At 42.9% G+C, this 72,089-nt stretch overlaps 1 protein-coding gene across 1 annotated transcript; it reads right to left on the bottom strand.

Moving 5' to 3' along the window:
- Positions 1-46,969: 46,969 nt before the first annotated feature.
- LOC145414399 (ATP-dependent RNA helicase Ddx1-like) lies at positions 46,970-71,355 on the bottom strand. The gene is given in 8 exon segments (XM_080283935.1): positions 46,970-47,083; positions 48,964-49,203; positions 50,695-50,815; positions 51,140-51,157; positions 51,160-51,246; positions 52,292-52,428; positions 54,023-54,172; positions 71,256-71,355. Coding segments are annotated over 7 exon segments (741 nt in total). The 3' UTR covers positions 46,970-47,083; positions 48,964-49,075.
- Between the last annotated feature and the right edge of the window lie 734 nt (positions 71,356-72,089).

The raw sequence follows: 72,089 nt of genomic DNA, 5'->3' as shown, positions 1-72,089 counted from the left end.
CCTGTATGATTGGTTGTCACGATGTTATGCAGTTGAATAGTGATGTAGACTAAATTTGCAGAATATCTAATTGCTAAATGATTGGTTGTCACTTGATGCAATCCAGTTGTACAGTGATAGACTAAATTTGCCTTGAACAATACATACAATGGCCCTGGTTTTAATATTTTTGGCTGTAATGTTGCTTAAATTATCCAGCTCTTGTTAGATGGTATCAGTATACAATTTTTAAGTAGGTAAAGGTATAATTCATCTGTTTTCACATGATAAATTGAGTACTGCTAGTAAGTTATGGCTTCGTTGAATTTGATGAGCTTTAGTTTAGAGGCATGAGTCTCCTTGGTTACTAGTCAAATTAATTCATAAATCCAACTACACTTTGCCACAAAGGTGAAAGGGATTAGGGATATTTGTCAGGTTGGAGTAAATGCACTTTATGTATTTTAATTTTTTTTTTATTTTTTTGGTGGATTAAGAACTCTGATAGAATTGCTTTGAGGTAGCATGAATAAAATGTGTAGTTGATGTAATTAAATGGATAGAGTAAATAAGGTTTATGCAGTGTAAGGTGAATGAATTATATGTTTTAAATTTCCTGTTGGATAAAATAAAAGTACAAGTTGATGTACAGTATATTATGGTTGTGGTAGAAATAAATGTATTATTTTTCATTAATTTACATTTAAATTTAGGTTGGTGATGGAGTGGTTGCAGTTAGTGGCGATGAAGACCAGACCAGACCAGACCCGAGACCTGATGTTGCAGGATTGGCACTGTCTTGTATTCAATGAAGATTTCTTTTTCTCTCTCTTACGCCCTCTACCCACTTAACCTGACGAAGGTCTGGCAGTGTCTAAATTCGTGCCTCTCCCCCACGGCATGCAGATTGGAGTGATACCCTGTAGCTGCTGGGAGAAGCGGGATTTAGGCCTGTTTGTCCAGGCTTCGGGTTCTTCTTTACCTCTCCTACTAAAGCCTTTCACCCACTTGCCCTGGTGGACGACATCCGGCTGGATTGGTTTCTGGCCGGAATCTGAAACCTCCCGGAGGTCCTGTTGCGCACTCAGGAGTGTGGATTCAGGCCCGACTCTGGACTGGGGCAACTGCCGAGCCGCTGGGGGATCCCGTGAGCGTGCGGGAGCACCCTCAGTTAGGGGGTCGCAGAAAATTGCTTAGAAGTCGAGCCTTCTATAATCGACTGGCGTTGGTAGGGCCACCCAGCACTGGCACAGGTCGGGCTGGAAGTAGGGAGTAGGGTGTCAGGCAGGGTGTAGGAGCGGGCGGCGTAGCTTCCTGCTCCTACAGTTAGGGTATAGGTGATAGGTTCCTCCCAGTGCCCCAACACGAGTTCCAGGATAAGCGCTTTGGATAGTACGAAGGTTTGGTCACCGGAGCTAATTCCCATTGGACGTGTTCCGGCCTAGGTTGGCCAAACCATAGGCAGGCAGGCAGTAGGTCACTTAGGGACGATTAGCTAGGTCCCTCCAATGACCCAGCGGCACCCATCCAACCACACACACACACACAATCATCCACACATCCCATTGGAGGCATGGTGACTCGGACGTAGAGTGCCCGACTCGTAATCGCGAGTTTGAGCCTTTCATGGGTCACCGTTGCCAGGAGTGGTAGTGCGCTTCTGTAACCTAGCGGGGCTATATGGCCATAGTTGCCTAGCTCAAGGATGATTAAATCCTTCACACATCCAATCACATACCCGTACCTGCACACCCACCCACCCATCCACACACCCATCTAAGCACACCCACCCACCCAGCCAAACCAAACCCACCCACACCCTCCTCAGCCAAACCCCAGTACCCACCCCCCACATCAGATGAAATCAACCCCCCCCACCACCCAAACCCCCGTACCCACCCACCACATCTGATGAAATCAACCCCCCCAGCCAAACCTCTGTACCTACTGTACCCACCCAACCCATCTAATGAAATCAACCCCCCCAGCCAAACCCCCGTACCCACCCAACCCATCTAATGAAATCAACCCCCCCCCCCAGCCAAACCCTTGTACCCACTGTACCCATCTAATGAAATCAACCCCCCCCCCCCAGCTAAACCCCCTGCACCCACCCAATCCACTTCATCAGATCATCCCACCTGTCCTGCTAAACCAAAACCACTCACACAAACCCAACCAAACCCACCCTCAGACATTTACTAACCTGCCCACCCACAGCCACCCACCCACCTGCTGACCCACGACCATGTACCCACTCACAGCTGCCCACTCAGCCACCCACCAACATCCAACCACCCTCTGTCTACCCACAGCCACTTATCCACCCATCCACCTACCCTCACTCACCCATCCACCTACCCTCACTCACCCATCCACCTACCCTCACTCACCCACATGCTCAAACCCATACCCAACCACACCTAAACCAACACCCATTTACACACTCACCTGCCCACAATCAAGTACACCTACCAATACCCACAACCAATTAACACCCACCCAGACCCACACACCCAACTACCACTCACCCACACCCACAACCAGCTACCACCAACCCATATCCACACAACCAACTACCACCCATCCACATCTACACCCATCCGTCCATATACTCACACATTCCCAAACCCTCATGCCACAACTATCCCAACCACTCGCCTACCCAAAACCCCCCACCCTCCCTGCAAAACCCAACCACCTACCCACCCTATAGCTCACACCCACCCACCTACCCACCCTATAGCTCACACCCACCCACCCACCCAGCCCTCATCACCCATCTCAATATCCTTCCATCCTCTGCTTTTACTCGCTCATTCTTCCAAGACTCCCCCTTGTGCACTCTTTTCATCTCCTTTCAAAACATTTTCTTATTCTGACGAAATTAATTCTCAGTCAACCGCCTACCCCACCTCACATCTGCTGCCACATTAGCATCACACATAGCCTTTCTTGCCCTTTTTCTCTTTTCCTTATACGTCTCATATGACACCTGATCCTTCCTCTGCAGCCTCACCTCATATGCACGTCTCTTCTCAGCCACAGGCATACTTCCTTGCACCACCATTCACTTCCCTTTCTTATCCCACCTCTCATCTGCTGCCACATTAGCCTCGCACAGCCTTTCTTCCCGTATTCCTCTTTTCCTTATACCACTCATATGATCTCATCCTTCATGTGCGGCCACTCTTCATATGTACTTCTCGTCTCAGCCACAGCCATACTTACTTCCTCCCACCATCATTCATTTCTCTTACACCACCACCTACTCGTCTCACACCACACGTCTTCCGCTTGCTCCACCACAGCACTGTTAAACAACTGCCACTCCTCCACACTGCCATTCTCCTGATCTTTCACTATATTCCACTCATATTTAAGTTTCTCCTGATGCTCAATCATTTTCTGTCTCTCATCCAGATTATTTTCAAAACCTCCCTGCCACGCCTAACTCTCGTTGCTGTTATCCATATCTTACCTACTCTGAACTTTACCTCCACCAGGTAGTGATCACACCCTTCACCCTCCCCTCTGAATACTCTCACATCCAACAATCTTGCTATTACATTCTGGGACACAACCACGTAGTCCCTATCAACAACCCTTCCACCCTCCTGTCTCACCCATGTGTACTTATGTCTTTCTTCTCAAACAAGGTATTTCCAGTCACTATCTCTTGCTTAACACACATCTCTATCATTCCTTCCCCATTTTCATGTCTTCCAGGCACACCATGCATACGAACTACACCTTCAGGTGCTACACTTCCCACTCAAGCAGTCATCTCCCATCATTACCACATTCACATTTGCTCCAAAACTCTGCAGACACTTATCATCATTCCAGAAAGACTCTCTTCTGCATCCGTTTCACTACCAGGCGTATGTGCACTCACGTTCAAGTTTCGCTTTCATCCACCTGACAATCTTCCATTCATACTTCCATACTTAAACTCACCTTTCCCTTTTATCTTTGTTTCACTCAAAGCTAACACATCCAACTTTCTTCTCCCAATCTCCTCCCTTTTTGCCTCAATCGTACTACATCCATGCACATTCATAGACCCAGTCTTTAGGGTACGGGGATAACTCAGTCCCCCATCCCTTTCTCTTCCCACGTACTCATATCCAACACTCCACCCACATACCCATATCAAACCACTTACCCACACCCACATATATCTACTCACCCACACCCACATACATCCAACCACCCACCCACACCCACATACATCCAACCACCCACACCCACCACATATCTACTCACCCACACCCACCACATATCTACTCACCCACACCCACATACACCACCCAAACACCAACATCTATTCGACCTCCCTTATCCAAACACCAAACATTCACACCCACTCACATTTATTCCACCCACCCATCCCTACCTCGCCCACACCCACCCCTACCCTCACCCCACCAACCCACCTTTACCCTAACCCCACCAACCCACCTCTACCCCTCACCTTACCTACGCACCCTCCCCTCTCTCTCTCTCTCTCACATACACACACATCCCTCCCAGACACCCACCCACAGTCACCCAAATCCTCCCACCAAAGGCCACCCACCCACATCCAGATACCCACTATGACCCACCCACCAGTACCCACATTGACCCACCCACCAGTACCCACATTGACCCACCCACCAGTACCCACATTGACCCACCCACCAGTACCGACATACCCACATTGACCCACCCACCAGTACCCACATACCCACATTGACCCACCCACCAGTACCCACATACCCACATTGACCCACCCACCAGCACCCTTATACCCAACCCATACTCCCACCCCATCCACACACCAACACCCGCAACCCACCTTCATCCCCACATCCCACTAACACTTCTCTACCACACCCAACCCCACCCATCCTCACGCATCCACCCCTACCCCTCCCCACTAACCCACTACTATCCAACCCACTCGTATCCTTACCCCTAACCCCACCCCAAAACCCACCCTTATCCCCATGCCCAACAGTCCTATCCCCACCACCAGCACACCCCTATCCTCACCACCACCACCAGCACACCCCTATCCTCACCACCACCACCAGCACACCCCTATCCTCACCACCACCACCAGCACACCCCTATCCTCACCACCACCACCAGCACACCCCTATCCCCACCACCAGCACACCCCTATCCCCACCACCACCACCAGCACACCCCTATCCCCACCACCACCACCAGCACACCCCTATCCCCACCACCAGCACACCCCTATCCCCACCACCAGCACACCTCTATCCCCACCACCAGCACACCCCTATCCCCACCACCAGCACACCCCAATCCACCACCAGCACAACCCTATCCTCACCACCAGCACACCCCTATCCCCACCACCAGCACACCCCTATCCCCACCACCAGCACACCCCTATCCCCACCACCAGCACACCCCTATCCCCACCACCAGCACACCCCTATCCCCACCACCAGCACACCCCTATCCCCACCACCAGCACACCCCTATCCCCACCACCACCACCACCAGCACACCCCTATCCCCACCACCACCACCACCACCACCAGCACACCCCTATCCCCACCACCACCACCACCACACCCCTATCCCCACCACCACCACCACCACACCCCTATCCCCACCACCACCACCACCACCCCCCTATCCCCACCACCACCACCACCACCACACCCCTATCCCCACCACCACCACCACCACCACACCCCTATCCCCACCACCACCACCACCACCACACCCCTATCCCCACCACCACCACCACCACCACCACCAGCACACCCCTATCCCCACTACCAATTAACCTTTATCCTCACCCCAACCTACCCATATCCCTACTCCATCCTTAATGACACCTCCAACCCCGCCCTATTCCTGCCCCACACACCCACCTTCCTATCTTTCCAGCCACCCATCAAACAACCTACCTACTTACCCATCATCGCACCCACCCACCCTTCCACACTCACCTACCTATCTATTTCACCACCTACCCACTCTCCCACACCCACCCATCCATCCAGTGACCTACCTACTCAGTCACCCTTCCAACCACACACCTACGCACACCCATGCAGCAATGCACTCTCACCCATCCAGCCACCCACTTACACCCTTCCTACAGTCTAAGCACCCACTCACACCTACATCCCTGTCTTTCCACCCTTCCTCCCATCGAACCACTTTCCCTCACTCGTCCATCCAGCCACCTACCAACTCACCCACCTACCTACCTATCTATCTGTGTACTTACCTTCCCAGCCTCCCTACTACACAATTACTTTTATTCCCAGCCACCCTACTACATACCTACATAGTTACATTCCCAGCCACCCACTAACCTACCTGTGTACTTACCTTCCCAGTCACCAACTTACTATCATCTTTCCCATCCCTACCTACCTTCCCAGGCTCAGTACTACCTACATAATTACACTACCAGGCACCCACGAACCTACATGCCTACCTTTCTTCCTACACATTGACCCAGCCACCCACCCACTGAACCACCCATCAACCCACCATTTACCTATGTACCAATCTTCCCAGCCACCCATCCAAGAACCCATGTACCCACTCACCCACCAAACCATTTAACCCATTACACATATGCAGTCATCGAAATACCTATATTTATCCACATATCCATACGCATCCACCTACATCAAACCACCCTCACCCACATACCCCCATCTATTAATCCACCCGCACATACTGACTGACAACCATAAATACACATCCTCACATTTACACCCACCTCTAGTCCTACCCCCACCCACGGACATTCACTCTCACCAACCCAAAATCACATTCATCCAACCTCCACCCACCCATGACAACCTATCTACTGGTACACCCATTTGTATACCCACAACACCACACCTACACCCACCGAACTGACACTACACCAGTACAGCCAGACCCACATCCATCCACCCACCTACCTATCCTCCACCTTACTAACGTTTAGCGAGACCCCACTCACCCACCCAAACCCAGATACTCATCTATACACCCATCCATTCAAAGTTATCCACCCGCTGACTGACGTACACACACAAACACATAAAACAACTCAGCCACATACCCACTGACACCCATTCACCTACATCCACATTAAAACCGACTCAGTCACACCCCAACACCGACCCTATCCACCCACCCTTGTCCCACCAACCTTAATCTTCCGAAACCCACCCACCCACCCACCCGCACACATTTTCAGTGTCACACACAGACCATACACCTCTTCATACAGAGACATCCTCAGTGTCTTACACTGACCATACACCTCTTCATACAGACATGCTCAGTGTCACATAGTAACCATGCACCTCTTCATAGAGACATTTTCATATACATGCATGTATATATATACCCACTTCATAAAACTACTCACTTCAAGACATACACCCACCAACAGTTCATATGATGAATCATGTACCAGACTCATTGGAAAAAAATAACATTATTGTATGAGGGAAGTGATAAATGACAAATTTATTGTTCCAATGCAGTTATAACGTGAAACATCAGTGAACATGTACTTTTACATCCATAGACTTGTGCAAGTTTGGTTACTATACTAGATCTCGCGCATAGATAGTTTGCAGAACCTATCTTTAAAAATTCATTTAGACTTGTGTTTTGAGTCAACTGTCATGAGCTATCAATGCCTGTGGCGCTTTGTTATGGCTGTGGCCGCCCACAGCCATAACAAAGCGCCACAGGCATTGATAGCTCATGACAGTTGACTCAAAACACAAGTCTAAATGAATTTTTAAAGATAGGTTCTGCAAACTATCTATGCGCGAGATCTAGTAGAGTAACCAAACTTGCACAAGTCTATGGATGTAAAAGTACATGTTCACTGATGTTTCACGTTATAACTGCATTGGAACAATAAATTTTTCATTTATCACTTCCTTCATACAATAATGTTATTTTTTTCCAATGAGTCTGGTACATGATTCATCATATGAACTGTTGGTGGGTGTATGTCTTGAAGTGAGTAGTTTTATGAAGTGGGTATATATATACATGCATGTATATGAAAATGTCTCTATGAAGAGGTGTATGGTCAGTGTAAGACACTGAGGAGGTCTCTGTATGAAGAGGCGTATGGTCAGTGTAAGACACTGAGGATGTCTCTGTATGAAGAGGTGTATGGTCTGTGTGTGACACTGAAAATGTGTGCACGTGTGTGTCTGTACCAAAGATGGGTGGGTGGGTGGGTTTCGGAAGATTAAGGTTGGTGGGACAAGGGTGGGTGGATAGGGTCGGTGTTGGGGTGTGACTGAGTCGGTTTTAATGTGGATGTAGGTGGTTGGGTCACTGGCTGGGTAGGTGAATGGGTGTCAGTGGGTATGTGGCTGAGTTGTTTTATGTGTTTGTGTGTGTACGTCAGTCAGCGGGTGGATAACTTTGAATGGATGGGTGTATAGATGAGTATCTGGGTTTGGGTGGGTGAGTGGGGTCTCGCTAAACGTTAGTAAGGTGGAGGATAGGTAGGTGGGTGGATGGATGTGGGTCTGGCTGTACTGGTGTAGTGTCAGTTCGGTGGGTGTAGGTGTGGTGTTGTGGGTATACAAATGGGTGTACCAGTAGATAGGTTGTCATGGGTGGGTGGAGGTTGGATGAATGTGATTTTGGGTTGGTGAGAGTGAATGTCCGTGGGTGGGGGTAGGACTAGAGGTGGGTGTAAATGTGAGGATGTGTATTTATGGTTGTCAGTCAGTATGTGCAGGTGGATTAATAGATGGGGGTAGGTGGATGAGTATGGATATGTGGATAAATATAGGTATTTCGATGACTGCATATGTGTAATGGGTTAAATGGTTTGGTGGGTGAGTGGGTACATGGGTTCTTGGATGGGTGGCTGGGAAGATTGGTACATAGGTAAATGGTGGGTTGATGGGTGGTTCAGTGGGTGGGTGGCTGGGTCAATGTGTAGGAAGAAAGGTAGGCATGTAGGTTCGTGGGTGGCTGGGAATGTAACTATGTAGGTATGTAGTAGGGTGGCTGGGAATAAAAGTAATTGTGTAGTAGGGAGGCTGGGAAGGTAAGTACACAGATAGATAGGTAGGTAGGTGGAATGTAACTATGTAGGTATGTAGTAGGGAGGCTGGGAAGGTAAGTACACAGATAGATAGGTTGGTAGGTGGCTGGATGGACGAGTGAGGGAAAGTGGTTCGATGGGAGGAAAGGTGTGAGTGGGTGCTTAGACTGTAGGAAGGGTGTGAGTGGGTGGATAAATGGTTGGGTGTGAGTGGGTGCTTAGACTGTAGGAAGGGTGTAAGTGGGTGGCTGGATGGGTGAGAGTGCATTCTTGGGTGGGTAGGTAGGTCACTGGATGGATGGGTGGTGAAATAGATAGGTAGGTGAGTGGATTGGTCGGTGGGTGTGGAAGGGTGGGTGGGTGCGATGATGGGTAAGTAGGTAGGTTGTTTGATGGGTGGCTAGAAAGATACGAAGGTGGGTGTGTGGGGCAGGAATAGGGCGGGGTTGGAGGTGTCATTAAGGATGGAGTAGGGATATGGGTAGGTTGGGGTGAGGATAAAGGTTAATTGGTAGTGGGGATAGGGATGTCTTGGTGGTGTGGATAGGGGTGTGCTGGTGGTGGGGATAGGGGTGTAGTGGTGGTGGTGGGGATAGGGGTGTAGTGGTGGTGGTGGGGATAGGGGTGTGCTGGTGGTGGTGGGGATAGGGGTGTGCTGGTGGTGGTGGGGATAGGGGTGTGCTGGTGGTGGTGGTGGGGATAGGGGTGTGCTGGTGGTGGTGGTGGTGTGGATAGGGGTGTAGTGGTGGTGGTGGGGATAGGGGTGTAGTGGTGGTGGTGGGGATAGGGGTGTAGTGGTGGTGGTGGGGATAGGGGTGTGCTGGTGGTGGTGGTGTGGATAGGGGTGTGCTGGTGTGGATAGGGGTGTGCTGGTGGTGGTGGTGTGGATAGGGGTGTGCTGGTGGTGTGGATAGGGGTGTGCTGGTGGTGGTGGTGTGGATAGGGGTGTGCTGGTGGTGGTGGTGTGGATAGGGGTGTGCTGGTGGTGGTGGTGTGGATAGGGGTGTGCTGGTGGTGGTGGTGTGGATAGGGGTGTGCTGGTGGTGGTGGTGTGGATAGGGGTGTGCTGGTGGTGTGGATAGGGGTGTGCTGGTGGTGGTGGTGTGGATAGGGGTGTGCTGGTGGTGGTGGTGGTGGTGGGGATAGGGGTGTGCTGGTGGTGGGGATAGGACTGTTGGGCATGGGGATAAGGGTGGGTTTTGGGGTGGGGTTAGGGGTAGGGATACGAGTGGGTTAGTGGGGAGGGGTAGGGGTGGATGCGTGGGGAGGGGTAGGGGTGGATGCGTGGGGAGGGGTGGGGTTGGGTGTGGTAGAGAAGTGTTAGTGGGATGTAGGGATGAAGGTGGGTTGCGGGTGTTGGTGTGTGGATGGGGTGGGAGTATGGGTTGGGTATAAGGGTGCTGGTGGGTGGGTCAATGTGGGTGCTGGTGGGTGGGTCAATGTGGGTGCTGGTGGGTGGGTCAATGTGGGTGCTGGTGGGTGGGTCAATGTGGGTGCTGGTGGGTGGGTCAATGTGGGTGCTGGTGGGTGGGTCAATGTGGGTGCTGGTGGGTGGGTCAATGTGGGTGCTGGTGGGTGGGTCAATGTGGGTGCTGGTGGGTGGGTCAATGTGGGTGCTGGTGGGTGGGTCAATGTGGGTACTGGTGGGTGGGTCAATGTGGGTACTGGTGGGTGGGTCAATGTGGGTACTGGTGGGTGGGTCAATGTGGGTATGTGGGTACTGGTGGGTGGGTCAATGTGGGTATGTGGGTACTGGTGGGTGGGTCAATGTGGGTATCTGGATGTGGGTGGGTGGCCTTTGGTGGGAGGATTTGGGTGACTGTGGGTGGGTGTCTGGGAGGAGGGATGTGTGTGTATGTGAGAGAGAGAGAGAGGGGAGGGTGCGTAGGTAAGGTGAGGGGTAGAGGTGGGTTGGTGGGGTTAGGGTAAAGGTGGGTTGGTGGGGTGAGGGTAAAGGTGGGTTGGTGGGGTGAGGGTAAAGGTGGGTTGGTGGGGTGAGGGTAGGGGTGGGTGAGGGTAGGGGTGGGTGTGGGCGAGGTAGGGATGGGTGGGTGTGGGCGAGGTAGGGATGGGTGGGTGGAATAAATGTGAGTGGGTGTGAATGTTTGGTGTTTGGATAAGGGAGGTCGAATAGATGTTGGTGTTTGGGTGGTGTATGTGGGTGTGGGTGAGTAGATATGTGGTGGGTGTGGGTGAGTAGATATGTGGTGGGTGTGGGTGAGTAGATATGTGGTGGGTGTGGGTGGTTGGATGTATGTGGGTGTGGGTGGTTGGATGTATGTGGGTGTGGGTAAGTGGTTTGATATGGGTATGTGGGTGGAGTGTTGGATATGAGTACGTGGGAAGAGAAAGGGATGGGGGACTGAGTTATCCCCGTACCCTAAAGACTGGGTCTATGAATGTGCATGGATGTAGTACGATTGAGGCAAAAAGGGAGGAGATTGGGAGAAGAAAGTTGGATGTGTTAGCTTTGAGTGAAACAAAGATAAAAGGGAAAGGTGAGTTTAAGTATGGAAGTATGAATGGAAGATTGTCAGGTGGATGAAAGCGAAACTTGAACGTGAGTGCACATACGCCTGGTAGTGAAACGGATGCAGAAGAGAGTCTTTCTGGAATGATGATAAGTGTCTGCAGAGTTTTGGAGCAAATGAGAATGTGGTAATGATGGGAGATGACTGCTTGAGTGGGAAGTGTAGCACCTGAAGGTGTAGTTCGTATGCATGGTGTGCCTGGAAGACATGAAAATGGGGAAGGAATGATAGAGATGTGTGTTAAGCAAGAGATAGTGACTGGAAATACCTTGTTTGAGAAGAAAGACATAAGTACACATGGGTGAGACAGGAGGGTGGAAGGGTTGTTGATAGGGACTACGTGGTTGTGTCCCAGAATGTAATAGCAAGATTGTTGGATGTGAGAGTATTCAGAGGGGAGGGTGAAGGGTGTGATCACTACCTGGTGGAGGTAAAGTTCAGAGTAGGTAAGATATGGATAACAGCAACGAGAGTTAGGCGTGGCAGGGAGGTTTTGAAAATGATCTGGATGAGAGACAGAAAATGATTGAGCATCAGGAGAAACTTAAATATGAGTGGAATATAGTGAAAGATCAGGAGAATGGCAGTGTGGAGGAGTGGCAGTTGTTTAACAGTACTGTGGTGGAGCAAGCGGAAGACGTGTGGTGTGAGACGAGTAGGTGGTGGTGTAAGAGAAATGAATGATGGTGGGAGGAAGTAAGTATGGCTGTGGCCGAGACGAGAAGTACATATGAAGAGTGGCCGCACATGAAGGATGAGATCATATGAGTGGTATAAGGAAAAGAGGAATACGGGAAGAAAGGCTGTGCGAGGCTAATGTGGCAGCAGATGAGAGGTGGGATAAGAAAGGGAAGTGAATGGTGGTGCAAGGAAGTATGCCTGTGGCTGAGAAGAGACGTGCATATGAGGTGAGGCTGCAGAGGAAGGATCAGGTGTCATATGAGACGTATAAGGAAAAGAGAAAAAGGGCAAGAAAGGCTATGTGTGATGCTAATGTGGCAGCAGATGTGAGGTGGGGTAGGCGGTTGACTGAGAATTAATTTCGTCAGAATAAGAAAATGTTTTGAAAGGAGATGAAAAGAGTGCACAAGGGGGAGTCTTGGAAGAATGAGCGAGTAAAAGCAGAGGATGGAAGGATATTGAGATGGGTGATGAGGGCTGGGTGGGTGGGTGGGTGTGAGCTATAGGGTGGGTAGGTGGGTGGGTGTGAGCTATAGGGTGGGTAGGTGGTTGGGTTTTGCAGGGAGGGTGGGGGGGTGTGGGTAGGCGAGTGGTTGGGATAGTTGTGGCATGAGGGTTTGGGAATGTGTGAGTATATGGACGGATGGGTGTAGATGTGGATGGGTGGTAGTTGGTTGTGTGGATATGGGTTGGTGGTAGCTGGTTGTGGGTGTGGGTGAGTGGTAGTTGGGTGTGTGGGTCTGGGTGGGTGTTAATTGGTTGTGGGTATTGGTAGGTGTACTTGATTGTGGGCAGGTGAGTGTGTAAATGGGTGTTGGTTTAGGTGTGGTTGGGTATGGGTTTGAGCATGTGGGTGAGTGAGGGTAGGTGGATGGGTGAGTGAGGGTAGGTGGATGGGTGAGTGAGGGTAGGTGGATGGGTGGATAAGTGGCTGTGGGTAGACAGAGGGTGGTTGGATGTTGGTGGGTGGCTGAGTGGGCAGCTGTGAGTGGGTACATGGTCGTGGGTCAGGGGGTGGGTGGGTGGCTGTGGGTGGGCAGATTAGTAAATGTCTGAGGGTGGGTTTGGTTGGGTTTGTGTGAGTGGTTTTGGTTTAGCAGGACAGGAGGGATGATCTGATGAAGTGGATTGGGTGGGTGCAGGGGGTTTAGCTGGGGGGGGGGTTGATTTCATTAGATGGGTACAGTGAGTACAAGGGTTTGGCTGGGGGGGGGGGGTTGATTTCATTAGATGGGTTGGGTGGGTACAGGGGTTTGGCTGGGGGGGTTGATTTCATTAGATGGGTGGGGTGGGTACAGTAGGTACAGAGGTTTGGCTGGGGGGGGGGTTGATTAAGATGGGTTGGGTGGGTACGGGGGTATGGCTGGAGGGGGGGGTTGATTTCATCAGATGTGGTGGGTGGGTACTGGGGTTTGGCTGAGGAGGGTGTGGGTGGGTTTGGTTTGGCTGGGTGGGTGGGTGTGCTTGGATGGGTGTGTGGATGGGTGGCTGTGGGTGTGCATGTATGGGTATGTGATTGGGTGTGTGAAGGATTTAATCATCCCTGAGCTAGGCAACTATGGCCATATAGCCCCGCTAGGTTACAGAAGCGCACTACCACTCCTGGCAACGGTGACCCATGAAAGGCTCAATCTCGCGATTACGAGTCGGGCACTCTACGTCCGAGTCACCATGCCTCCAATGGGATGTGTGGATGATTGTGTGTGTGTGTGTGTGTGTGTGTGTGTGTGTGTGTGTGTGGGTATGGTTGGATGGGTGCCGCTGGGTCATTGGAGGGACCTAGCTAATCGTCCCTAAGTGACCTACTGCCTGCCTGCCTATGGTTTGGCCAACCTAGGCCGGAACACGTCCAATGGGAATTAGCTCCGGTGACCAAACCTTCGTACTATCCAAAGCGCTTATCCTGGAACTCGTGTTGGGGCAGTGGGAGGAACCTATCACCTATACCCTAACTGTAGGAGCAGGAAGCTACGCCGCCCGCTCCTACACCCTGCCTGACACCCTACTCCCTACTTCCAGCCCGACCTGTGCCAGTGCTGGGTGGCCCTACCAACGCCAGTCGATTATAGAAGGCTCGACTTCTAAGCAATTTTCTGCGACCCCCTAACTGAGGGTGCTCCCGCACGCTCACGGGATCCCCCAGCGGCTCGGCAGTTGCCCCAGTCCAGAGTCGGGCCTGAATCCACACTCCTGAGTGCGCAACAGGACCTCCGGGAGGTTTCAGATTCCGGCCAGAAACCAATCCAGCCGGATGTCGTCCACCAGGGCAAGTGGGTGAAAGGCTTTAGTAGGAGAGGTAAAGAAGAACCCGAAGCCCGGACAAACAGGCCTAAATCCCGCTTCTCCCAGCAGCTACAGGGTATCACTCCAATCTGCATGCCGTGGGGGAGAGGCACGAATTTAGACACTGCCAGACCTTCGTCAGGTTAAGTGGGTAGAGGGCGTAAGAGAGAGAAAAAGAAATCTTCATTGAATACAAGACAGTGCCAATCCTGCAACATCAGGTCTCGGGTCTGGTCTGGTCTGGTCTTCATCGCCACTAACTGCAACCACTCCATCACCAACCTAAATTTAAATGTAAATTAATGAAAAATAATACATTTATTTCTACCACAACCATAATATACTGTACATCAACTTGTACTTTTATTTTATCCAACAGGAAATTTAAAACATATAATTCATTCACCTTACACTGCATAAACCTTATTTACTCTATCCATTTAATTACATCAACTACACATTTTATTCATGCTACCTCAAAGCAATTCTATCAGAGTTCTTAATCCACCAAAAAAAAAAAATAATGATAATTAAAATATATAAAGTGCATTTACTCCAACCTGACAAATATCCCTAATCCCTTTCACCTTTGTGGCAAAGTGTAGTTGGATTTATGAATTAATTTGACTAGTAACCAAGGACACTCATGTCTCTAAACTAAAGCTCATCAAATTCAACGAAGCCATAACTTACTAGCAGTACTCGATTTATCACGTGAAAACAGATGAATTATACCTTTACCTACTTAAAAATTGTATACCGATACCATCTAACAAAAGCTGGATAATTTAAGCAACATTACAGCCAAAAATATTAAAACCAGGGCCACTGTATGTATTGTTCAAGGCAAATTTAGTCTATCACTGTACAACTGGACTGCATCAAGTGACAACCAATCATTTGGCAATTAGATATTCTGCAAATTTAGTCTAACATCACTATTCAACTGCATAACATCGTGACAACCAATCGTACAGCAAATAGATATTCTGCAAATTTAGTCTAACAACACTGTTCAACTGCATAGCATCATGACAACCAATCGTAAAGCAATTAGATATTCTGCAAATTTAGTCTAACATCACTATTCAACTGCATTACATCAAGTGACAACTAGTAAAACTCCTACGGCCCTAACTAGACTACACACGTTTTTCTACGGCATAGTCTGCTGTATAGGAGGGCAGTGGCTTTCTAACTTCTTTGCTATGTCCCCTAACAAACTTGAAAAAACTCTTTGGCAAAGAAATGGGTACAACAAGACTGAAAGAAACACCAAGAAAGACAAGTTGCCAACAATAAATAGAAGTTGCCAACACTAAACACAAGTTGCCAACCCCAAGAAAGACAAGTTGCCAACCCCAAGAAAGACAAGTTGCCAACACTAAGGCAGTGTTCCATTCCTACACCTAGCTCCAATTCTTCCATACAAAAATATACAGCAATAATAATTTATAATTGTAATAATAATAATGATGATGATGATAAAATAATACACTTCAATGATTCTATGAAAATTCCTACACCAAACTTCACCAAGCTCTTCCATTCAAAAATATGTAGCAATAATAACAATAACTATAATAATAAAAACGTCAATGCTTCTATGAGGATTTCGTACACCAAACTCCACCAAGCTCTTCCATAAAGAAAAAAACAATAACAATAATAATAGTACTAATAATAACAATAATACACTTCAATTATTCTGTGAGGAATTGTCCTTGCACTCCCTCCAAGTATTCTTCACTATATGTCTTCAGTTTAATAAACATTGTTTAGTTAGTGCCGAAGTGGTGACATGTAGGGGTGTGTGATATGTAGGAGGACTACTGGGCCTTGGGAGCAGGCTGTGAAGCCTATGCCCAAAGTCGAGGGGGAAAAAAAAAAAAAAAAAAAAAAAAAGGTTTGAGGTAGCAAGAATACACTAAGAACACTAAAACACGCAAAACAAATGGAAAAATAATAATAATGATGGTAATAATCCTAATAACAATGATAAGACCAAATTATAGTTTGCAAGTACATCAAAATAATAATTACAAATTTATTAAACAAAATAATCAATAAATCAGAATGCATGAAAAACGGACAAATAGTAAGTGAAATGAGCCAAACACTCATATACTAACACTCCAAGTCAAAGGAATCCTGGCTGGCTTCCTCTTGCACGCAGGCCATCAGCATGTATTTTTCGAGGGTACCTGCAAAATAAATAAAGCATTAGGACAAGGTGAAGTGCTATAATATTAATGACAATAAACTTAGAACAATGCAAAATAACAATAATAATAATAATAATTTGGTGGTAAATAAAAATTAAGCACTAGGACAAGGGTGAAGTACTATAATGTTAATGGATAAATGACAATTGCTGACGAACATGTAACTGTGCAAAACAATAATAATAATAATGTTAATTGTTGATAAATGAAAATAAAGCACTAGGGCAAGGATGAAGTGCTGTAATTTACAGTAATGATTAAATGACATGAGGTAAAAAATTGGGAACTATGCCAGTAAAAAATACATATAAACAACTAAACAGGTATGTAAAAAAGCAAATAGGTAAATATATAAGCAGGTAAGTCAATAAGCAAGCAGGTAACTGTCGACAAATAAGTAAGAAGCGTAAATTAAACAAGTGGGTGTCCAAAAAAAAAGCAGATAAATATACAAGCAAGCAGGTAAACCAATAAGCCAGCAGGTAAGTCAATAAGCAAGCAGGTAATGAAGTGTGGGCAAATAAGAAAGATGTGTAAATTAAGTAAACAAGCTGTAAAAAAATAAATAAATAAGCAGGTAAGTAAATAAACAAGCAGGTAATCAAGAGTCAGCCAAACACACACACCTGGCAGGGAACTCCTTCATAAAGCCATTCAGAAACAAAAAAGACGAGAGCCACCCCAAGGCAAACGAAATCCAAACAGGCCACGGCTTTCACACTTCACCATACGGGGAGACCATTGATGCATGTCCAATCTGAAATAATGTTAAAATTAACAAAAGCAGCTCAAAAAACAGGTTTAATATGTGAAAATAAAAAAAGGAATATGACAGGGGATGTGAGCTGGGGGAAGGGCAGCAAAATGGCAGGGGACAGAGTGACTTGGAGGATTTATTTGCGGTCAGCTTATCAATGGGGAATATTCATCAATGACTTAGAGTGAGAGAGAAATTGAAATATATATATATATATATATATATATATATATATATATATATATATATATATATATATATATATATATATATATATGTATATATATATATATATATATATATATATATATATATATATATATATATATATATATATATATATATATATATATATATATATATATATATATATATATAGTATATATATATATATATATATATATATATATATATATATATATATATATATATATATATATATATATATATATATATAAAGCATTATAAAATAGGTTATACTTTTCCTTCCAATAGGGCGTCACTTGCAGCTGTGGTACCCGTCTGTCCTTTCAAGAAGACCCATCAACCACAGGCAAGCAATTGCTCCTGACGCACCATGTTGAGGACAAAATAGTAATGTAAAAATTGGAAAGAAAATCAACATCCCCTCTGTCATATATTTATCACCCTTAAATTTTAACTTCCAGTGAGTAATATTCATCACTTTATGAAAAAAAAAAAATTATAGATAGATAGACAGACAGATACTTGCCTTCCAACTGGGTGTCATTTGTGGTTGTTGCAATACTCCAGTTCGTCCAATCGATAAGACACATCAACCACAGGCAAGTAATTGCTCCTGTTGGGTGGGCCAACCTGTGAAAAGAAAGGGTAATGTAAAAATTGGAAAAAAAAAATCAACATAAATATATCCAATTAAAAACGCTGCCCACAGATCCAATATATCGAGCCTGCATCTACTATCTATTGCTAGACGCCTTAATCCCATAATGCGTGGCCACACACAAATCGCCTCCATGTCGCCCTGTCCCCTGCCATTTCATTGCGCTTCCCCCAGCTCGCACCCCCTCTCATATTTTTCAGCCTTAAATTCTACTTCCAATGAGTAATATTCATCAATGACTTTAACAGTGAAAAAAAATATATATATATATATATATATATATATATATATATATATATATATTACACACAAGATAGATAAATTGCCAGATACTTAACTTCCAACTGCGTGTCATTTGTGGTTGTTGCAATATCCCAGTTCATCCAATCGGTAAGACCTATTAACCACAGGCAAGTGACTACTGCTGGGCCAACCTGTGAACAAAAGGGTAATGTAAAAATTGGAAAAAAGAAAGAAAAAGGCCTTCTTCCTAAATAATAATAATAAAATAATAATAATAATAATACTAATAATAATAAAAGAAAAGAAAATTGTAAGGAAATCAGTTTGGGTAGGTTCAGGGTGCCCTCATGTGGTGACACTGACATAACCAGGCAGTGGAGTGGCCTACAAATGTCCCACAACTACCTCCCTATCCCGCAAATGCAGAGGCTGTCGAAAAAGGTAAATTTAAGCCAGCAGTCCACGGGGTTCAAATTAATGCAAGTCCGGGGTCACATCAATATGCTTCATTATGGTAAACTATAGTCACAAAAATCACCAAATCTCAATAAATCACACAAAAAATGTCATCATAACCTGTATTTCATCTTCAAAAATATTATTCATCATAATATTTCACTCGAGGTATGGGGCAGACACATGATCAAACAGACGCTTACCTCATGGTTCACCTATACACATTATTTCGATGTCACCGTTCTCCATCTTGCTCCTGGGTGTGAGGGAACGCTATTTGACCTGTTTTTTGACGGCTTGCTATCCGCTGACCCACAAATTTGACTTGAAACACCAGCTGGATCGTCTCAAAACGGCTGCTGTCCCCTCCGTCAGGTAACCATCCGGGACCTGAATATATTTACAGCGATATAAAACCAACGTCTAATTAATGATAATAATAAAAAAAAATAATAATAAAAAATAATAATAACAGTAATACCAGATCCCTCAAAAGCATGGAGGTTACCTGCTAAAAGGTAAGTTTGCAATCTACGGGGTTCACATCAGGTAACCCAGGGTGCCCCAACAATTACCCTATATTAAGCTTAATCTCAACCACACTGCCACAAGATTCACTGCCAAAACTGAACAAATCACACTCAAGAATATCATAAGAGCCTGCATATCATCTTCACAAATATTATTCACCCTGTACTTTCGTTAAAGGCATGGCGCCAGCAAAGTGACGAGCAAACGCTTACCTTGAACAGACGCTTACCTTGAATGGCGTACACCCATTATTTCGATGTCCACACTATGTCACCGTCTTCCTTCTTGCTCCTGGGACTCTTTGAAGACTTTTTGACCCGTTTTTGGACGTCTTGCCATTCGATGATGACAAATCTGACGAAAACCAGCAGCATCTCCAGCATCCTATCCCCCATCACCGCACACAACATGGCTGCCAGCATCCCCCGAGCAGAACATCCGGGACCTTCCGAAATTTTTTTATAGCGACACAAACCCACCGTCTGATTGATAATACTAATAATAAAAATAATAGAGAAAAATATATGAGACACCTTGGAAGAAAGGAAAGAGCCAATTAGCAATTTACCTTCATTATTAACCTCGTATTCATGGACCATAGAAAACGCGTACCTACCTTATGGACCAGTGAAAACGGATTACCGAGAATTGTTCTATATTTAGTATATAGCCTATGGTAAACAAATATCTGAAATCTAAGCATGTATTCAACTATCTGTAGCCTTAATCCCAAAAGGGATGACCATAAACTAATCTCCTCCATGTCAACTTGTCCTTTCGTCAACTGGCTGTCCACTCTCCGACTCGTATACCTCCATCTCATCCTCGGTCTCCCTGCTCCTCCAGCACCATCAGGATGCCCTTTCCTCCACATCATCCTCATATAATCCATCTAATCATCCATCTATTTCCTCTCTCTCTCCATCTCACTCATCTCTTCATCTCCTGTCCCTCTCCATCTCCATCAACCCTCCATCCATTCGCTTCCCATCTCCCTCAATCTCCCCTCTCTCTTTCATCCCTCAATTTCACCTTCCCCTCTCTCTCATCTTCTAGTCTCTTCTCTCCCACTCTCTCCTCTCCATCTCTCCTTCCTCAATCTCATCTCCACCATCTCTCATCCCTCTACCCATTCTTTCTCGCCCTCTCCATGTCTTATCTCCCTCTCAACCCTCTTTCAGTCTTTTCTCCCACTCTCCCTTCATCTTCCTTCTCCTACTCCATCTCATCCCTCCTATTCCTCCTCCTCTATCTCATCTATCCTACTTCTATGAAAATGTTAAAATAGGTCTAGTAACCAAGGAGACTCATTCCTACCTTATTGCAATGGGTCACTGAATTGCACGCAGCCACACCCACAATCTCTTTTTTTTGGACCAGTTCCTTCAAATGAAAACCTAACTATAGTGAACTTGAAAAACTGGGGGAAATTTGAATTCTCAATTGGTTGTAATAGTATTTTAAAAGGTAGTTTCAAAAAATTACTGAACAGCAATAAAAACAAAGTAAGTACAGTAAAAAAATAAATAAATTACCACACTGGCACTGGTCCTCCATTTTTTTTAAAAGTTCTTTCACAGATTAATTAGGACAACAGGTCTCATTTAGGACAACAGGTCTCACGTGATTGGGATAGGTTAGGGTGTAAGTTTTGGTTCGATAAGAATTGGGAGCTTCGAACATTGATCCAGTGGCAATCACAGGTAATCAAGGGGGGGTGTGGGGGACATAGGTTAGGATACATTGGCAGGACCATCGGTAAATAAGCTGACTCAGGTGTCTACGCAGCTCCCTTAAATTCTGTTTATATGTGGCATGTTTAAGGAATAATGCATTATGGTTGCAAGATTTGGGCAATAAAGGTGGATGTTCGTAGACTCAAACATACAGATATTAACATTAAATGGATGTGTAGTGCGTCCATAAAAGTGAGGCCTGAGGGGGCTAAGTTTAGGACTGAAGAATTTAGAAGGATGGACTGGAGTGTATGGAGGTGTGATGAGGAGGGCTAGGCTGACATCGTTTGGCCATGAAAGGATGACAAATGGGTGTGGAAAATAGGTGTGGATGTCGGGTAGGGTTGCAAAAGCCAGACCAAAAAACATGGGTCATGGCCATAGTGTGACAGGGTTAAGGGACAATAGGGAGGCTACCAGAGATTGAGCAGCATGGAGAACTGCCGTCAGGTAACGAAAGCTGACCCACATAAAAGATTCTATACAAGAGTTGTAATCTAAAATCAGAAAGCAGTTATCAATATACAGACATGGGACAAGGCCATAGTGTGACATCAGGGTTAAGGAACAATAGGAAGGCTGACAGAGATTGAGCAGCATGAAGATCTGACATCAGGTGACAAAGGCCAACCCACGTAACAAACTACAGTAGAACCTCGGTCCTCGAACACAATCCGTTCTGGAAGGCTGTTCCAGGACCGAATTGGTCGAGGACCGAATTAATTTTCCCCATAAGAAATAATGTAAATCATTTTAATCCGTTCCAAGACCCCAGATGCTTACCTATTTAAGTTTCAGCACTGGTACCAGTGCTTTCCTTTACGAGGTGACTATATTTCTCTTGCCTTTTCACAAATTATATACTCATTAACACTGTCTCCTGCTAACTGCTTCTCATTGATGAAGATAAGCAATAATTTTTCCACTTCTTCAATTATTTTCCACACTACTTTCTTCTTTTCACTGCCAGTAGCCGTATTGGATGAACTTGCTTTCTTTGGAGCCATTATTAGGGGCTAATACTGCACTGAATCAAGAAAAATGTGAAGCAAAGCAGGACGACCACGTTGACGAACAACAAAGGTGGATGTGTGACTGTCAGTCGGCCAGCTTCCTTTCGTTTGGCTACGTTCAGGTTGGTCGAGGTCCGATATTTTCGTCGACCTCTGGAGCAAAAATTTCTTGATTTTTTTGGTTGAAGTCTGATTTGTTCGACATGTGAGACGTTCGAGGACCGAGGTTCCACTGTATTCTATAACAAGTTTTGTAATCTAAAATCAACAAACAGTTATCAATACAAACAGCTGTGTGTTGCATATTTTACCAAAGTTATTTCCATACAAACATGAGAATATACGAAAAATTGGAGCTGCCGAGCCCGTGTGGTAAAGTTTTAGGGTTAGTTTTAAAAATAAAGGATCCTTAAAATTATTGTTAGTTTTATAAATACGCTAAGAATTGGCATTCTTAGGATTACTTAAAAATAAAATTTCTTAAATAGTGTTCATTTATTGCTATATTGTAGTTACTTCAACTTAGCCAAAAATTTTCTTATTTCACAGTTCAGTTTCAGAAAATGGCACTATGGTTCATTTTATACAACACTTCTTTGTGACTAGCATCATTCCAATATTGTCTCTCATGTGAACATTCAAGATGGATAGATGGCACTTTTAGACCAAGTAAAGTGACAAGAGTATAGTGTGATCTGAATGGCATAATCTACAGTTACGAATGATCTTTTATGATTAATTTTTGGCCAAATTAAAGTGAAAAAAAAACTATAAGACCTCCATCCACAAGGGCCTGTGTTGTGGAAATTATATTGCATTTTCTTTTCAACCAATTTATTGGCCCCTAACGCCAATGAATGTGGTCAACAGCATATATATATATATATATATATATATATATATATAACATTATTTTACAATATATAATATATATATATATATATAACATTATTTTACAATATATATATATATATATATATATATATATATATATATATAACATTATTTTACATCACAAGCCTACATATCACATGCTTATTATATACCATACTCATATCACATGCTTATATATCATGCCAATATGTATGCTAATCTATCACATCACATACTTATACTTATCTATCAAGTATCTATTACATACTTATCTACAATATATCTATCACATCTATAAAATACTTTATCACATCTATCACATACTTATCACATCTATCATATACTTAGTACACCTACTTATCTATCATACTTATGTCACATACTATCACATACTTATCTGACTTGGCTCGAATCTCTGACTGGGGTAAAATTAGTCTTGTTTTTAATGCATCCAAGAAGAATAGGAACCTAGTGCCAAAATCCAGCACAAAGTCGGATCATCGGCTACAAGTTGTGTACGCTGGGTGGGCCGGGAGCACAGACATGGCTTTGTGAAAGAAATGGGTCAATGGAAGAAGTATATCATATCACATGTGGCTACTGATTTAAGGAACGGAATTAGATGTCGGAAATAAGACCAAGAGAGGTAAGGAAGGACATGATATTATGGACGAAAAATTACGTCAATTCTCCGAGAAAGTCTGCAAGAAAGGGGGGACGGAGGCGAGACAAAAAAGGAAATATGTTGCTGCATAGTGTAAAGTGGACAACCAAGGAAAATATGGCATACGGAGAGATGGTATTGCAACGAGTACAAAGGGAAGCGCGACCACCAGACATCAAATAAGAGTGGGTAAGTCTAGTATGACCAATTGTAAGATGAGCTAAAGCGGTCTCCCACTTCCTATTACAGAGGCAAGGGGTTAACCAAGGAGATATTAACGGTTTACTGACACGTAGTTTATTATTAGTGACTGATTCCCAACAAGACCGCCACCAGTGTTGAAGGAAGGAAGATTGGGCAGGAAGAAAGTCAGAGACTGGGATGAGGAAGGAAGAAGAGGCATCTCTGGTAACAACCATGCGAGCCAACTGATCAGCACGTTCATTGCCCGCGATGCCCATGTCCTGGGACCCAACAGAACTGGACTGCTTTACAACAAGAGGAGATATGGAACAACCATTCCAAGATACGAAGGACTAAAGGGCGAGAAGCAGAAGGTGACTGAAGAAGGGACAGAGAATATCACAAAAGAGGGAGAGGAGGCATGACAAATATGCTGCAACGCAAACAAGAGGGCATATAACTCCGCTGTTAGAATATGCAGGAAGGCTAAAATGATAAAAGTTATCAGGAAAGAGAACTGTGTACCCAACACCCACAGGGGTTTCTGAACCATCAGTGTATATAGGGACTGCAGAGGAATGGTGGGAGAGATGGTCAGAAAACCGAGAACGGATAATGAGGAAGAAGAATTGGATTTGGAATAAAGGAAAATGGAAGGACAAACGTGGGGTCGTGGAAGTAGCCAAGGGGGAAAATGACATGTGCAGAAAGATAAAACATTACTAACAGTAAGGAAGGAGTGCGACAGGAGAGTAGTGCTCGAACTGCAAAAGGTGGCTTGGTCTGAGAAGTGGAAAACACGTCTGAATCAAGAATGGGAGGAAGCAGAGAAGGCATATGAGGAAAAAGTGCAACTTAGCATAGGCAAGAAGAGAAAGAGCACAATGACGGAAGAGTGACGGAATTCCTGATTCAGCATACAGACTCTCAAGTGGGGAGGACTTAAAAGCACCAAGACCCAGACGCAAACCATGTTGATGTACAGTTAATGGATCAGACTCAGTTCTTACACCTATCAGCCCAACAAAATATTCCACAGGAGTACCCACTAATGTTTAATAATATCCAGCTTAATCTTGAGTCATCCTTGAACATACTTGGGGTTTCATTTTCTCGGGCCTTAATTAACTTCAAGAGATCATATTACATGTCTTGTAAAATTTGCTTCCAAGAGATTAGGTGTGCTAAGCTGACTCCTTTCCTTCTTTACCCCTGCACAACTGTTGACTTTATACACAGGTTTTATTCACCCATGCAGAGTACAACTCGCACATGTGGGGAGGCTCGCCACATACAGCTCTTCTCAATAGGGTGGAGTCAAAGGCTTTTCGTCTCTAACTCTCCTCCTCTTACTGGCTTCCTTCAAGCTCTGTCTTCGCCACACTGTTGCATCTTTATCTCTTTTCTATCGCTACTTCAATGGTCACTGCTCCTCTGAACTGTCTGTTTGTATCCCTCCACCTCTTCGACGCGCGCATAGCACCTGTCTAGCAACAAACTCTCATCCCTTTTCTGTCCAACTCTCTGATGCAAGAGATAACCATTACTCCCAGTCCTTCATTTATGCAACAGGTTAACTCTGGAACTGTCTCCCTCTGCCTGTATTTCCTACTGCATAAGATCTTCAGTCTTTCAAACACAGTGTGTCCAGGCATCTGAAAATGAATGGATCTTGAATTTGGTTCTTTTGTATTGTTTTTTTTTTTTTCTTAGAAGAACCTGCTTGCGGGCTCCTGGCCTTTGGTTCCTTCTTCCTTGCATAAAAAAAATCTATCACATACTTATCTATCACAAACTAATCTATCACATACTTATCTATCAAACATCTATCACATAATTATCTGAAATATCTATCACATACTTATCTACCATTTATCTATCACATACTAATCATATTAAATCTATCACATACTTATTAAATATCTATCACATGCTCATCTATCATGCTTACATATTACATGCTAATATATCACATACTTTATTACACATACCAATATTCAAATTGTTCCTCTTCTGTCTGTCCATCCTCTTCATTCAACTCTTCCATTTCTAATCTTCAGTTCACTGGGATCGCCTCCGAGAACAAATCCACCTCGTTGTTGATCTCCATACCTGGCCTCCAATTTTACCTGCTAAGAAAAGGGATGTTAGGGAAGTTGGAGGGACAGGTTGGAGGGTGAGGTTGGAGGGAATGGGAGGGCGAGGTTGGAGGGTGAGAGGGTGTGGTTCGAGGATATGGTTCAAGGGTGTGGTTCTGGGGACAGGTTCGAGGGTGTGGTTCAAGCGGCAGGTCCATGGGGTTGGTAGGGGGGGGGGTTTGGGGAGGCAATTTTTTTTAAATATCTGGGGGGAATTTTTGGGGGGTGGGTAATGGGTGGGATTGGTTGGTGGGTGGGAGGGCCGACAGGCATGGGTCGTGGGTGGGAGGGCTTACGGGCATGGGTCGTGGGTGGGAGGGCTTACGGGCATGGGTCGTGGGTGGGAGGGCTTACGGGCATGGGTCCTGGGCGGGCAGGAAGGCCAACGGGCATGGGTCGTGGGCGGGCAGGAGGGCTGACGGGCATGGGTAACAGGTGGGCGGGAGGGCCAACAGGCATAGGTCGTCGATGGGCAGGAGGGCCGACGGGCATGGGTCGTGGGTGGGCGAGTCCACAGGTAGGGTAGGGTAGGGTAGGGTAGGGTAGGACAGGGCAGGGCAGGGCCAGGTAGGATGGGGTAGAATATATCATTTATTTCAGTGTCACAATGCGTCAAAGTCACCACCACTTAACACACAACCAACACAACCAGGACTGGACGAACCAGCAACCAAGTCATTCTAATCTAACTTAATCCTCGTTCTCTATCTCATTGCCAATACACCCTCCCTTCCTCCTAACTCACCCACCCAGCCTAACACTTCTAACTTCCTAAACCTGCTAGATGCAACTGCATGGAGAATAAAGCTCATACTCATCTTGGCGTTCAGGTCATCATCCTCGGTCTCCATGCTCCAATACTCAACCTGTTAAAGAAAGCAGTCTAAGCATCTCATTATGTATAAAAAAAAAAAAAAAAAGGTAAGACTATTTGGAAATCCACGATTTTTTTTCAAAGGCACTGAGATAATAGGGTGAACTGTGGGAAGGACAGCAAGATGGCAGGGAGGGAGGACAGCAAGATGGCAGGGGACGGGTTAAGCATTTCATTAAAGAAAAAAGCACTTTCAATAATTTTTTCTATTTGGAAAGCCACCAATTTTTCAAAGGCACTAAGAGAAGGGGGTGAGTTGCGGGAAGGACAGGAAGATGGCAGGGGACAGGGCAGGTATTTCATTAAAAGGTAAAAAAAAAAAATTTTCTTTATTTGGAAAACCACCAATTTTTAAAACGCACTAAGAGGGGCGTTGGAGTTGGGGGGAATATAGCGAGACAGCAGGGGACAGGATGACTTTTTTTTTTTAACAATTAATGAAGGAAAAAAAAAAAAAAAAGTCCATGTGCCTAAAGGCCTTCTCCATTCAAAAAATATTTATAACAACTGAATTTAAATTGAAGTGGATTAAATGTACGTGGGAAGCAAGTCCCAGGAAGTGAATTTCAGAGAGTAGTAGTTCTGGGGATAAATGAATATTGTAAGCAGAGGTTCTGCATTGTGGGGGAGAGAGTGTGATAAGCAGAGGTTCTGCATTGCAGGGTAGAGTGTATGATAAGCAGAGGTTCTGCATTGCGAAGGGAAGAGTGAGTTCATGGGCGCTCCCAGCTGCCAGAGTATTTCGGGAGAAAATGTGAAGGGGAGGCACAATTGAAACCAGTTCGTCAGAACACTTACGGTAAAAATATCAGTAAAATAATGTTAAAGAAGCAACAACTCTACGTACTGTTAATGGAGGAAGGCCCTGCGTAAAGGCAGGATTATTGATTAATCTAACGACTATTTTGAATTTTGTCCAACAGTCTCAATGCAACCGCTCCACATCCAATCCACAGTGGCGTACAGTATTCGATCTGAGAACGCACATGACTTTTGTATATTGTGGCCACAATTTTCTTATATTTGGAACACTGCCAATTTTTCAAAAGCACAGAGAGGAGGATGTGAGTTGGGAGGAGGGCAGTGAAATGGTAGAGGACAGGGCAACATGGAGGCAATTTGTTTGTGGCCACCACCAAAGGGATTTAGGAATCTGGCTACAGACTACGCATTTCAACTTTAAAGCACTAAGAGTCTAAAGCAACTATTTCAATTTCAAAAAGCACAATTTAACTTGTGAACTGTGATTTAAGTTGTACAGTACTGTGATACAGTATTTCAATTTTAAAGCTCTCCTTCCATGCTAAGGGACCTTTGTATGCAGCATGTGTTGGGAGTGTAATACAGTATGGTAGTGAGACCTAGGCAGTAAAGAGGATATTCACTGGCTCAAATGTACAGAAATGACAATTAGACGGACATGTACAGTCACTACTCGTTTTACGTTGATTCGGTATACGATAATTTGCTACAACGATAACAGAAAAGTTCCACCCCAAAATCCAATTTGCAATGAATTTCCCACTATAACGATATTGCCCTAGGATCATTTCGTACGAAGCACCAGGCACACACAAGGCAACCGTCGCATGTCTCAGGCAAGATGGCGGCCTCAGCGTGCAGAGCATTGTTTTGGTTCAGTTGCAGTCCTGCAATCCCTTCAAAGCCCTGTCTTTTCCACTTGTTCACGTGTGCCCCCCTCCTGCTATCGTCACCTCTCAGCCAAGCATCGTGCTACAGTAGGCCTATACATCGTGTAGCACCAGGCCAACGTTACACATGTGTGATTGTTGTGTTGTTGCAACGATTTACTGTACGAGAGTAACGCCGCCTGTATTGGTGTGATAGTGTTTGTTTTGGTCTTGGAAATGACTTGGACTGACACAGGAAGTGATTAAGGTGGGTTGTCATTTTTGTTTCAGTCTTAGGCAGGTGACTTTGGGAAGCTGAGTTGATGTAACCCCCCTATTATGATGTGTTTCAATCTCCTGATTTACGATAAAATCATTATACGTTAAGGTATGACCTGACGTAACCCCATTGTATAAGGAATAGTGACTGTAGTCAGTCCTTCAATGAGACGCCTGGAAGGGCCTGCGTTTAAGACTGAAGAGTTGATAGGAAGGATGGGACTGGAGTGTATTGGTGCTGCAATGCAAAGGGGCAGATTATTCTTTGGGTAGGAGTGAATGAGGATGACAGCTGGGTGCAGACAGCAAGAAGTGTGAACATCAAGGGGTGGGCTGCAACAGGCAGACTAAAGAAGACTTAAGGGATTAAACAGGGATGCTGCCAGAAACTGAGCAATATGGAAAGCTGCCATAAGGTGACCAAAAACAAGCATGCTGAAGCCTTTACACACAATATGGTACTAATATTTTGGTACTGTAATCTTGAAACAGTGTACAATTTAAATATTTCTAAAGCAATGTACAATCAGTTAAAGACACTACTATTTCAACAAATATTGTGAGTGTCCTTGGTATTATGTCAGGTCTATGTTCTCAACTGGTGCTGTAGAAGGATGCCTTCATGTGGTGGCACTGATATAACCAGGTGTAGCTGCCTGGATATAATATACAAACGTCCCTCACTTCCCTATTTTCAAAAAGGAGGATGACTGACTGAAGGATAAGGGCAACTTCACCTGCAGTCCACATCCATGTAAAGCATTACTTCCATTACAGGTAAATCCACAACAGCACAAATTCATACACTTCCACCGTTATCTATGGCAGCCAATTTGATGCTTTCCCAAAATTTTACAGCAATTATGGAAATTTCTTTTTTAAACACCCACTGAAAACTTCCTGTAGTATGGGTTAGGATGAGGCAAGCATTTCATTAATAAAAGTTTTAAAATACTTGAAATAATTTTTTTTATATCTAGGAACCCACCAATTTTTCAAAGCACTATGAGATGGGGGGAAGAGTTGGGGGTAGGACACCAAGATGGCAGGGGACAGGACAGGTATTTCATTAATAAATGTAAAAAAACAAATAGCACAGTTTTCTTTATTTGGAAAGCCACCAATTTTTCAAATGCACTAAGAGGGCAATAATGGCATGGGTTAGTCTAAATTCTTCAAAAAACCTGTGGGTGACTCTACACTGAGTGACAGGCCAAATGGTTTCCTGTACACCAGGAAACCATTTACTATGCTGGGTGGTAACCATATTGTGGAGCCTGGTGGTTTTGTGGGTAATTATTGCACTCCAATCAGACTGAGCCGGTGAAGGTTTATATACAAAGGGTGGTTGGGGTTGATTGCTCATGTAATGCCACACGGGGATGAGTGAGGCTGGTCACTCTCATCTTAAATGTAGGGACCAACTGCCTAGCCCCAGGCTCCTACACTTCTTATGGGGCAATGTAGGATTGGATGATGGATGGATGATACAAAGTTTAGGATTATATGAATTTATATTGTACCCTGAGTCCAGAGAAAAATTTTACAAGCTTAATACTGCACTCAGTAGGGATGCAGGAGGCAGACCAAACAAGAAAAAGGGCTGGGACAAGGTCAGTGTGTGACCCCATGGATACGGGACTGAACAGGGAGGCTGCCAAAGATCAAGCATCATGGAGACCTGCCATTAGGTGACCATGGCCGATGCATAAAGAAACGTTGGATCTCAGGAATAAGGGACTGAATAGGGAGGTTGCCAGAGATCAAGCAGGATGGACAGCAGCCATTAGGTGACCAAGGCTGATGCATAAAGGAATGTTGGGTCCCTGGAATGAGGGACAAAGGGACGCTGCCACAGATCGAGCAGCATGGAGGGCAACCATTACATGACCAAGGCCAAGGCATAAATGTTGGAGCCTTTATAAACTATACAATAATATCACAAGTGGTTATCATTCATTATCCTACGTCACTTTTTTTTTTTTTTTTTTTTTTACAAAAAAAAAAAAAAAAAAAAAAAAAAAAAAAAAAAAGGACTCTCACCTTCAAAGAGGGGCAGCCAGGCACACGAAGGTCCTGGTGTAGGTCATCTGGTTCTTTCCCTGTGGCCATTCAAATTCCAACCTCATCAAGCAGCCACGTCTAATTAAAAGGAAAAAATGAGCAAAGAAAATAACACAGTATACAAAAAATATGACAGGAGTTTTAAGATATTTAAGGATTTCTTTTTCATTAAATTTCAAATGTTATATCAAAGTCATTTAAATCTATGTGTATTTTGCCATAGATGAACAACCATATATAAACATGAAGCATAATGAATCAAGACGTATAGCACTGACAAGCATACCAGCCTAACATATATATCACAAGCCTTCATGTATATCACACAAACCTTGAGAGAGAGAGAGAGAGAGAGAGAGAGAATTATATGACAGTCATTTTTAAAACAGCCACAGGACATCTGTTCATAATAGATTTTGAAGTAGGTAGTTTAATGCCACAGGATATATGCTGCTCAGTACAGCTTTTTATGCAGCTAGTTCACAGTCTAAGAAAAAATTACCAAACACAGAAAATAACCTAGTGACAAAATATTTTAAATGACTCGAAAACTAAAAAATAGACAAATCATTCCAGTGTCCTTTCCTATATAAGGAAATGAAAAATTAAGGCAACAAAATCAAAATTAATTCCCAGCTGAATCCACCACACCCCCATCCACTCACCAAGCCCCTGTTCTTGATCCACGTGACAGGTCACAAAACATTCCAAGTACTGCTTCACACACAAATATCTGACAATCTGATCAGTTAAATATGGGTGCCAAACCCTGGTCATACATCATCATCATCATCCGGACCTCCTTTCCCACCCAAGGGCAGGGTGAGGAGTAGCAATGTCCAGACAGCCCAAGTTTGCCCAATCCAATGGGCCACGCTTCCATGCACTCATCATTCAAGCCCCCAGAATCCTGGCTCTATCTGATACGCCAAAAACATTCACCACGTTCTGTAGCTTCACACAGTCGTATCCAATAGAGTCAATCCAGACGCTGTCAAGTTAAAAAGGGGTGCCAAAACCCCTGATCATGCACTTCTCCTGGTCATACACTTCACACAAATTTCATCCACCCAGTTTTATTTCATTTCAGCTCCCAAGCCTCAGCTCAAATACCCCACTCATTTACTGCATCTATCCACCTAGACCTACCATGCCTCCCAGATACAAATTTGCTCAGATTCTTTATCAACCCATCCATCATCCAATCCCAAGCTACCCCATGAGAAGCGTAGAAGCCAGGGGCTAGGCATGTTGGTCCTGACTAAGATGAGTCACCAGCCTCATTCATCCCTGAGTGGCATTATGTGAACATACAAACTACTACTACTGCTACAACTCTACTTTACTAACTGTAATTCCTGCAGCTGTGACACTCCTGACTGGCCCTGGATGGCAAAGTGTAAGGCCTATGAGATATTGGGAGGGCTCACAAACTCAGGCATCAAGCACCCACCGCACCAATTACACCCCCTCGGCTGCCGCTGTATTGACTAGGTTTCTCCCCTCCTCCTCCTCCTCCACCCAGCCCCAGGTCATACAGCCTTCGGGAAGCCAACTGGCGTCAAGCAGGCCAGGAAGTTGCCGAGCCTGCCCCCAGGATCACGCGAGGGTTTAGCCGCCCCGCACCCAAGGCCACTCTGCAAGGGAAAAATTTATACAGCCTGTTTTCCACCTCAGGAGCTGGCCCACTTGAACAACTTGAATAATTGCAATCATATACACACTGTAAATGGTAAACAACTTTAGTCTATAAAATCTGACACCCACTGTACAACCTTTCAGCTCTGTTCATGGCCTAAGGTAAATGTGACTAGTAACCAAGAATATTCATAACTCATGGCAATATTAGGCAAAGGTAATGTTAAGATAATGCAGTACTGTACACAAACTACAAACCTTGGGGGAGAGAGAGAGAGAGAGAGAGAGAGAGAGAGAGAGAGAGAGAGACAGACAGACAGACAGACAGTCCACACTAACCTTTTAACCAACCAGCTTATAACTACCGTACATCCTTGAGTAGGTGAGACAGCCATCAAAAGTCCAGTATCACTTTAGCCTGTCCTTTTCAGTTTTCAAGTCCATCCAAAAGGCACAAGCTGAAAAAAAAAAAAATGCATCAGATTGTGGAGTTGACAATGGATGTAAGGGTATCATTGTGGATTTCAGAATGTTTCAAAATATCAATCATGTTTCAAAATGTCACCTATCAGGCTTCAAAATTCAAAATCCATGTTCAAAATATCACCACTTCTTCCAATCACCATACATTAAAGAGTCTATCTATAGCACGACTCCCTAATCCCGCAAAGGGTGGCCACAGACAAAACGCCTCCAAGTCGCTCTGTCACTCACCATTGGACTGCCCTCCCAACTCACTTCCCCCTCCCTCATATACAGGAACTTATATTACCTTTCTGCTGATAAATTATGATGTCAACATTGAGCAGAGCAGATGGCAGCCCTCAAGTCCAAGATTGCTGACATTATGTAGCTAAGTCTATTTTTAAGTGTACATCCTGAAAAAGAACTCAACAATAAATAAAAAACAAGATTGAAGTGTTTACAACATAGGAATAATAATATATCAACCATCTCGTTTCAAAGATCTCAATATAGTCGCTTATTTCAATTCATATATCAAACATGAATGCCTATCCACTAAGAATATTAATACAATAAATTAAATAAAAACAGATCGAAGAGTTTGACATTGGAGTAATAAGATATCAACCATTTCGTTTCAAACATCTCAATAGTCACTTATTTCAATTCATATTAAACATGAATGCCTATCCACTTGAGATACACTTGCACTGAAACACAACACCCACACTTACCACAGCATACAGAATCCCTCTAAGGTTGCAATAACCCTCTTGTTAAGCATCTAAGTCCATCCTAAGGGCACCACCTACAAAAAACAATAAAAAAAATAAAGGTATGAGTTTATTGCATAGGAGTAAGGATATTTCAGCCCTCTGAGGAAGGGTATGTCAGGCTAAATATAAGAGTAAGATACAGGGATACAGGTAAGGATATTTGTTTCATTTGAGAAAGCTTGCCATTTTTTTCAGTTTATTAAACAAAAATGCCATCAAATTCAAGGGGTTTAACAGTACCTATCTTTCTACTGATAAACTTACACTACCAGCCTGGGCAGATTAGTGGATGCTGGGGTAGCCATCTTGCACCAGGGATGAGCCAAGCGTCAATGCCCATACCCCTATTTGGGCGGCAATCATCGGCAGCCGAAACTGTCTGAAAATTATCAAGTCCTGAGTTTACCGAAGTTCCTATACTCTTTTCACCTTAATGTGGCTACATTTTCCTCAACTGGCAAATTCCCATAACTCAGTAAAAATATAAATATAACCAGACACCTTACTTCTGAATGGGGTGACCAAGAAATAACTATGCTCTGTCGGTCCGAATGTGTTGGGAATCGTGATATCTAACGAAGAATGCAGAACTGAATGCTAACTTACGAAGACACATGAGTAATTTTTTTTTTTTCTGATTAGCAGACATTCTTGTTCCATTTCGTTTCATAAAATTGGGAAACCCATTACTTTTCCTCTAAGCATACAGCCCAAAGACTTCAGTTCACTTCACATTCCTCCAGTTTGTTTTCTGTGTTTTTCTATTTTGAGGGTAGTAAATTACCTTTTCTTGGTGAAAGATTTCCTCTTTTATTATCACGTTCTTTAAGCCTTACCTACCATTGTTTCGGGTCTAATGGAAGAAACTCATCGTACACCAAAGTGGATTTAGCTTCCCAATTTCCACACTGGAGCCCAGGTTTGGTTAAATTAGGTTAAATTATTAAGTAGTTAAGCAAGGTTAGGCTAGGTCAGGTGTATCAGTTGCCTCACCAAACTCCACACTACCACCCTTCTGATTGAGTTGTGAGCAGGTGTGGGTGGGGGCAGGGTGAGCAGACTCTGGTTTACCTATGCCTCTCTCCCAAGCATCTGGATGCTTCCTGTTTAAACCGGAGCTATCGTACGGATAATTCTATGTACTACTGTACCACTGAACCATTCGGTCACGGCCCGGATGTACCGAAAGCTGGATAATCCGAGCCTGGATAATCGAGCTTCCACTGTATTAAATTCAAAACAGCAATTATGGAGAGGTTGGTATGACCATAAAAAATTAAAAATATACATTAAAACACACTAACATCAGAACTTCATACTCCACCATATGAGTTAGAGATACAGCACTGGTGATGGTGGTGGTGTAGGGGGTAGAGGGAAGACAAGCAGGTAGTGGCAGTTCTCTGGATGTGCAGGGAATAGCTATCCAATCCTATGTGGCCACTGAATAGGGTGTTGGACCCTCTTGCCTTGGTGTTCAATCCTGTAGGGAAAGAAAATGGGGTTTAGTCATATCATAAATCAATTACAGTCAATCATCATCAATCATAGTCAAATTATCAGTGTCAAACCATCATCATTCATCATCATATCGTCATCAAAATTATCATCATCATCATCATCATATCGTCATCAAAATTATCATCATCATCATCATCATATCGTCATCAAAATTATCATCATCATCATCATCATATCGTCATCAAAATTATCATCATCATCATCATCATATCGTCATCAAAATTATCATCATCATCATCATCATATCGTCATCAAAATTATCATCATCATCATCATCATATCGTCATCAAAATTATCATCATCATCATCATCATCATCCAGATGTCCCTCCCCACACCAAAGCAAGGATGAGGTAGGGTCCAGAGAGACGGAAAATGTTTGACAGAATGACACACACACTTGCAGTGGAGCCTGGGGGGGATTGGGCCAAAAAAATAAAAAATCGAAAAATACAAATAAAATAATGAAGACCCACTGGATATAATAAGTTCATGACCATCAAAGGGAAATTGGACACTACAATACTAACTCATGGGTGTATATAATTAAAAAAGGCCTTAGTCATGAGGAAAAAAATATATCCTTGGGCAATATTCATCTCTACTTATCTCTGTCAGTCATATCTACTTATCTACATACACCCAGCCACCTGAATCCCAAAATGTATGGCTGTAAACTAAATCCTATCTGTCTATCTATAGCCCAATGCCCTAATCCCGCAAAGGATGGCCAGACAAAACGCCTCCATGTTGCTCTGTCACCCACATCATTTGACTGACCTCCCCCCAACTCACTAAACTGCCTCTTGTAACCCCCTCTTTATGTATGGGAATTACTGTACAGGGGGACCTTCCTGAGGCACTTGCTGGTTGATGTGATAGGTCTGCTTGGCCACACATACCAGGGTAGGGCAATGACAGGAAAAGTGACACGTTTAACATGTAATTATCACCAAGGGCATAGAGCGCATAGTTGTGGTTGGGAACTGATTTTTATTTGCTATTTTTACTGAGACAGCCGCTTGTGGAGTATCTATAGTATCTATATAAATTAAAAATGTATCAAGTACTAACATTTACTGGGGAAAAAAAAAAAAAAAAAAAAGATTCAACCATTAATAGTGATTAAAACAACAAAAAACATGGCTACCTCCCCATTCATCTCTCTCTCTCTCTCTCTCTCTCTCTCTTTTTTTTTTTTTTTTTTTTTAAAGAAGGGGCCTCGTCCTCTTTGGCCACCCCCGCCACCCACTACAATGGTTACTCTTGTGGTGTGATGCAGTATGACACGGGGACCAAGGATTATGAACTACAACCAGTGCTAAATGAACTCGGTTTCACTTTTAAAAATCATTTTAGAATTCAACACACCAAGGAGTAATGAACAGGGAAATGTTGGGTGGGAGAGAGAAGGCTAGAGCTGTAATTCTCTGAACGTGTTAGAGAAAATACTGTGTTGGTCTGGGCATGTTGAGAGTATATACAATGGCAATTGGTTGAGAAGTGTGAACATCAGGAGTTGGGTTGTAAGAGGCAGACCTAAAAAGACCTGGGATGAGGTCATACAGTGTGACACTGAGGATAGGAGACTGAATAGGGAGGCTACCAGAGATATAGCATGCATGAATAGCCACCACTAGGTGACCAAGGCAGACGGATGCAAGCACACTGGAACCTTTATCAACGATATGAAATAATACAAAGCTCTAACTTGTCTCTCTCCCACCCAACAATTCCACTTTTAATGGATCATCTACGAGTTAACGAGTATTTTTTTTCATGGGTGTACATATGATTACTGTATTAACAAATGGTGGTAGCATTATACTTCACTATATATGCAGTCTGAAGGGGCTGAATCCTCCACCATCCTGGGAAAAGGTGATTAATTTGAAACCCAGTGGACTGCAGGCTCAAGTTCTTCATCTGTAGACCACTCTATTCCTTTTGGGGAGAGAGGGAACCATGCAATGTCTGTACAACCAGGCAGCTCCTCCACACACTCCCATTAGTGCAACCACATGAAGGCATCTCTCTCTACCAACATTGCAGCCTGTAGGGAGTGCAGAGCATTAGTAAAAAGAAAGACACAGAGAAAGAGAAAGAAAAAGAGAGAAAGGGAGAGAGAGAAAGACTTAGGAATAAACTTGTAGGACTTTCACAATACGAACTATTATAAATTTTGATGTACTTCTTTCATCCTAACATGTCCTAGATTTTTTCCCCTCCATTACAGACTATCTATAGTGTGCCCATGCTAAAGAAAATGCCATGGTTTTATCCTTACTAACCACTTGTTCATGACTGGCATTATTATTTAAAAAATTCAGGATTGAACATATTTTTTGGCCAAATTTAAATGCAAGAACATAACAGCCCTCCATCCACAAGGGCGTGTGTTGTGAAAAAAACATTGCAATTTTTCACACACAGTTCATTGGCCCCAAACATGCCAATGAATGTGGTCTGCAACCATAATATCACATTTATAAAAATATATTGCAGTGCAATGTCATTATCATATCACTATACCAGTAAAAATATATCACATACCTCTTTCTAAGTGGTGGCCAACTTCATCCATTTGATGCAGTGTTGCCTACTTCCTTCCTCTTCCTCACTCTACCTTTATGTCTGTCCTCCTCTTCTCCCTTCCTTTCCTGTCATTCTTTGCTACTATTCTTTCCCTCAGGTGGTTCTGCACTGAGTGACAAGCCTAATGGTATCCTGTAAGCCAGGGAACCACTTACAATGTTGGGTGGTAACAATATAAGCAAACTACCAGTTAAGTGTAGCCTGCTACAGTGCCCCTGTTAACTGGGCGGACACACAAATGCAACATCCACCCAGCAATCACACCTTCACACTTTTCCCTACACTGTGTACTGTCAGCCACAACGGAAATCCAGCGTTAAAATTTCCAATACAAAACAGTTCCTTCACCTTAACTTAGCCTTGTTTTTTTTTTCCCTTTTACAGATTATTTCATGTAACTTATGTCCATGCTAAGGATCATGCCATGGTTCTACCCTTAACACCCAGCACTTCTTCACAACAAACATTATTCACACAGTTTTCAATGTATCAGGAATGAACAACTATTTTTTTCTGGCCAAGTTAAAATGCAAGAACCTAATGGACCTCCACCCACAAGGGCCTGTGTTGTGAAAAAATATTTTCCAATTTTTCACACACAGCTCATTGGCCCCAAACACGCCAATGAATGTAGTCTGCAGCCATATATATCAATTATATATCAATCAATATATAAATGTCACCAGGTATCGCATCACTATCAACAGATCAGCAAAAATATAACAAAAACCTCTTTGTAAGTGGTGGCCACCATCACCCACTTACTTGATGCAGTGTTGCTTACTTCTTACATCTTCAACTTCCACTTGATGCAGTGCTGCCTACTTCCTCCTTCCTCTTCCTCATTCCTTTGTCTCCTCTCCTCTTACTTCTTCCTTCTCTTCCAGTCACTTTTTCCTACTCTTCTTTCAACTTCAGGTGGCTCTACACTCAATGACAAGCCTACTGGTTTCCTTCAACCCAGGAAACCATTTACAATTCTGGATGGTGACCATGTAACAAAATTATGGGGTAAGTGTAGCTTGCTGTCATGTCCGTTAACTTGTGTGGGGAGACGCAAATGCAGTGTCGACCCAGCAACCAAATCTTCACACTTTTCCCTGTGCTGTGTGCTGTCAGCCAGCAGGGAACAACCATTTAACAATTTCTGATACAATAGTTCTTTCACCTTAACTTGGCCTAGAATTTTTTTTCTCCCCTTACAGATTATTTCATGTATGTCCATGATAAGGAATACTCCATATTTTTGCCCTTAACCTAGCACTACTTCATGACTAGCATCATTATGCATAAATTCAAAATTCGACAATTATTTTTTAGCCACGTTAAGACACAAGAACCTAATGGACCTCCATCCATAAGGGCCTGTGTTGTGAAAAAAACATTGCAATTTTTCACACACAGTTCATTGGCCCAAAACACGCCAATGAATGTGCTCTGCAACCATATACATCAATTAATCAAAGCATGTCATTAGGTATCATATCACTAGCAATATATTAATAAAAATATAACACACCTCTTTGCATGGGTGAATCATCACTAACTTACTTGCAATGTTGCCTACTTCATTCCTTTACAACTTTCAATTGATGCAGTGCTGCCTATTTCTTCCTTCCTCTTCCTCATTCCTTTGTCTGCTCTCCTCTTGTCATTCTCTGCTACTCTTCTTCTCACTTCAGGTGGTTCTTCACTGAGTGACAAGCCTAATGGTATCCTGTAAGCCAGGGAACCACTTACATTGTTGGGTGGTAACAATATAAGCAAACTACCAGTTAAGTGTAGCCTGCTACAGTGCCCCTATTAACTGGGTGGACACACAAATGCAACATCCACCCAGCAATCACACCTTCACACTTCTCACTACACTGTGTACTGTCAGCCACAACGGAAATCCAGCGTTAAAATTTCCAATACAAAATAGTTCCTTCACCTTAACTTTGCCTTGTTTTTTCCCCCCTTTTACAGATTATTTCATGTAACTTATGTCCATGTTATAGATCATGCCATGGTTCTACCCTTAACACCCAGCACTTCTTCACAACAAACATTATTCACACAGTTTTCAATGTATCAGGAATGAACAACTATTTTTTTCTGGCCAAGTTAAAATGCAAGAACCTAATGAACCTCCATCCAGAAGGGCCTGTGTCGTGAAAAAATATTTTCCAATATTTCACACACAGTTCATTGGCCCCAAACACGCCAATGAATGTGGTCTGCAGCCATATATATATCAATATATAAATGTCACCAGGTATCGCATCACTATCAATAAATCTGCAAAAATATAACAAATACATCTTTGTAGGTGGTGGCCACCATCACCCACTTACTTGATGCAGTGTTGTTTACTTCAACTTCCATTTGATGCAGTGCTGCCTACTTCCTCCTTCCTCTTCCTTTGTCTCCTCTCCTCTTATATCTTCATTCTCTTCCTGTCACTTTTTCCTACTCTTCTTTCCACTTCAGGTGGCTCTACACTCAGTGATAAGCCTACTGGTTTCCTTTAACTCAGGAAACCAGTTACAATTCTGGATGGTGACCATGTAACAATTCCATCTGCCACCACGTGAAGGCATCCATCACCTGCCGGAGATTGCTTTATGGATACAGGTGCCTTGCTGTCTGTGCCATGGGTAATTGAAAAGGATGAATTATTCCATTATTATGAAAATCGCTTCGTTTTCTTATTGGGGATACTTGAACCCTCTTCATGGTACCTATTACCCCTTCACTGCTAAATATCATTCAAAGTTGAACACCATACGAGGTTCCAGAAGTAAAACTATATTATGTTTGCTCTAGTATGAGAAATATCAGTTCTCAGTTCATTCCGGGACAACATGGCTATTTAAACGGAGCTGCTCTTTCAAACTACCTTAACAAAAACCCTCAACTTGCCTTTCTTCCTGCCTATTCGTCGCCTTCCAGGATCATTCACGTCGTCACCTGCATCCTCAAGTTATTGGGAAGTTTGTAAATTACACCGGAAATAACGTGGAAGCGGAGAGCATTATCACCACGTGCTCACAGCCACTAGCGAGGCATAAGAGACGGAGTTCTGGTGCAGGCGCAGGCTGGTGCTGTCATATGATGCCATATTTTTGGCGTCATCTAATATTTTAATACAATAGTAAGTTTCCCCACCCACTCGACTGACTGGGATACCGTACTGCAGTTAGAAACTCTATTTTGTGATATCCAGTGGCATTTATGTTTTTTTAAAGTACAATTTACGAGGCGTTATGCTGATATTCTTGGCAGCGCTGCAGTCATGTGACCCACTGGGCAATGGTGTCAGATCTTCCTACTCCGCTTAATGTATGGTCCATTAATGCTGCTTACATACTCATTTGAGTACGTGGAATTATTCACTACCGTGTTCATATCGAAGATTTAACGACCTTAGGTGATATTTATACTAGTACATGAATATATGACGTGGTCCTGTTCCTATACTTGGCACCCCAAGTCATATGACTGAAGATGGTCCTGATAATGCATTACTTAACAGCTAACGCTCAGCAATGTCTATGGTTTCAAATAATAATTGTCCACCAAAACTGATCCAGAGCATCAGCGTTGAGCACTTGTATGTACTAAAACAGATGCCGACTGTATTCACTTTAACAGGGCGTAAATTTGCCATTCCCCATTTTGAATGCTGTGGTATGACAAAGGTAATAAATGCTAGAACATCAGTCCCATACCCCAACTTTTCCAAGGGGAAAGGGGGGAATCGTTTTCTGCTGAATTCAGACTTTCACAGCAGCCGACTGGTCCAAGATCTACAACATGCTTACCATGGGGGTCTGGGCGTATCCACATGCGATGCTGAGAAGCAGCACAAAACTTATGAAAGAAGGAGAGTGCCTCTTTTTGCACCAATTAAAAAACAGACCGTGAAGAAGTGAATCTGGCAGGTGGGGTAGGGGTCGTCCGACCCTTTCGACCCCCCACCCCTCTGCCACGGGCCTGAATATGGTGTTTCACGAAGTGCTATGGAAAGGCTGTACGGCCATAGCAGTCTTATTTTGCAACTGAACTGTTGCAAAAGGTCGCTCTGCCGAGTTTATAAATGAATTGCTGTTGTACTACAAACATGAAAGAAAAGAGGCGAAGGAAGGGGGGATGGACGAAGAAAAGGAAGAAAATTTGAATTACAAAGTAATACGTAAAAGTGCATTACAGGAACATTATGGAGTTGATGTGAATGTGGAGAGCATTAGAAGTAACTTGAGACGACGGAGCCATATGGGGAATGAGTGTAATGTATGACTGTGTGAGGTGAAGGGGTAAGAGAAAGAGAGCGACCGAGAATGAGACAGAGGGATGGGGTGGAAACGTGTCTGCATACAGATATAATATTCATGATCGAACGGTTAATGGGTAAGAAGGCAGCACGCAATGAGAAGAAATAGAAGGAAGGAAGGGGAGAAAGAAGGGAGGGCATTTGAAGCAATAGTCGCAAGGGGGTCATGTCCCTAAAAGGATCCTGTGTCCCTCACTAAAATTCCCATGTGTACATCAGTTCTTCAAAATGTGAATAAAATCTTAGGATGAGAATCTTCCTGAAAACTTTTGGACTAAGGGTGAGAAGAGTGGGATGATACCATACTATCTGCACATAACTTTTTTGTTTCTCTCCCCTCATCACTGTCTCTGTTACCTTGCTCTCTGCTCAGAATTCCCAAACGGGATGGTCATGACAGAACTGCCTCCAGGTTCCTTGATCCTAACATACCACTCATATTTCCTGAAACACTCTCTTCTACCTTCTTTCATCAATATACTGCTCTAGTATCTTCCATGGTGCTGGAGAGGGACGCCTCCATGTGGTGTCCCTGATAATAGGTTGGTCAACTGCCTGGTGATACAAATGTCCCTCATATACTTCCCTATCCCCTTTATCATCATCATCCGGTCCTCCTTTCCCACCCAAGGGCAGGGTGAGAAGTAGGAATGTCCAGACAGCCCAAATTTGCCCATTCCAATGGGCCACGCTTCCATTCACTCATTATTCAAGTCCTCAGAATCTTGGCTCTATCGGATACGCCAAAAACATGCACCACAATCTGTAGCTTCAAATAAACGTATCCGATTGAGTCAATCCGGATGCTGCCACGTTAAAAAGGGGTGCCAAATTCCTAATCATGCACTTCTCCTCACAACATTCATCCAGCCAGCTCGATCTCTTGTCAGTTCCCTACCCCCCAAAGGTTAGTAAACTGCAGTCCACAGGGTTCATTTTTTTCAGGTAAATCTAGGGTTGGTACAGCTACTGTTACTACAATTACTACTAGTATTACCCTCTTCCATACCACAAAAGATTCTACCTCTACAGACATTACCTTCAATTTCACTTTCACAGACTTCTCTTGGCACCCTGTCCATGTGCCTTTTTAGTTACCTCTTGCTGATGATGATACCCCAGTTTCATCTGGACATCACACCAGTGGACTGCAAGATGCCTGTCACTTCAACCAGGTGCTCCAACAGATCTTCCATTCAGGTTATGTTGAGTGTCTGTGTTGTGAAAAATGGGTTCATGAGGTGAGTTAGGCTACAATAGTGTTGGCATAATGGATAGTGTGTTAGTTGAATTTTGTGTTGGCATTATAATTAGATAGGATAATGGCGGCACTGTATTCTGGCTAGGTTCACTAATGTCTGTCTGGAAAGGGTAGTTTCTGAAGCAAGAATGTAGGGGGTGGTTCAAGATGGATGCTGTTTGACTCTAGGTTTTTGACAGCTATGGTGGCTATGTATTTGTGTAGTTCATTTTTGTGAAGTGTTATGCTGGGTGAAGAAAGGGGAGGTTGCCAAGGCATTCTGTGTGGTGTGGTGGGGAAGGTGCAACATAACTCCGTTCGTTCATATTTGAAAGCTCCAACATGCTTGCATGCGTTGGCCTTGGTCACCTCATGACAGCAATCCATGCTGTTCAAGCTCTGGTAGCTTCCCTATTCAGTTCCTTATCCCTGAGGTCACACTCAATGACCTCATCCCAGGTCTTTTTCAGTCTACGTCTCACAACCCTACCCCTAACATTAACACTTCACATTTTCTCACCCAGTTATCATCTCCCATCCTCTCCACATGCCCAAACCATCTCAATCTATTTCTCATCACAACACCACTACATTGCAGTCCCATCCTACTCCTCGACTCTTCCATTGTAAACCTTGCCCCCCCCAGGCCTCACACTCAGGAATGCATTGCACATCCTCCTAATCATTGTCATTTTGTACGTTTGAGCCTGTGAATATCTTTCTCCTTTACTGCCCAAGTCTCACTACCATACAGCATTACACTCCTAACACATGCTGCGTACAAAGATCCCTTGGCATGGAGGGAGAGCCTTCTCAATGTCAGGAGAGGCAACAACTCCCTGAACTTCTTCCAGTCACTCCTACTCTACCCACAGAGCTAGCTCCAGCCCCACCTCCTGCACATGACATGTCTCCCAAATTACAGAACTCTTCCACAAACTCAAGAGACTCATCAGCAAGTTCAATCCTTTCACAACTGACAACCTCCACCTGCTCTCCCTGACACACCAAACACATGAAATCTGCATTATCTTGCAGTCTACTTCTAATACCACTACATCTCTTATGCACCCACTTATCACAAACACTGACCAAGATGGAATTACCTCCCATGCCCTTGTGGCAAATTGCCCATGGCCACTCTCCCTATTCTTTGACAGTACTGCCACCAGCCCTAGATACCATAACTTTTGTTTTACCTGCATTTACTCTTAAGCCCTAACCCCATACCATCTCTCCACTTCCTAAATCATTTCTGTCTCCATTTCATTCTCTGAAATCAACACCAAATCATCAGCATACAACATTTCCCACGGGAGTTCATATTTCTGAAGTCACGTCAGAGGGTTTCAAGTACCATGATAAACAAGGGACTCAAAACTGACTCCTGGTGCATACCGACATTCACGGAAAACTCATCACTCAAATATCCATTCACTATTATCTGGGTGCGAGCACCCACATACATGGCCATAACCACCCTAACCAGCCACTCCTTGATCCCAAACTTTCTCATTGCCCACTTCACCACCTCTCTAAGGACTCTGTTGAAGGCCTTCTCCGAATCAACAAAAACAAAGTACAGTTCCCTTTTCTTTCCTATACAGTATATTTTTCCTGAAGCTGTCGAACAATGAATATGGCATAGGTGGTCTCTTTGCCTGACATAAACCTAAACTGCATCTCATCAATACAGTATTCATTCTTCCTCTAATCATACCTTCTAAAACTCTCTCCATTACCTTCATTGTCTGGTCTAAAAGCTTTATGCCTCTATAATTTCCTCTTTCCGGGGCATCACCCTTCCCCTTGTACACATTTACAAAAAACTGTATACAGTAAAAACTCAATTATCTGTCATTGTAATATCCAGCCAAGTGCAATATCCCGAGCTGCTAGCTCGGCTGTATTAAAGCATTATCTGGCTAAATCATGCAACATTTGGCGCTGAAATGGAACATAACCGAGGGTTCTATGCAACATCCAGCACTGAGGTGTATCAACCAGCTCGTAACTGGTAGCAAACCAGTGCTGCATTACTGTACTGTATCATTATTTTATTGTACTTTATGCTTAGTTTTCATCTTTTAGTCATGGAAAACTTTTTAAGAGAGGGTTGAGACAAACAGTAACACAATATCCAGCTCAACGCTGAATGTTGAGCCGATGGGGGGGGGGGTTTACTAAGCAAAATCCAGTGTTTCACTATATTCGGCATTGGGCTTGGCTGAATTACAATGGATAATTGAGAGTTTACTGTATACAGATATAATCAAATTATTTAAAATTTTGTGCTTGTATTAATAAGGTACGGTACAATTACTGAAGCCTTAAAACTATATGAGAAAAAGGTACTTCACTATAAGCATTCTGAATTTTTAATCACATATTTATTAAGCTCCATACTGGTGGGATGTAGTTCGTTTATTGATTACTGTATTCACATAACAACAGCAGCAAAGGTTAAGTGTCATCTGATACAGCTGCTCCCATACTTATGTACTTTTGAGCTTCAGAAGTGCATATTACTTTCAGATACTGTACTTCGTATAAACTTTTTGAGATGCATACATAATAATACTATATGTAGTACTTATCAAGACTTAAGTAACACTGGTATTAATGATCAAATTTACTTGAAGCAACTGGTACAGCTATGGTATTTTTCTAAGTGTTAATAATGTTCATCAATGAGTACTACAAATTAGGATTTTGGTATCGCTGAATTTTGACTTGTAAACTTTTCAAGTTAAAAACCATAAGTTCATATGCAATGGAGTAACTGTACCAGCAGCAGTATATAAGAAGTGTCATCTAATACTCTAAGGTGGGAACCAGCAACAATTTAACTATGGTCTAGTAACCAAAGAGACTACTTCCTACCTCATAATATAACTTGAAAAAAGGGACTACTTCCTACCTCATAATATAACTTGCTGAATTTCAAGCAACAACAACTTATTATTCAAGTTGTGAGCACCCAGTTTTGTAGAGCTGAAACAAACCATTGTAAACACTCTCATTCCTCTCTCATAATTAAGGCTCAATGAATCTCATGCAACCACGACTCACTACTTAAGTTCTGGGAGTTCCATCAGGTGAAAACAAACCAACTACAGCAATTCAAGTTATCTGGCTCTCTATGTTACAGCTGAAAACAAGTGGAAACTGTCATACTTCATGGAAATAAAAAATAAATAAACACAGCAACCAACCAATCAATAAAAAACACCATGATTCCTCATAAAGACTCCCCATACTGTGGTTGGCCATGGTACAGCTGTTTTCTACAAACTAGAAACTAAAACAAGTGCCAATATCAGCTAATTACTTCCCAACATCACTCTCATCTTAAATGTCAGGACCAACTGCCTAGCCCCGGGCTCCTACGCTCCTCGTGGGGCAACGCAGGACTGGATGACGGATGGATGGATGGTCTTCCCAACACTTGCTAGAAACTGTTGGGAAAAAAAGAAATCTAAAATGTATAACAATATGAGTCACAGTTTAGACTGTATTAACTGTACCTTTGAGTTCCTGCCTCAGTGTTGTTAGTACTACACTGACATGGAACAAATGTAATCAGTATTTAAAGCAAACTTTTCTGCTGTCATACATTTTCTAAACAATACAATATATCACCATTCACAATATTCCCACCTAAAGATGGTATCAGGTGGTAAAAATATTAATCTTTTAAGTATTTAGTGTATATCCTGACTTGCTGTTCAGTACACTTACATAACCTAAATGTTCCTGGGAAAAAACAATAAAATAATAAATTAAAGCCCATATTACCACTTTTGAGGTAGAGGACCCTGAGGCTAGGCTACTGCTGGATTAAATGATATACCTGCATCATATTACTGAAAAACATCCAGTAACCTCTTTGGAATCCAACCTATGGATATCCGTCACTCCAATCAGGCATTCTAAACTCGGCACCACCAGGGTAATGTACCTGGCTCTGCTACAATACTTTCTCCCATATGACACTCAGCTTAACCCCATCAACTTGCATGATGTTCTTTTTTAGTTTATTCTTACTGCTACAATATGATTTCTACTCAACTTAGGAAGGCACTTTATACTGAGGGAGTTCATTAAGGCGAAATAAAATCCATCCACTTCCAAAAGTCTACCTGAAGCTGAATGAAATGGTCAGGAGAGGGCAAAAATAATTTGAAAAAACACCTCTGGACTGAAAGGGTCAATTATCAATACCTTAATAAGTACCAACCCCATTCATGATCATTCATAATTGCCAATAAACGGTGTGTGACAGTAAAAGACCCACTGTTGGAGTACATAATACTACTTATACTTTGTGCGTTATTCTATTCACATTACTCAAGTATGCTACATCCTAGTTTCTAAAGACTGTTTGAAAGTACACTTGTTTGCAAGCACAGTTAATGTATCTTCATTTTATATAAATTCCAATCAACATTACAACAGCTAGACAAACAGAGCAGACTTTACACTATTGTAGTATCCAAGCATATGATACCTAGCTGTGAAAATGCAGCCAGCCACAAGAAGAGTACATCCACAATCCATGTTTGGGAGAATTTATCTGGTAACACAGCCCACAACAGATCAAAGAAACTGAAGAATAGCTAATGAGCTATTTGAGCTTTTTCTCCTAGTACATACAGTACTATTTTTTTTTCCTTTTTTTCTTTAATATAGTTCAAATTCCTGTGGCCAACTATACAAGTTATATAAACTGACTCAAGATCCCCCAAGTGATTTGTTTCATATATTGTATATACCGGTATTGCATATACTGTACATCCTTATTTTTTTAATGTGTCTGATTCTAGGCCTAGGGTTGCATACTAACTGGTCACGGAAATTTTGTCACAGCTCTTCCGTAGAGAGTTACTTTGAATATCACACCTCAATATCCTCTTGTATATTCACTCAACTTGATGTTGTGCTGCCTACTTCTTCCTTAACCTTTACCATTCTTTTTCTGTATCTGCCCTACCCTCGTCCTATTTCTCCCATCTTTCCTGTCACTTTTTATTACTCTTCTTTCCTTTTCAAGTGGCTTTACATTGAGTGAGAGGTTAGACAGAGTCCTGTAAACTAGGAAACTATTTACAATGCTGGGTGGTAACCATATAACCAGCCCATACATGTTCCCTCTGTGTCAACAAGTGGATTGGTGGATGGCTACTGCCCCTCCCATAAAACAATGAACTCAAGGACAAATGGCCACCCCTACAGGATTATGGCATCTGGCTATCGAGAGATACAAATGTGTTAAAGATGGAGTTGATGTCAATATTAAAATGATACAAACAGCACGATAAGATGCAAAATAACTCACAATGACAAAGGTGCTAAGAAGCTTCCTATGCCACTCAAATATGGGTCACAGGTTGATCGGGCATTCCCTGAGGCCCAGCAGTTGTCCTACATGCCACCACCACAATTGGGTCTTAGCGAGTCCATGGGTACTTCTTGCTGTATTGCCTTTTGAGGTAGATCATTTGTGCTTCAGTCTCCAGTTTGGAAAATTCTTGTACAACTGGGGCTAACTGTTCCATGTGCGTCTGGTATGAGGACCCTGTATCAAGAAAGAATGGTTATGTGACTGGCTATCTATAATCATCTACCCTCCTAAGGCCAGGGCTAATTGTTTCACGTGCATCTGGTACAAGAACACTGTAGCATGACAACATGAAGGCCTAATAAGTTCTTTTGTCGTACTATTTTGTCTAGTTTATAAAGGCTCCAACATGCTTGCATGCATTGGCTTACAATAAGCAAGTCCCCAAAACTGTTACCCAATATTACAGATTTATATTTTTTGTATTCTGTCACTCTAATCTGAATGTGAAGTATTTGATTTCTGTATGAGCAGACAGGCATACACATGTAATCTTGAGCACAATTTAAGAATCTTTATTAATATGATCATGGCCAAGTGGAGTAAGTCATCATCATCCTGGCCTTTTTCCCAGCTAAGAATTGGGAGAGGGAGGGTCCAAAAAACGAGGATATGGGAAACAGAAATCTGCATAGGAAGTTTTGGTTAGTAACTTAATTTTTTAAAGATGGTAAAAGCCAATCCCATTTTACCCACTCAGAGGCATTGAGGACAAAGTGCAGGCAAATACAGTCCGGCAAAGTTAGGTGAAAATGATCCAACCTACTTCTCTTGATGACTGAAAAACCTCCAGTCACCTCTTGGGCATAGAACCTATGACAGGCTGTCACTCCAGTTGGGGCACTCTAATCACTAGACCACCAGGCTGCTTACAGTTCACTGCCCTGACTTATTTACATCAGCACATAATGTCATCACTGCTGTTGTTGATCGCACTACAGTTGCATACACCTTTTTATTAATAAGTATGAGAAATATCAGGTACACCCCAACTAAATAAAAGTGTATATCCAAATACTGTAGTTTAATTTTTTCATGTCTCTATAGCTCACTTAGCCTAATCTGACAGAGATCCCTAGCCCTTTTAGCTTAGTTGATGGCCAAATGTAGTCAAACTGTACAGTCAGTTTAATCAGTACCCTACAAGATTCTTTCCTACCTCACCTCATAACCAAGGCTCACCAAATTGTACTTAACCACATGGTATTCAAACTGTGGGAGTTGCCCAGTCCCATCAGGTGAAAAATCTACTACAGTCTCCCAGAAGGTTCAGTATACAATCAACTCCTAAGTACCGAACATCCCAGCATTCAGGCAAAGTGAAAGTAACTTCAGCTGCTGAGGGAAAATGGAATATAACACAATTAAGGTGTAGTGAAAGTTTGAAAGACTGACTAGGACAATGTATGACAGTGAGGTGGAGGATGGAGTGGAGAGGTATACTAATGTGGCTGGTGTGAGTCTGAGGGAGATCAGCCTGATGGTGGACAACAAAGATAACATTAGGGCAATATGTATGTAGCCACTCCATACACAAACAAGACATCTGGTTAGGAATTCATTGATAGACAGATAAACACTCAAGATATATAAACAGACAGATACAGACAGGTAGGCATAGACTGACAGACAGACAGACAAACAAGCAGGGTTAGTTAATCTACTTACCCATCTGAGCACATTTTTCACCATACACAATCTTGCCATCAAATTTGCCAACTGGAACCTTCATTTGTTCGTCTACTTGCTGGATTGGAACTCCAAGGTGCTCTTCAATGTCTGCCAGGTACTGTAAATCAATCAATTAATCTGTCAAGTAACCAATGTCATGATCCCTCTTTAAAGAATCCCCACAGAGGTTGGCCACTGTACAGATGATGTATTTTATGAAGAGGGAGCTAAACCAAATGCCAAAACCAGCTAATTAATATGCCACATCATAAAGCAAAGACGGATCATCATCATCATCACAACCTCTGTTTCTCACCTAGGATGTCACTGAAGAAGTAATTCAATAAATGCTAATAAAAAAAAAATAAAAAATAAACAATCATCTGCAAAAGCTGGTAACCTGAAGGCAAGTAAGTATGGGAGAGGAAGAAATGTGACTGACCTGTGGTTCATTGTAGGCTACCAGGTGCAGCAGCCTCATTCAGTGGTCAGCCTGGTATTGTAGCAGACACAGCCATGGGTAGGACACCATTCTCCATGGTACCACACCTGTCGTGTAATAATGCTTTACGATACAATTGGTATAAGACACAACTGGTTAACATCTCAGTATCCTTTTTATGTTTAAGATACAAATGCTTCAACTGAACTGCTTTAAGACATAAGGTTGAAAATGTAACTGCTTTAAAATACAACTGTTTCAGGATACAACTTCTTACATATGGACTGCTTTAGGATACCCTGTACAGTGGCCTTTCTTGGTTATCAGTCTGGTATTGTCACAACCATGGCCATGATTAGGACACCACTCTCCACTGTACCATACCTGTTGTGCAATAATGCTTTAGAATACGTTTAACCCTTCAGCTGTGAATTATACCATGTACTTTGTATCAACCCCCTAACATAAAGGGTGCTGGGGAGGGACACCTTCACACAGTAGCACTGATATAACTAAGTAGCAGTCATATAAATGTCCCTCAACTCCCACCTTATCCACCAAAGGAGGAGGAGGATGGATTGGAGAAGGGTACCTTCACCCCGCAATCTTCCAGGTCCATGTCCAGAGGAACCTGGGTACAACTGCTGGTAAAAAAAATAACTAGCGTAACTAGTCTCAATTTCTCCAGAACAGAGCTATAGGAGAAATGGCAAGCCCCACTTTGTCAGTGCATCCAACTCTTTTCACTAACATGGTTCAAAATTGCTGTCTTGCCTTCTTCCATGCTGAGTTTAAAGATTAACACCTGAGTACATGTATGGTGTTAGTCATGAAGTGCTAAGGAAAGAATGCAGAACCACAGCGCCGTCTTATTCTGTCATTTAGCTACAAGAAATAAGCTACAAAATTATGAAAATCTGGATTAAGGCTATATTCTAAGTCTTTCGTAATTTATTCTGCAAATAACATCTCAGTATCCTTTTCACGTTACTGATGTAAATTATGTCAGTATTAAAACAGTATAAAGAACATGCACAAGAATGCTGAGGTGTACCTAAAAAGCAAAATACAGTAATCACTAATAAGGAAGACATGCTATGAAGCCTCCCATGCCACCAAGAATATGAAATCAAACCCCACCCCTGGTCTCACCTTCTCTGGTACAGCAGATATAAGAGAAATTGCAAGACCCATACTCTCAGCACGGCCCACTCGTCCAATGTGATGAACATAGTTGCTCTTCTCACCTGGCAGAGTTACGCTGACGATAAATGGTAGACCTCCAACATCTGAAAGTAAAATTGTGCTGGTTACAACTGCACTATACTTCTATCTAACTGTCTATCTTCTCATCCGGGAGAGTTACATTGATGTTGAATGGCAGTCCTCCATCACAGTCAAGTCAGGTGTGAAAGTCTTTACTGTGCTATACTTCTACCAATTTATCTGCCTATATACTTGTCAAGCATACATGTTATCAGTATACTATACATTTATCTATCTATCTACCTATAGCCAGACACCTTAGGGCTGCATTCTCGGCCACACAGGTTTCACAGCACCTCCTCCTGAACAATTTATTTTCCATGCTAAATCTTGACAAGCTCTTGCATGTTATTTAAATCATATAAATACCGACAGTTTGCATCAAGAACATACAAAAGGGTACTGGAGTGAAATGTACAGAATAAATTGTTCAGGTATAAGTGTTACAAAATCTCCCAAGTCACTTAGAAAACAATTTGTAATCCTGGGGGAGCTCCATGAACACAACTCCACCATGTCACCCTGTCCTCTGCCCTCCCTCCACCTACAGTAAATACTTTCACTAATATACCTCTCCACTCCATCCCTCCACCTCATCCTTAGACTCCCGCACTAATTCCACCTCATTCATACACACATCCCTACTCTGCATTTTTCTAACCTACCAAAGATCCTTAACCCCTTTCAGCTCAGTTTATGACCAAAAGCATTCAGATTAGAGGGCTGATTTGACCAGTAACCAACAAAACTCATAATTAAGGCTCAACAAATTTCATGCAACTACAACCCAGTATTCAAGTTGTGAAACTGGTTTAGTTCGGTCAGTAAGAAAGCAAATGAACTATGGGTCACTAATTCCTCTGGCTCCAATATCACTGCAGATGAAAAACTTGCATTCTATTGCTGAATCTGAAGGCTGGACTCTCCCTCAGCAAGCTCTATTGACAGGAATGGAAGTATACAGACAGGAACTTGATAAACTCTGGTAATCTATGCTTTATATACAAGAATGAAGTATTATATCAACTGGTAAACTAGCTTTATTGACAGGAACAAAACTCTACAGAAACACAATCTTGCTTTACAGGCAGGAATGAAACTATAGAAACTGGTTATCTAACTTTACAGATAGGAATGGAACTTCACAGGCAGGAACTTTGTAGAAACTGGTAATGGAGCTATAACAGGTAATCATTCTATAGTTTATGGCAGATTTTGGCGGCTCTGGCGCCAAGCTATTAATGTCCCTCTACTCCCTCTCTAGCCCGCAAGAGAAGGAAGGTGAACTGTAGGAAAGGGGCGCCTTCACCCTACGGTCCATCAGGTTCATGATCAGGAGAGCCTGGGGCCACAACAACCTTTTCATACATAAGCAATCCTAATGTATATCACATGAAGAAGTCTCACTATCTACATTTGTTTGTTTTGCTTCGCTTATCATGGCTCCAGCATGCTTGGATTAACCAGTCTTGGTCACCTAATGGCAGCTCTCCACGCTACTTGATGCAGCTGCCTTATTCAGTTCCTTAACTCTATGACCTTGTCCCAGATATTTTTCACTCTGCCTCTCACAGCTCTACCCCCAACATTCACACTTCTCACTTAACTACAGCCCACCAAATCCTCTGGCAGCAACATCAGTGCAGATGAGGAACTTGACTTTCCTATCTTTAAAACTCTGAAAGTTGGGCTTTCTCTCATTAGGCTTGCGATCACCATGCAAGCACGCGCAGGAGTAAGGGTTGCCTCGGTTGTTGGCACCACCGCCTGCAGTTGACAGATTTAACATTATGGAATCAACATGAGACTGAGCTGGGCGGACTTTCTAACTGCAGGCATCCAATCACTATACAAACACATAGGAGTGCAGATTAACTCAGCTGTTAACTCTACCTCCTGAAATTGGCAAAAGATTAATTTATAGCTAAGGAACTGACAAGGAATCAAGTCAGCTGCAACTGACAGAGGTACAGTAACAAAAATGAAATGACAGGGAAACTGGCAAGGATTGAGATCTTGGAGCTGACAGAAGATCAAGGTGATTGGAACTGATAGGGGACTGAGTTTGGTTGGAACTAATGGGGAATCAAGTTAGCAGGACTTGTGGTCACCATGCAAGCACACACAAACAGGGATTACCTCAGTTGTTGGCACCACCACCTGTATCAGGCAAAGAATTAAAATGAGGCTGAAAAAAATGTTGTGATGCATAAGAAGCGAATAAAATCATCTGGATGCAGCAAGTATGTATGGTACTGGAAAAGGACCCTCTTGACAAATGAGTTGATAGGTCTAATGTAAGCTGAATAAAAAACCAACTGACTGAGGGCACCTACCATAACCTGTTGCTACCTTCAGGTGACTCTACACTAAATGACAGGCCAAATGGCTTCTTGCACCCAACAAAATCATTTACTATGCTGGGCGATAACTATACAGCCAAAAAATAGATCCCTGGTGGTCTAGTGGGTTAAGGTGCAATAGTTACATATATATCCTAAAAGAGTTTCCAGAAGTGGGATGGTTGAGGTTTACTGCTCACATACTTCCACTCGAGGAGGAGCAGCTGGTCACTTTCAACGTAAATATCTGGACTGATTAGCCTAGTACTGGGTCTCTATGCTCCTGATATGGATTTGATGAAGACAATGATGGTGATGATGATGATGATGATGATGATGATGATAAAATAAATTACCATATTTCCCATATGATAAGATGCATTTTTTCCCCAGAAAAATGCACTCAAAACTCCCCTTGCATCTTAGCACTCAAAGATCAAGTTGCAGAAAGGAATCTGCCAGCCCTCACAAACCCCAGTTATGAGATACAAGCACTCACAAACCCCAGTCATGAGATACAAGCACTCATGAACCCGTCATGAGATACATGCACTCATGAACCCCAGTCATGAGATACAAGCACTCACGAACCATAGTCTTGAGATAAAAGCACTCACGAACCCTAGTCAAGAGATATAATCATTCATGAACCCCAGTCATGAAATAAAAACACTCACAAACCCCAGACACGAGATGCAGGCATTCACTAACCCCCAGTAACAAGATACAAAGCACTCACTACAGTCATCGATGCAGACGACCTCACCAATCTTGTCTGCAGTCACTCAGCAGAATACACCCCTCCACGAATGAACAGATTGGCATCGAAGCAGAGAAGACAGGCATACACTGTTCATTTCAAGTTACAAGTAACAGAATATGCTATACAACACAGCAGCAGGGTGGATAAGAGCATGGGCATCATCTGTTCCCTAAAAGTGGTGGGGACGTTGCTAATTTTGACATGCTAAGCGAGCCTATTCAGCAATATTTGGTGCATATTAATCTATCTATCTATTGCCAGATGCCACAATCCCGTAAGGGGTGGCCATTTGACTTTGAGTTATTTGTTTTATGGGGAGGGGCACTAATCCTCCACCAACCCACTTGCTGACACGTAGGGAGCACGTATGGTTTGGTTATATGGTTACCACCCAGTGTAGTAAATGTTAATGCTATATTAAAATGAATATGACATTAAGGGGAAAAAAAAAATTCATCTCAAATCGTAAACAAACTGTCTGGAGTATCCTCAGGTAGTTACCATATATTTTGCTTCATTTATCATTTATTAACTAGACCAAACGGGCCATATAGCACAGTACATAAGACCTTTCACAAAAGAGTATCATTAAAAAAACAGCTTTCCTTGTTTTAATGGCTAATCCAGGATCAATAATTTATAATAGCATACCAAGACTCAACATGCATTCTACAGAACATTTTTGTGACTAGCACCATATTCTAGTGTTAAGCTCAGTACACATATTTAAGATGGAGATGGGATTTTGTAACTACTGTAGTTAAAGTGAACAGAATACCGGTATACGTACAAATTTCTCACTTTTCTTTGCAATTTTCTCCTAACTCAAAATTTGGACTTTTAAAAAATTTGTATCAAGTATATTATCCCCTGTGAGGTGTGAGGACCCAAGGCTTTTATAATCTAAAACAGACTGGCCTTGAATTCCTTCTTCCTTGAATTTAAAAAAGAAAGAAGAAAAAAAAGTGTCCAGCCTACACCCCTAACGCATTACAATAGAAAAACCTCCATTCTCCTCTTGGAGATTCAAACCTGCACGCATGACAAGACCATCATCGTAACTACCCGGTATAGTTCTTTTACAATGACTTGGCCTAGATTTCCGTTCTTTTGCACTTTATTTCAGATACCTAGACGATAGACGAACACACTGCTATGGCTCTGCATCCATTCCACAGCACTTCTTTGTGATTAGCATAATTTTCTAGTGTTAATCTATTGTTACAACTCAGAATTCAAGATGGAGAGATGGCAAGATTGAGCTAAATTAGAGTAAAACCAGTGTAACACCCACAAATCACTAGGACAACACAGTACAGTATTTCCTTCAACGTACTACTTCCTTAAATATAGTACTCCCTGCACCAGAGTACTTCCTTCACCACAGTCTGGTTACAAATACCTTCAATTTTGTCCTGGTAATGCTCCCCTTCTTCACTGACCCTTCACAAAATCAGCAATGAAAAAGTTATGAAGATAAGCCAACGGAAACTAAGAATGGGAATTGTTTAATCCATAATATACTGTTTACTAAATGGCTTGTTGGTCATTTTGCACCATGGCACAGAACTAAATAGCAGATGGATTATGAGATGATATTCCTTCAACTTTATCATTCTCTTTCTGTGTCTGCCCCCTCTCTTCTTTTTTCTTGCATCTTTCCTGTCACTTTTTATTACTCCTCTTTGCTTTTCAGGCGCCTTTACATTGAGTGACAAGCCTAATGGTGTCCTGTAAGCCAGGAAACCATTTACAATGCTGGGTGGTAACCATATAACCAACCCATACACGTTCCCTACGTGTCAACAAGTAGGTTGGTGGAGGGTTAGTGCCCCTCCACGTACAACAACTCAATTACAAACGGCCACCCCTTATGGGATCATGGTGCCTGGCAAATGATAGACACAAAGATGCTTACAAGGCTCCTAAGCACTTTACCAGTGTATACTCCAGCATGTGGCACATTAATTCTCCCTTGTTTAATAATAACATGACTGCAACTTATGTCAGTATTTACCGTAGCATTCACATGTCCATCATCCAATCCCTTGCCGCCCTGTCAGAAGCACTGCGGCTCAGGGAATATTACATGTACAGTATGTGTCTGAAGAGATGGAGGGACAGAGTGGAGGGGTATATGTGAGAGATTTCCCATGTCATTCTATTTCCCATAGTAGGGAGCACCTATTATTTAGGTTACTTTTACCGTTGTCTTCCGTCATTCAGTGTCATTCGTAATTCAGACTAGTCTAACCCGTATCTTGTGGGCACACAAGAGCAACTTCTGTGCTGCCAGAAAAAAATGCTTATTCAACATCCTTAATGTCCCAATCGTGCTAAATAATGGAGGTTACAAAACTCAAAATGTGGCTTGGTTGATGCCTAGTTTGTCAGCAACCACACTATATTTTTCTCCCTATCTCTAATAATCACTTCACCACAGTTTCGTATGCCTATCATAATGCACAGCTGTTCACTACAAATTTCTATATAGCATTACTACACATTTATAGTGATATAACTTACCTAAACTACATGTAACAATAAATAGTAAAAAGAACTTCGCCTCACGCAGTGCACTCTGTGAACAATAAACACTGATTCTGATGATGGGCAGTCATGCTCCACAGAAAATTGTAAATGTGAATGGTAGACTCAATCAAAGTGGTTCAAAATATATGCAAAATACGTGTATATCCCACCTGCATTAATTAAGCAAGTCTAGCCACTCTTGCTCTACAGTATTGTACATATCAGCGTGGTGGTGTACAGTAGGCTTGACTGACATATCACGGATTAAACGGGTACCGTTATGCTCTCGCCATTGTAGATCATTAGAGTAGATAATTAAGGTACACATCATTACCTGCAATGGTACAGTATCCCTTAATCCTTTAACAAAATTCTGGTGTAAATTGGATAAAGTTGACCTTGACCTCTGTCTCTGACCCATTATTTAGAAAAAGGAAGGTTTACTTCTCCGACCGGCAACTATTCCACCAAGTTTTGCTAAAATCAAACGACAACTGATTTAATTTTAACACACACACACACACACACACACACACACACACACACACACACACACACACACAGCACCCACTCCAACTCTGCGAAAGGCGGGTGTAAATATAACGTCATCGAACAGAGGAGGTAAAATGATGATATGGAAGGAATATATTACAGAAAAAATAAAGGAGGATGAGGAGAGGGCAACATTGCCATATATTATTGAATATACAAGTCCAGCAACCGTACGATGACCTTTTTTTTTTTTTTTTTTTTTTTTTTTTTTTGTGGTTTTTATTTATGCCAAGGGGTGAAGTATAGGCTTCATTAATTCATTCATTACTTCTCTGTTTTCTAACTGAGTCATGTGGTAGCAAAATAAATAAATATATTCATATCCATCCATCCATCTACCAATCTGTAGATAGATAGAATAGAATCTCGTGGTACATTGAAACAGCTAGGTTAGCCTTGTTTTCAAACACCAGTTTTGTGACGTTTTCTGTGGTTGGGCGTAAAGAAGAAAATCGTGCCATTCAGGGGATCCTAAAGTTAAACAATATTTATGTGTTCGCTGATTTGGACTTCCGTCACTGCATTTTATGTTGGTGTTATCATCACTGCTTTATTATGCTACACCTTAATGGGTATTTTTAAACATGTGTCAATGACTCTCCTCTTGTATTTTTGTACCCCTCATTGGTTTGTCTTTAGCTGCAACCTTACCCAGTGTGTTGGGCTTGTACTGAATGGTATATAATGATAATAATGATACTACTACTACTACTACTTACTACAAAAACCAAGGAGTATCCAGAGTATGCAACAGCCCCGTCCACCAACTGTTCTAACAGCTGAATATTTTACTTCGCCATGTAACCCTGACCATTGACAGACTACTCTTAACATCAAATTACTTCGCTCTTGTATAACCCTCAACCCTTCCACCAAGTTTGGTCGAAATCAAATCAAAGCTGTCTGAGTTGACTTTGCCCAGTGACCTTTGCCTTTGACCTCTCCCTGTCAGCTGGAGCTTTGGCTGAGTGTTCTCAAAATCGAATCACTTTATCCTTATTTTACCCTGAACCCTTTCGCAAGGTTTAGTCTATATCAGATAAAAGGTTTAAGGTGACCGTGTCATGTGACCTTGACCTTTGACCTATTCTCAAATACAGATGTCAACCTCTTGGGTGATCCTCAACTCAACCACCTGGTTGGATTCTAACGAGATCAAAATTGCTTTTAGTTTGGCTCACACACGCTCTGGTCGAATTTTGACCTTGCCCTGTGAGCTTGGGTCAAAATTGAACCTCCATGTTCTTGCCCGACCCTTGACCCTCCCAAAAATTTTGGTTCGAATTAGATCAAAATTGAACTGACCTTGACCCGTGACCTTGGGTTTGACGATCCTTCTGATTCTGACCTTTGACTGATTGTACTGAAAATGGGATGCCTTTACCCAAGCCTTATCGCATCACTTCCACAAAGTTCGAGCTAAATTGGATAAAAACTTTAAATTGACCTGGCCAAGTAACCTTGACCTTTGACCTATTGTCCTCAAGAATGACAAGTTTTTTCCTTGGCCGTCTCAACGCTTCCACCAAATTTAGAAAAAATCGTATAAAACTTTTCTAGTTATCTTTTTAACAACTGTACAAATGAACAAAAAATTACTGACCTTGTCCAGTGACCTTCCCGTTTGATTGCTTGTTCTCAAAATTGACTCGCTTCATTCTTGCCATTCCCTCAAAAGTTGTCCCAGCTTTGATGAGGGTGAGAGGTGTTTCAATTGAGGGCAGTGCTGCCAGAGGGAGATCGAAAAAGGCCTGGGACGAGGTCATACAGTGTGACCTCTGGGATAAGGGACTGCGTAGACAGGCTGCTAGTGATCGAGCATCATGTAGGGTTGCCAATAAGTAACCAGGGCTGACGCGTGCATGCATGTTGCTGCCTTTATAAACGAAACGAAACGATAGGTGAAATAAGAATGATAATTTTTGTACCATGTATGAATGGATGTATCACTCTGCTATTTTTATTCCTTCTTAGAGTGCTGGATCTTCTACTAAGCGGTAAATAAATAATACGAACAAAAACAAGGCTTCACTACAGGTCATATTCTCCTCTGCTTAACCCCGTCAATCTAGTGACGTCCTCTTCAGTGTGACCAGAGTTTCACAGGACGATTTCATTCAGTATGGGAAAGATGCTTAGAAATGAGGGGGTTAATGAAGGATTTGCCAACCCCGCCCACGTTCCAAAGTCTCCCCAAGGCTGAATAAAAAGCGTCTGGAGCAAGCACGGATATAACAGAAGACAGGTCATCGGTGTGAAGGGTAAAACACTCTCACTGCAGCTGCCATGGGTCATTATTTTACTGCCACCGACACCAGACGATTTTATTCACCGTATCAGTTCTGTGACGTATACTTTATTGCTTTATTCTTGCTGCCTTCAGACGATTTTTATCAACCCTTTCAATCCAGAGACATCATGCTGCTTTACTGCCGCCTCCAGACGATTTTTGCTACATGCTTAAATTCGGGATGGAGTGGAGAGGTATACGAGAGAAGGGGGTGTGAACTGGGAGCAGGGCAGTGAAATGGCGGGGAACAGGGTGACGTGGCGGCGATTTGTTTGTGGTCACCCCGTATAAGGGATTAAGGCGTCTGGCAATAGATAGATAAACAGACAGCTTAAATTCGGTGACGCATTTCACTATACTGCTTTTACAGTAACCTGACCTAAAATTGCCATCTCTCCATCGTGATTGCTAAGTTGTGAAAAGGATTAAAACTAAAATACGATGCTAATCATGAAGAAGTGCCGTAGTACTGGCTTTTTTCCTCAGCTGACATAAGTGAAATAGGCTCCCTAAGGATGAAAATCTAGGCCAAGTTAAGGTGATTGTTCAAGCGAGCGAAGCGAGCGAGAACTCCAAATTAGGACGATAACGTTGATGATGATGATGACGAAGATGATGATGATGATGATGATGATGATAATAATAACAATAATAATAATAATAATAATAATAATAATAATACAGTAATAATAATAATAATGATGATGATAATGATGATGAATATAATGATGATAATGATAATAATAATAATAATAATAATAATAACAATAATAATAATAATATGAAGACGAAAGGAAGAAGAACAATCATCGTACTGAAGGGTTAATCTTGGAACAAAAAACTTTCTTCATTTATGTTTATGTGAGCGTAGATTTGATAACCCTTTACCTGAGGCCCAGGTGTACCCCTATGTGGCAGACACCTTCACATATCACCTGTATATTTGCTGTCAACATTTTTTTTTTCCCCTTTATTCTTTCTATCTTCAGAGAACTTTTATTCATTTCAGCAGGGATTTTTCGATGACGTCACCCACAACCTTCATAATCTCTCAATAATTAAGGAGGTCTTCTACGCTAAATAAAATCGTCCGGGAAGAAAATATTAATCAGTAGCAACCCCTCCTCCAAAACAGTAGCAACCCTCAACCAAAACAGTAGCAACCCCTCGACACACAATCTACCCACACATACACTCTCAGCGCACTTCATCTCACTGTCCGTCTCGCTCAGCTCCAATCCTGCTCACTCTCATACACTCCTAGTTTCTCTCTCTCTCTATTTACATACTTTCACACATTATTTCTTCGTTTCGCTGTCTCCCACTCCTTCTTTCTTCCACCTCACTCATACACTCGCAGTCAGTCTCCTTTCACATACTCTCCATCACCTCCTCCGTCTCCCTTTCCTTGTCCTTTCTTCCAACAAATTCATACTCTCTCCTAATCAGTCACTCTCTCTACTCACATTCTTTCACGCTGTCTCTCTTCATCACGTTCCCTGTCTCCCCCTCCTCTTTCTCCTCCTCTCATCATCCTAACATTAAAGGGAGAGAGGAGGTATGCTCGTTTTACTCTAACCTGACCTAAAATTGCCATCTCTTCAACTTGAATGCCGAGTGGTAACATCAGATAACACTAGAATATGATGCTAGGAACGCAGAGGTGCACTGGAAAGTATTCAGTTTTTGTATTTCCAGTATTTTCTTTGCACGCCATGAGCAACGTGAAATAAGCTGCAAAATAACGAAAATTCAGGCGAAGCTAAAGATGCCTGAAATAAGCTGTAAAATAACGAAAATATAGGTCAAGTTACAAATAGGTGAAATAAGCTGCACAAGGAAGCAAACATGGGCCAATCTTGCGCAAAAAGAGTATCACTGATTAACGTTTTACCCTTCCCCTGCTATTATGTACCCTCCCAACACAAATAAAAGGGAAATTCTCACTGGCTTAGGAATCCTTCGTAATAAGTCTTCCTCACCTATTTATTCTACACATTATACCTTATTATCTCCTTGTATATTATAATTTTTTTTATGCAAAGCAGAAAGAGCCAAAGGCCAGGAGCCCGCATATTGTTCTCTCCATTAAAAAAAAATAAAAACAAGATAACAGAGAGCCATATTCAAGATCCGTTCATTTCGAGATGGATGGAAACACTGCGCTTGAAGAAGTGAAGATCGCAGGCAGTAGGAAATACAGACAGGAGACAGTTCAAATGATGATCTGTTGCATACATGAAAGACTGGAGGTAACGGTTAACTCTTACATTAGACAGCTGGACAGGGAAGGGATGAGAGTTTGCTGCTAGACGGGTGCTATGCACTGGCCGTAATGGTGAAGGGATGCAAGCAGACAGTTAAGAGGAGCAGTGACCTTTGAAGTAGCAACAGAAAAGAGATAAAGATGCAACAGTGTGGCGAAGAGACAGGTTGAAGGGAACCAGTAAGGTGAGGAGAGTTAGTGAGACGAAAAGCCTTAGACTCCACCTTGTTGAGAAAAATAGAATGTGAGGAGCCTCCCCACACATGAAAGTTGCACTCTACGCAGGTTCAAATAAAAATCGTGCATAAAGTCAACAACTGTGAAGGGGCATAGAAGGCACGAAGTCGGCTTTAGGGCACCTTATGTCTTGGAAGCAGAGTTCTATAAGAGAGGTAATGTAATTATTTCAAGATAAATCCCGAGAGAATGAAACCCCAAGTATGTTTAAGGATGATGCAGGATTGAGTTGGATATTGTTTAAAATTCGAGGATACTCCTGTGAAAGTTTTTGTTGGGTTGAAAGATTAAGAGCTGAGTTTTTTGTGCATTGTAAACAACAAGACCGGTTTTACCCCAGTCACATATATGATCCAAGTTAGACATTAGGTGTGCCATAGTCTCATCCTTTGACTGTTGAAGTAACTGCTGAGATGGACGCTGCAAGAAGCGAATGGAAAGGTGAAGAGCGGAATCATCAGATATGAGTGGATAGGGTTAGATGCACGGCTTAGAAAGTCATTGATGAATGAATAGAAGGAAGAGAGTTGGTGATAGGACAGAGCCCTGAGGAACACCACTGATAGCTCCAGGTGAAGAACGATGGCCGTCTACAACAGCAGCTATAGAACGAACAGAAAGGATGCTACAGATGAAGACACAGACAGAAGGGTAGAAACTGTATGAGAGCAGTTTGGAAATTAGCCAGCCTCGAACGAAAGCCTTTGAGATGTCAAGTGCAATGACAAAGCTTTCTCTAAAGCCACGAAAGCAGGATGACCAGGAGTCTGAGACGTAGGTGAGAAGATTGCCAGTGGATTGGCCCTGGTGGAACCCATACTGACGATCAGAAAGAAGGTTTTGATTGGAAAGGTGTTTTAAAATATTTTTGCTAAGCACAGACTAAAATACTTTTGAACTGCAGGATGCTAAAGCAGTTGGGCGATAGACAGAGGTTGGGAATTGACACTCATCTTTAGAACAGGTTGAAGGAGAGCAAACTTCCAGCAAGAAGTTGACAAACAAAGGCGAAAGACTTTACCTCGGCAGGGTGTAAGCACAGGAAGACAATTCTTGAGGACAAAAAGAGTGACCCCATCAGACCCATATGTTTTGAGGTCAGTGATGGCAGAAAATACATCAAATGAAGAAATATTAATGTCAGCCATAAGGAAACCTGGCCTCCATTTGCATATATGGTTACCACCCAACGTAGCACATGGTTTCCTCTTCCAGTCGCTGCATTTTGTTACGCTTTTAACCAACGTATCCACCACTCCTCCGTCCGCCCTGTTGCTTGCAAAAACAAAGAATTCGAGTTGCTTTCTCGGTTCAGTCAACACAATTGGGGACGTGGCAGTAACACGAATACTGCAGGTCATATCCTACTGTGGATGTGATGGAAAGCGTTAGGAGAAGTACACTGAGGTCGTTTGGCCATGTGGAGAGGGTGGAGAGTGAGAGACTAACGAGGAGAGTGTATGAAGTGAGGTGGAGGGGGGTGGGATAGGGAGGGGAGACAGGATGAGATGGAGGGATGGTGTGGAGAGGTGTATGTGAGAGAGATGGGGTGTAAGTTGGGGTGAGGACATCGAAATGGCAGGAGACAGGGCGACATGGAGGCGATTTGTCTGTGGCCACCCCTTACGGGATTAAAGCTGGCTATAGATAGGCAGTATTCTAGGGACGACTGAAACTTAGGTGAGAGAGAGAGAGAGAGAGAGAGAGAGAGAGAGAGAGACTAACAAGCATATTAATACCGAGCAGTTCTACCCCAGTGCCAGAGCCTCTACGAAATATGTGTAAAAAATAAAATAAACACTACCATAGTCAGTCCTAAAAGTGTTATGTACCGCTCCCAGTTGCTATGACAACCCTTTCTTTTTTAATTCCCTCCACCGCCTGCAGAAATTTTGAGCACTATGCACTCCAGCCAGCCGTGGGGTTGGAAAAAGACATCAATGTTGTGTGGTGATCAACGAAACATTATATACAGGTACTGTCCTTTAACGTGAAATCTAGTCCAGTTCTTTCACATAAAACTCTCAAATTATTTCAGTCACACAGAGACAGACAAATGAAGTAAAGAAGTGATGTGGTGTTGATGTGATTGTGATTGAAAGTGTTGAAAAACACAATGAAATGGTTTGGCCACATGCAGAGCACGGAGAATGAGAGACTGACTAGAAGAGTGTATGTGCGTGAGATATAGAGGGAGACGGGGAAGAGAGAAGGACGGATGGAAAGGAGAGATATATGAGAGAAGGGGGTCTGAGATGGAGGGAGGGCAGTCATATGGCAGGGGCAACGTGGAGACGATTTGTTTGTGGCCAACCCTTACAGGAATAAGGCATGTGGCAATAGAAAGATAGACAGATAGACCTGGCGCGGCTGACGGCGTGTACTAAACCATGCATTAATATCCCAACAGGCAGAGTCCGCTTCCACCCACCCACCTACATTTACCTGCCCTATGAACGAACCACACTGAAGGGGAAACACCGTAATTAATTATAATATTCCGGACAGCGCCGCGTTCACTCTCCGAATAATTAACAGCGCGCGTGTAATTAAAACGTCCGGCGAGGATTCGGACGCGGCGCTCGGGTTTGTTGACATTGAGTTCTGGCGGGAAAACACGAGCGTGGAAACCTTATTATAAAACCCAGCCTCTCTCTCTCTCTCTCCCTCTCTCTCTTACTAAATTCACGCGTGCATGATTGGCAGTTCATATGAAATTTTGTAATTAACCAAGTGTTTTTGATATCACGGGGAATGAGCGAACTGTCACAGGTAAATGGAATAGCCAAAATAATTTTGTCTTTGAAATATATCAGGCGTGTGTTTCTGAGCGGAGGCAAACTGTATACAAAATTCCTTTACTTATTAGAAATGGAGGCTGGAGTGACATTTTGTGCATATTCTGCAATTTTATATAAAAATTGCAGAGAGTAATGGAATGGTGCAAGGTAATGAACAGCCCTCCACCGCCATTACGATGTGTTGGCGCAAGAGGGAGAGAGAGAAAAAAGTATTCAATTCATTCACTACGGAGACTTGTTTTGCATTTTCATTTTTGCTGTCTCGAGACAATCTTAATAAGCTTAGCATACACTCTTCAAAATAAAAGAAAGTTATATGTTTAATTACTAGGTGACTTTTTTACAACTTATTTAGAAAGGTTGTGTATAGCATTAATTCCTTGGTGGCATTTTTTATAGAAAGCGAACAATGGCAGGAAAAACAAATTGAACTAAGGGGGGAAACACACCAGCAACGAGCCGGTACATATCTTGCTCGAAATATGACCTTGACCTACTTTCACCAATGTCAAACTCGTAGGAGATTTTCATCTCTACTACACATCTGAATTCTGACGATCTATATTTAATTGAAGTTCCTACTGAACAGAAAATAAAAATCCTCTCACTCTAACGTGGCCAAAAGCTGCCTTCCCTCCGTCTTGAATGCTGAGTTATAACAAACGAGGAATACATGAATACGGTTTCAGTCGCGATGAGTGCAATAGGGCCGTACCGTTGTCTTTTTCTACCACTAAATTAAGTGATATAAGCTGCAAGAGGATGAAAATTTGGGCCACGTCAGAGTAAACGGCGTACAGGCAGATGTACTGGATCTGAACGAGACAAAACTGTTTCAAACTGCCCTTCCCCTCTGCCCTCCACCCCCCCCCTCTCTCTCTCTCTCTCTTTCCCACCGACTCTAAACTCCCCTCCTGATCCCTCTCGGTCTCACCTCCTTATCTCCCTGTCTCTTCCTTTTTTCCCTCCGTTACCCCTACCCACATCCCTATCCTCTACCCTCCCGTCCCTCCCTTATCCCTACCCACTCTCACCCCTTCCCTTACCCCTACCCACTCTCACCCCTTCCCTTACCCCTACCCACTCTCACCCCCTCCCTTACCCCTATCCACTCTCACCCCTTCCCTTACCCCTACCCACTCTCACCCCCTCCCTTACCCCTACCCACTCTCACCCCCTCCCTTACCCCTATCCACTCTCACCCCTTCCCTTACCCCTACCCACTCTCACCCCCTCCCTTACCCCTACCCACTCTCACCCCCTCCCTTACCCCTATCCACTCTCACCCCTACCTCTCTTACTCCTATTAAAATTCCATGACATTATTTCCAGACTGTATGGGAGTCCTTCTCACCATTTCCTGCCGCCTTCAGTTGGAAATTTTGGTGCTCCCGTCCTCTGCTAGTCTTCTGACTCTCTCTCTCTCTCATTTCCCTTTCCTCCTTCCCTCCTCTTCCTCTCTCTCTCATTTCCCTTTCCTCCTTCCCTCCTCTCTCTCTCTCTCATTTCCCTTTCCTCCTTCCCTCCTCTTCCTCTCTCTCTCTCTCTCTCATTTCCCTTTCCTCCTTCCCTCCTCTTCCTCTCTCTCTCTCTCTCTCTCATTTCCCTTTCCTCCTTCCCTCCTCTTCCTCTCTCTCTCTCTCTCATTTCCCTTTCCTCCTTCCCTCCTCTTCCTCTCTCTCTCTCTCCCTCTCTCTCTCTCCCCTTCACTTTCCATATCGCCCCTCCCTCTCCCCTCGCTCTCCCTTCCGTACTGGTCTTATCTTCGTTTATGGCAACATTACTCACACTTTCAAACAAGCTTTCTCTACACTTTAATGCCAAATCGATTCCACAGTGTCTGATTCCGCGGCTTGAGGCTTTAAAGTTTGGAATCGAACCGTGAGAAAGAAAGGAAGTCTCTCTCTCTCTCTCTTTCTCTCTAGTAATAAGCTTAAGACTGACGATGGAGCGTTTTTAATTACAATAGTACTTCGCCAATGGCCATAATTCGGTTTGTATCCTTAAGTTCTTCAGCAGCTACGCATAACTATCTATCACCCTCTCAATCCATCTACCATTGCCAGACACACTGCCTATGTCATGCTACATCGCTCACAAACTCATACCCTATTTTACACAACAATGCTGCAATAAAGACGAAAGTTCCTCCAAGGGGGAAAAAAATGAATGTCTATGTTCGTGTGCGTACGGTGCATCCCCCTCACAGCATGGTGTTTCCTACGTATAAGAAAAAAGCAACGATGGGATATAACTTGGAAGCAAATATACTCAGCATAGTTAATGAAGCTTGCTTTAACTCTCTCTCTCTCTCTCTCTCTCTCTCTCTCTCTCTCTCTCTCAGTAATCTACCCCTAATCGAGCTTCTAGTGGCTGAATTTTCCAAGTGTCGAGTGTAGATAATGTAATTTATGCTGTGTTATCGCCCCCATCGCGCGGGGGGAGGGGAGAGAGAGAGAGAGAGAGAGAGAGAGAGAGAGAGAGAGGGGGGGGGTAAACAGAGGGAAAGAAATTTTAGATTTTTGATTCTGAATAAATATTTCAACGTACAAGGAATCATATGATAAAACATGAAATTTATTGATCTACATTGCGTTTAAGGGACCTGTAACACACTTTGAAAATATTCAGAGATTCTATACTCTTCACTGATACCTCTCCAATGCGGTGATCATTACGAAAGTTTTACCATAATTCAGTAATTATAATTATGTCAGGACTCTTGACAGCTGCATCAGTAATTAAACTCTCTTTGAAATAATACTTATAACATTCATTTACATGGTAAAATACATGGGTTGTTTCTTCCTGTGCATTCAGAGGAAACACGGAACTGCATACCTAATCATGCTATGTGTGTGGTGAGTTTGTGTCAATTCATGTACTCAGCTTCCCTTATTTTATATATATATAGATAGATATATAGATATGTGTGTGTGTGTGTGTGTGTGTGTGTGTGTGTGTGTGTGTGTGTGTGTGTGTGTGTGTGTGTGTGTGTAAGCCCCCTATTTCAGCTCTATTTTGGGGATGGGGCTGACCACCCAGGAATCACTGAGAGGATCATGCTGCCTAAACATCACATTACAACTGAGTGTCCACTATACAACATGCACTAAGATATTACACTCATACCTGCAATCATTTCAGGAATTCTTGGAGTTTTTAATTTCCTGAGGGGGGGGGGGTGACTCCTTAAAAATCATGGATGGAAACTTGTATATAGTGAAAGACCTTCCCAGTAACCAGACCAACTCCCCTGGGATGTCATTCATATCTTTCCGTATTTTTGGTCATTTTTCTTTTGTTTCGCATCACGGGTGAGAGTCCATTGTACAACATGTACTAAGGCACTGAAAGCATATCAACCTTCCTTTCAATATTTCTGAAAATTGTTTATTTGGTGAGAAAATTTAATGTAACTAAAGACCTTTGGAGTAACCAGACGAATTCACCTTGAAAGCTTGAGTCAAATCCTTCTTTTATTTCTCTCTCTGTCTCTCTCTCTCTCTCTCTCTCTCTCTCTCTCTTTTTTTTTTTTTTTTTTTTTTTTTTTTTTTTTTTTTTTTTTAGTGGGCTGAGCCTCACAAGAATCATGGAAAGAGTCATGCTCCCCAAATATCGATGTGCAGTTTCTTCTTTCGCATTTAGGAAAAATATGGAAACTGCAAACCAAGTCCTGACACATGTATGCTGGTGTCGTTGAAATCCATGGCCTGACTTTCCCCTTTTTCTGACCATTCTGAATTTTTGGAAGGGGGCTGATTCCTCCAAAAATCACTGGAGGGTCACGCTTCGCAAATATTGCATAACGGATGGGAATCCTTTGTGCAACATGTACTAGGACATCAACGTCATATCTGTCCTCCTTTTTGTATTTTTGAGAATTTTTAAAAGGTGACGGGGGGAGGGGGGGGGGCTGCCTCCTTAAAAGTCAAGGTTGGCAAATTGTATACAGTGGGAATTATTCTGAGTAACAAGCTTCAATCATTTATATCCCCCATTTCTGATCAGTTTCATTTTGGAGAGGAAGCTGCCACCCCCCCCTCCCCGCCTACCCAGAATCATTAGAGGGTCACGCTTCCTAAATATTATTAAGGATGAGAGTCCTTAGTACAAGATGTGCTATGATATCAAAGTCATATCAGCCCCCCTTCCCCTGTTTTGTATCCATTATAAGTCTCGGAGGGGGCTGACCCCCTTGAATATAACGGTGAAAAAATTTATGCAGTGAAGGACATTCTCAAGCAAGCAGTCGACTTAACGTGAGAAGTTCCATAAGCTCATTTTCCCTTATTTTTTTTGGTTTTTATTTTTAGGAAGGGGGCTGACCCCTCAAAACCACTGAGTGGGTCACAGTCCCCAAATATCGCCTCACGGATAAGACTCCATTGTACAACATATACTGTGACATCAAAACCACACTACCCTCCTTTTTTTCATCCTCTCTGAGACTATTTAATTTGACGATGGGGTTAAAGAATACACACACACACACACACACACACACACACACACACACACACACACACACACACAGCTTGAGGGAATCACTATGGTGTAGGGCACACTGCCGAAAATATTACCATTTTGCTTCACAGGACTGATGGTAAATATTACGGTTGGGTCCAGTAGGGTTGAGAGTCACACTAAAATTAGCCTTGTTTAACTGCTTATATCTGAAGTAAAGACAGCAATACTCCTGTCTATTGGTGTGACGTCATGTCCCTCCCTAGAAACCCGCTGATTATCTTATCGTACCTGAGATGAAGTCAGGTCTTCCCGAGTTGCCTTTTTTTTTTTATGCGAGGAAGAAGGAACCAAAGGCTGAGGCCGCAAAACGTTCCTTCCAAGAAAAAAGAAAAAACTGTACAAAAGAGCCAAATTCAAGATCCATTCATTTCGGGATACCTGGACACACTGCGTTTTGAAGACTGGAGATCATAGGAAGTAGGAAATACAGACAGAGGGAGACAGTTCTAGAGCTGACCTGTTGCACAAATGAAGGACAGGGAGTAACTGTTAACGCCTGCATTAGAGAGTGATGTGACCTCGCTTTACCTGACCTACCTACAATGACCTCAACGGTGGGCTTATTAACAGGTAGGCCAATGACCGTCCCACTGTCCCTCTTCTCTACCGCTGTCTGAAGGATACTTGGTGCCGTCATTTAAGGCGCTGTTTAACCAAGCTTTCCCTACCCTGTTAAGGTGAAAACTCCTATTATGGGTAAAACTGTAAAAAAAACATAAAAAACTAAGACACCCTTCCCCATACACAGACCCTCCAGTTTAATGTTGATTCCAGTAATTCGGCTAAAGATTAAAGACGCTACATCAGACTTAAGGAGACTGTGTATGGCTTTTCTTGAACTTTCTTATAAGGTCTCTGTACTTCTCATCTACCTCCTGAGAGAGAGAGAGAGAGAGAGAGAGAGAGAGGATAATAGCATAAAGACAAAAGGAAAGGAATGTGAACGCAAATACAGAATATGGCCTGAGAAAAAGAAAAGAAAAACGAAAAGGAAAGAAACACAAAGATATGAGTCTCTGCATACAGGAGGGAGAAAGAGAGAGAGAGAGAGAGAGAGAGAGAGAGAGAGAGAGAGAGATTAAAATGGTGATTGACTCTGGAAGAGAAGAGAAGAGATGAGAAGGGACAAGAAGAGAAGAGAGGGGAAGGGAAGAGAGGAAAAGAGAAGAGAAGGGAAGAGAGGAGAAAGAAAGACAGAAGAAAAAAGAGGAGAGAGGGGAAGAGAGAAGAAAAGAAAAGGGAAAAGGGGAGATAAATAAAGAAGAAAAGAGAAGAAAAAAAAGACAGAAAAAGAATGAGGAGGAAAGCCAAGGGGAGGCTGGAAAATGTGTGAGACTGGAACAAAGGAGAATGAAAAAAGAGAGGAAGAGA

The sequence above is a fragment of the Coenobita brevimanus genome, chromosome 99 (assembly GCF_032717465.1).
Source record: "Coenobita brevimanus isolate Jiangsu-jjx chromosome 99, ASM3271746v2, whole genome shotgun sequence".
Taxonomy (NCBI): domain Eukaryota; kingdom Metazoa; phylum Arthropoda; class Malacostraca; order Decapoda; family Coenobitidae; genus Coenobita; species Coenobita brevimanus.
This window is presented reverse-complemented; position numbering and strand designations above follow the sequence as displayed.